This window comes from Littorina saxatilis, linkage group LG9 (genome assembly GCF_037325665.1).
Source record: "Littorina saxatilis isolate snail1 linkage group LG9, US_GU_Lsax_2.0, whole genome shotgun sequence".
Lineage (NCBI taxonomy): Eukaryota > Metazoa > Mollusca > Gastropoda > Littorinimorpha > Littorinidae > Littorina > Littorina saxatilis.
In genome coordinates this window covers 23437431-23503253 of record NC_090253.1, presented here as the reverse complement: position 1 = coordinate 23503253, position 65823 = coordinate 23437431, and the positions used below count along the sequence as shown (strand labels likewise).

At 43.1% G+C, this 65823-nt stretch overlaps 3 protein-coding genes across 3 annotated transcripts in view; 1 reads left to right on the top strand and 2 right to left on the bottom strand.

Annotated features, from left to right (window-relative positions):
* LOC138975645 (transcription intermediary factor 1-beta-like) overlaps positions 1–2857 on the bottom strand; it is a 13885-nt gene extending 11028 nt beyond the window's left edge. Inside the window, exon 1 of the mRNA XM_070348381.1 lies at positions 2758–2857. The gene's annotated coding sequence lies outside the window, so the exon portion shown is untranslated. The remainder of the gene's footprint in view (positions 1–2757) is intronic.
* Positions 2858–6994: 4137 nt separating this feature from the next.
* Positions 6995–11551, bottom strand: LOC138975644 (E3 ubiquitin-protein ligase TRIM33-like). Its single transcript, XM_070348380.1, has 4 exons — positions 9513–11551; positions 8795–9164; positions 8219–8409; positions 6995–7329 (listed from the first exon to the last, which is right to left on the bottom strand). Exons 1-4 carry the CDS (start codon positions 10239–10241, stop codon positions 7177–7179), a joined length of 1443 nt encoding a protein of 480 aa, XP_070204481.1. The 5' UTR covers positions 10242–11551; the 3' UTR covers positions 6995–7176.
* A 22069-nt stretch (positions 11552–33620) lies between these two features.
* Positions 33621–38914, top strand: LOC138977134 (dynein axonemal heavy chain 10-like). The gene is made up of 4 exons (XM_070350045.1): positions 33621–33821; positions 34286–34466; positions 38247–38392; positions 38789–38914. Exons 1-4 carry the CDS (start codon positions 33675–33677, stop codon positions 38912–38914), a joined length of 600 nt encoding a protein of 199 aa, XP_070206146.1. The 5' UTR covers positions 33621–33674.
* Positions 38915–65823: the final 26909 nt, after the last annotated feature.

Genomic DNA, 65823 nt, shown 5'->3' with positions numbered 1-65823 from the left:
CGGCTTCTCTGTGTTTGTGTGTGTGTGTGTGTGTGTGTGTGTCTCTCTCTCTATGTGGGCAACACCTGTGGATTGTTCAGTTCTGTTTGTGATGTGGTCTGGCGGCTTTTGTGTATTTGTATGACACTCAAGTCCTTAATGGCTCAAAACCGTAGGACTTTTAATATTAATTTTAACTGTATTTGTATGTCTGAAAGCGGACAAACACTCAAGTCCTTAATGGCTCAAAACCGTAGGACTTTTAATATTAATTTTAACGTATTTGTATGTACTGGCCTTCCTTTGAGAAGCCATAACAGATCAAAAGGGCTTAGAGATAAGCTCTAAATTGCTCAATCCTGTTTGAGTGGAGTTCGCCTCCAAAGGTGATTAACACGGTTACATTCGTCGACAAGGATGGGACTCGATATGGTCAGGAATGGCATTATGGCCACTGAATCATTTTCGTGCTGTTCCCATTCCAGGAATCTGGGAGGGACCTAAGCTTGGCGGGTCCATTGTTCGGACCCAGCAAAGCCGGCGTACGGCTCTAAGTATTTCATCCCGGCGAAGCGGGTATTCCTCTAGTTACTATTATATATACTTAAATATTGGCGAGGAAATTTGGTCGTGTGTCTATGCAACGACACCTTACACGTCCGCTATTGAACTGAATGATCCAAAACAGAATGCAGAAACTGACGTGACACTCTCCAGCCGAATGACAAGTACAATGAAACCATACAAACTACACACACAAAAGCAGAACCAAAGGTTCATTCTCAAGTCAACCTTCTTTCGTGCAGTTGTCGCTCTATCGTGAATGGGAGATTCAGATTTGTCCCAGCGTGCCCTGCTTTGAGTGTCTTTTCACAGCATACCCAGGGACACACAATGACAATGGATCGGCACACACACACTGACAAATGCTACACTAATCGACAACAAATCAGAACAACTCATGTTTAGCATGTCATTAGACAGAACAATCTCAATCACATCTGCACCCAAAACAGTCAGTTTTGTTTATATATCTTGTCTACCATGGACGCTAATAAGGCATGCTGAGCGGTGAAAGGTGTCAATCCTCTCAGAAGGCATAAAAGGCAGTTTTTGAAGCCGTTTGAGTAACTCGCCAACGCATTGCCTTCAAACTTTCGGAGATTTGTGCTAACACATGTCGTAAACTATACGAAATCTTAAGTCATTTGAGATATTATGTCTGTTGTTATGCGACATACCCAGAAAGAGTTTTAAAAATAAAGATGTAGCCTACCCTGTCCGATTAAACACACAAAAAATTAAAATTAGCATGCATTTAGAAAAATGAAAGCTTCAAAATCTTATCCAGTTTCAACAATGGCTGTTCTTAGCGCACTTGTTTAAACGCACACACACATTCTTGGAAAATGTTTTTTCAAGAACCATTGGTCAGTTAAGCGTGTCGGCAGTGAGCTTTGCTAGGCCTAGGCCGACATTTGCGCTCAGCGCTCTGAATGAGTCAACTTCTTAAAAACTACTTTCGCGTTGAAATCCTCATACTACCGATGTCTGATAAGATATGTATGTGAAATTTGAGTATGTGGCGCATCTGTCATTGTTCTTGAAGATTTCAACAATTTTTTTCGATGAGTCAGCAAAAACCTACCGTCAATTTAAGAACTTTTTCTGACATGACAAATAACAGCAGACCTAATGTCTCAAATTACTTGAAATTCCGTATTTACTTTACGACACGTGTTAGCACAAATCTCCGAAAGTGTGAAGGCAATGCGTTGGCGAGTTACTCAAATGTATCATTTTTTGTCTCATTAACCACTAAAACGGCTTCAGAAACATGCCGTAGCGTCCTTGGTAGACAAAATAATTATGTGAACAAAACTGACTGATTTGGATGCAGATTTTATTGTTCTGTCTAAGGACATGCTAAACATGTTTCGTTTTAGCAGTTCTGATTTGTTGTCAATTTTAACGCGGGAACCGTGATTTTGCGAATTTGATTTTGTGGGGTGTCTGTGTTGTAGGTTCCACTGTATCAACACTACGTCATGTAAACTCAATCTGTTTTCTGAATAAGTTAGGGGAATAAACGGCCTTTCCAGGCATATCATTGTTTTTAAGATAAACGGCCTCATCAGAAAGATCTGCCCTGAAACGCATGTGTACAGTTTTTTTTATGACGATTAGTGTAGAACAGCAGTGGCGCACTCATGTCAACGTAACACCGACTTTTTCCAGTTCTCTGAGCCCGTCACAAAACATTATCTTCATATTGATGAAACTAAATATATAAGTTCGCGCCGGTACAGATCCGGAAGAATATCAGTTTTGTGAAAACAGTACAGGCAATATTCATATCAAGTTGTTAACGGATATGAAGTGTGAGCAAGGACACGCTCTTTTTAGGTTTCGTGCGTGGCTCAACCCACCTAGCTACCCTCTTTGCCCAATCTATCGTAAAATATTGTCGCAATTTGCATTAGTTTAATTTGATTTAATCTTTTATTGCGTTAAGAAAGCAGGGACGCACTGTTGTGAGAGCCCAGTACTTTTTACAATCTCAACTCTCCGTCAACAGTCACTCAATGCCAGTGTTCTCTCCGTCTGCAACGTTTGGCACCTTGCGTCTCTGTTGAAACGGGGACACTATTTCTGCAACGTGTACCCACACATCAACATGAAAGCAAATATTATCACAATTATGAACCCCACCGTAAACAACTAGTGTATACAGTATTTACAGAGTACATGTAGTGAAATAAGCTTCTCGGCACATACCTTTTTCTCTGGATTCCTGCACAGCACAACTTTGAATGGAGAAATCTTTCCTGAGAAAAGCTAGTTGTGAACGCGAAAATGATTCATTCAATCAAAAGTGTTGCGTCAGGTGTGTACATCAAGAACCGTAAGCAGTGTCGTTCTTCGCTAGAGTTACCTCAGCGTACTTTCGGTTCCGTGCAGAGTGAAAGTAGAGTGGCGGGAGAAGGTGGAAGTCAGTGCACAGGCGGAAGGTATCGTCCACTGGACTACTACTATCACAGAAAGACTACAAGGTCTGTCACTCACCTTCGAGTCTTCTGTGTTCTTGGAGTCGCTTCCTGGGGAAAAATATTGTTCAAGACGGTTTGCCTCTTCCTACAGTCTGTGTAAGGTCAAATAAATACAGTTGAATGATTGTTTGAACTATTATGTGCCTTTAGTTTTCAGCTTTCGTCCGCTGCAGGTTGTTTCCAACCATCATTTGGACGAATCTTCGTTTGCGAGCCGCTATTCCACTTGGCGACAAATCATGTATCCGCACCGAATATGCATACCAGCGCTCATTGGTTAATAACAGGATATTCGATGATTATTTTCCCGTGGGTAGCTTCCCTTTGCTGCACAATATTTACATATGTTTTAGACCAATGAGCGCTGGTATGCATATTTGGTGCGGATACATGATCTGTCGCCAAGTGGAATAGCGGCTCGTGAGTGACAGACCTTGTACTTTTGTAGTCTTTCTGTGATAGTAGTAGTCCAGTGGACGATACCTTCCGCCTGTGGTCAGTGTTGCTGCTGGACTGCATGTGATAGTTACTGACACAGTGTATGTGTGTGTGTGTGTGTGTGTGTGTGTGTGTGTGTATGTATGTGTGTGTGTGTGTGTGTGTGTGTGTGTGTGTGTGTGTGTGTGTGTGGTATTTTTTCTTTGTTTCAGTTTTTTTGCACGCATTAACTTGAACACATTTTCAGTTTTTATGCACGCATGAAACACATAAATCAGCTTGAAACTGGGTCGTGTGCATCGTGAACTCCTGTCCTGAAAGTCTTGTACTTTTGCCCTACCCCTCCTCTCCCTCCTTTCCTCATGCATAAAAAGTGTATTACTTCGTATTGTGAATCTGATGACGTCATGTCCAACAACCTTAATTTCAGGACTCGTTCAGTTTTCAACTTGATTCTATAGACTGCAGTTACTGTGTGTTGAGGGACACTGCACATTGCAAAACAATCCGCATTTCAAGTGTTGGTGACATCATGATGCCTTGGGACTGTGGAGGTGATGTAGTTTATGTAGACTAGGAACTAGTTGGGACAGGTACACGTACGCTCTCTCATCCTGACAAGCTTTCTGGTGTTTTTGATTTTTGTGTTTTTTGTTGTTGTTGGAATGGCCGATAAGGTAATCTTAACTTTTGTCAACGTGTCTTATAGTACTGGTTATTTCGTCCATTTTCAAACTTGACGTACGTTCTGTTGAAGAGCTAATCACGCAACGAGTGGAGCGTAATTGTTGTCTCGGACCCCAGTCTGAAGAAGTCTGAGGAGGAGCCCCTCCTTCCATACGAATTTTGAATGTCCTGTGAAAACAGGCGAGTTGATCCTCAGTCCTTCGATGTTGCCGATAGCCTGTCCAGGTATGCATGGGTGAGCAGAGACTGGAACTCAAGATACCAACGAAGTCTCTTGTAGGCAAGGCTTTCCATTTAGAAGCTTTGACATACAGCAGGGGTGATTGACGGACGGGTGGCTTCGTGGATCACACTTCTCCTTTGGCAGGACTATCTGGATGTGAGCTTCTGTCCAGCACGTTGGGGTCTTGCTTGTTGACCCGCTGTGGCTGAAAATGACCACAAGGAATCGTTTTGCTCCTTGTCGCAGGTGTTTTAACATTTGGTTGGTGATTCCGTTCTGGCCAGGCGCCTTCATCCGCTTAAGTCTTTTCAGCTCATAGTGGGTCAGACGTTCCGTCATGTAAGGCTCGAGATCTGCCTCCGGTTTGTTCTGAATCACCTGGGGTGCTCTTCGGGCATCTCTGGCTTTATCTGTTTGGGGTTCCTGTTTCCTTGCTGTTCTGTAGACTCTGTCAAAGACTGTCACTGTTGACCAAGTATGCTCTTGTGCGTATTGTCTTCGTCTACCACCTTCGCCAAATTTCATAGCTTCTCTGTCATTTTATCTCCATTACTGAGCAACCTGTCTCGTGATGTCACTTTGAACGGGTCTGCTATTATTCTCTCCTTGTTGGAGGCCGCGATTAACTGAGCATGCTTGGCCACATTGTGGTCTGTGGGATTTTCTCTATGCTCTCACGCGCTTCACTCAGCTCTGTGTGCAGTCTGTCAAGCGTCTCATTCCAGAACGGTTTGTAGTCACGCCGCCTGCCTTTCAGAACGGTTCTCTTCGCTGCGCCGAGCACTACCATGGTGAACATAGAGGCATTCTTGTCACCACTGCTCCAGCAGAATGTCACTTCTCTGGTGGTGTTGTACGTCACCAAGCCTACTGAAGTGATTGCAGTTTGCTTTCTTCTCATTTCAGGTAGGTTGGCACCTGTTAAGGTTGAGACTGGTTCTCTCACGGACAGTCAGAAGACCGGTCTGTGGTCGCTGCCACCAAGCTGTGCACAGACTTCCCTGTCGGTAATCTTGTCAATGTCGTCTGTGGCAATGGTAAGATAAGGAGTGGTTGTTGTTCTCCATACTCCTGCGTAAAATGTGTCTTGGTCATCAGGTTTGTTCACAAGAAGTTGATAGCTGTTGATTCACAGTTCCAAATCATCCCCCTTCAGGTCTACACTTTGCCAACCCCAGACGGTCTTGGTGGGGTGTGAGGGGAGGGGGGAGTAGCTGTTAAAAGTCGCCAACTAGTATTCAGCCCTCACCGTCTGGCTGTATGATGTGTAGCTGAATCATGTTGCTGGGTGGACTGTTGAGATTACTGACAGTGAGGCTTTTTACTAGGCCCTATTGCTGGGCTAAAAACACGATAGCTGTTACTATTCGCGAAGCAGTCAGGGGGAGCTTACATCCGGGTTTACCTATCTTAAAAGAAAACAAGAGACCTGCTGAACCATGATACTTCCGACTCTTAATTGATTGATCAAATGTTCTGCTACGTGTAAACACACACACACACACACACACACACACACACACACACACACACACACACACACACACACACACACACACACACACACACACACACACACACACACACACACACATACACACACACACACACACACAGGTAGGCAAAATCACGAACAATTCATAACGATTAAGGCACTATGGAAAAGAAGTCAGACTTGTTCACTATTTTTGCTTTACATTAAAACATAATGTACAAGCCACAAAAACAGCTAAATAGATTGAATCAACAAACAAAATCCACAAAAAAGTGAATAAGCAAAGTCAGAATAGTTGTTATGCTCTACCCGCAATTTGGAGAAATGAGTAATATTGTTCACTGCGCAAGTTATAATTTAAACTGTTTCAAAAGCATATTGTGCATCTGACGGACGTTACTCTCAGGGTAAGTATTTGTTATAACAATTAAGAGAAAGTAAAACTAAATCAAAATTAATAACATTACCTGCTGCAACTAATGCAATCAAATTATCCCGACCAATACTTTACTTGATAAACCGGCAGAGAACCTACGGTACAGAACGCAGACACACAGATAAGGGGAGACAATTATTCTGAGTGGTGGCCGTTGTAAAATTCGACCATAGCAGATCACACAGATAAAGGGAGACAACTATATTCTGAGTGGTGGCTGTTGTAAAATTCGACCAAAGCAGATCGACAGGAGAGTTCTAAAATCACGTTTTCTACAAGAAACTTTAGTTTGATCAGGAAAAGTCATCGTTTTAAAAAAATTCATGTACTGCTGATCTTTTAATGTAACTGAGGCGTGTGTCCTTTCCTGGTTCCTAAATCTTATTTTAGCATTAACTTGTCTGATGTTCAGTGGTATTTTGAGAAAATGTGTAAGAATTGGTTTATCTTTACTTTTATAGTTTCCTTCATTTCATTTCACCGCTGGATTTATGACACCGCTATAGATTGCTAAACTTTTTGATACTAATAACAACATTTCACAAAAAGTTAAATTATTAATGTGGTTTTTTTCTGATACATATAATTATGAACTAATCCTGATGATCAATGAATCAACATACCTTTTAGTTAAGCTTTGTGTGTGTATGAGTGTGTGCGTGGGTGTGTGGGTGTGTGTGTGTGTGTGTGTGTGTGTGTGTGTGTGTGTGTGTGTGTGTGTGTACATTTTGCTCATTCCAACAATTATGAACTGGTGATAATAAATATTTACATTAATAGCATTGTTTGTAGCTGTATGTTTTGTTTCGTCTTGCACAACACACTGTGTTGAATCGTGCGGGGAGCTGTGGAGGGTGACGAAGGCCGGTCACAGCAGGTCCAGGACATACTGGCGATTATATCCCATACAGTGGCAGCCTTCACCTACACCATCCCACTTCACGTCCACACAGCCTGCTGGATCCACGCCCCTTGTTGCTGCTAGTCTTGACGGGAAGGCCGTCACTGTGCCTGTCCAGCCCTGCACACAGTACACACTGTTCACTGCTTGTCTGTCACTGTCAGTGTGTGTGTGTGTGTGTGTGTGTGTGTGTGTGTGTGTGAGTGTGTGTGAGTGTGTGTGTGTGCGTAATGTGCGTGTGTGGAGGGAAAGGGGGGAAGGGCACTATAGTGTGTGTGTGTGTGTGTGTGTGTGTGTGTGTGTGTGTGCATGACGTGTGTCACTGTGTGTGTCACTGTATGTGTGTGTGTGTGTGTGTGCGTGTGTTATGTGCGTGCGTGTGTGTGTGTGTGTGTGTGCGTGTGTGTAATGTGCGTGTGTGGAGGGGAAGGGGGGAAGGGCACTATCGTGTGTGTGTGTGCCTTTTGTGTGTGTGTGTATGTGTGTGCGTGTGTGTGTGTGTGTGTGTGTCACTGTGTGTGTGGGTGTGGGTGTGTGCGTGCGTACGTGTGTGTGTAATGTGTGTGTGGAGGGAAGGGGGAAGGGCACTATCGTGTGTGTGTGTGTGTGTGTGTGTGTGTGTTAGCTCTGTGTTAGCTTTGCGGGTGTGAATTTCCTTCAGTGCGTATGATTATCTTTATTTTTTTATCAGAACTTTTTTTTCGGAATCCAGCTTATAACACATGTTACAGAACACAATGCAACAGTAAGTCGCAACTGAACAGAAGCAGAAACTCAATATTCGTACATTAGTTTAATTTCGGTGAAAAACAGACATGTCAAGTAGGAGAGGAACACGCTGTCTTACCCCACACATATATTACACAACAGCAACAGTAAGTTGTATCAGAATAAAAGCAGAATCTGAACATTCGTAGCATCCGTTTCATTCCAGTGACACCTACGACAGAGCGACAGAGATGGAGTCAACTGTGTGACAGGCAGGAGAGGAATTAACACGCTGTCTTACCTCACGGGGAGCTTCCCAGTCCGGTCCCGGTTTGACCCGGTCCCCAACTCTGAGAACTTTGGCCAGCTCCGCCCCTCTGGGTTTGTCTGCAGTCCGTCGTGCTGTCGCTGTTGTCGCTTTAGATGTGGCTGGTGCTGGCTGTGTAGGCTGCTGCAACGTTGTAGGTGTCGAGGTGGGCTTTGTTATTTGTCCTGTAAACAGATTGCGGTCCTTACAAATTTTCGTTTTATGTGTGAGCCCTTTATTGCGTATTTTTATTTTGCAATCATGTCATGCCACGTTCACGCGAAAAATAGTCTCATACTATTGTAAAACGATCCAATCGTGAGTATTCCAAAAACTTTTGGAAATGCAAACCAAACAGCTTCAACACACACACAGCATATATCCCATCATATATCATTATCATTACACCATTAGAGGGTAGTTACTGTTTCTCTTCTTCAGAAAACAAAGTTATTTTCTGTTGACTCTGAGGCTTTTGCGTTGTACTGCAACAAATGGTGTAAGAGATCATCGGGGCTAATAACCGACTAAATTAAAAACAACTTAACATTTGCAGAAAGTCTGCCGTACCCAGATAGGCAATGTCAGACTTCAGTTGATCCAGTTTCTGCAAGTTGAAGGTCAAGTCTGTGAGCTCTACCTTGCGTGTCGTTCCGGTCTGTGACTTCAGGTCGTTGAGGCGTGACGTCAGACTGTTCACCATCCCCAGCAGAGCCCCTCCAGACGCTGACTGAACCAGCTTTCCTACGCTGGCTGTGTTTAGTGCAAGGGCTGCCCGCCATTTCTCAAGCTCCGCCAGTGACGTCATGGTGGCGTCTTCCTCAGCCTGTATCAGGGTGTTGACCTCCTGACGTCGCTTGTCGACCCACTGCTCAAGGTCATCGAACGTGTCCTTGGCCTTTCTTCGCATTGACGGGAACATGTCCTTGACCTCTTTGATCTGAACGAGTAGGAAAACAAATGACTATGCCATCTCTAAATGTCGTACGGTTTTATAAAAAGAATGCTGAACTCATCTAGATTTTGTTTTGGATTTTGGTGATAAATAGAAGTGTCCTTCTTTAATGACAATTAAAAAAAAACAATCATACAATGATGCAGTGTATATTCACTAAGCTTATCTCTAAAATAAACGACGTAATTTGAAAAGATACACAATAAGAGCCCTCAAAAGTGCGTTACTTCTCCTAAATAAAATCACACATTGAATACACAAGAAAAGTAAGATAAACCACAACGTAACAAACTAAATCTATGAAACTCGGAACAGGACAGGTTTAACACCAACCTGTGCTGCCAGTGCTGTCTCCATAGCCCTCAGTCTCTGTGCCTGTTGTTCCAGTTCTCTTCTCTTCTCTGTCGCCACGTCTGTGATGGCCTTCACCTCTACACAGCTGCGATGATTGGTTGTCGCGCACAACATGCATTTGAGCTCTTGATGGGTAGAGCAATAGACTTTAGCCGGCTCGTCATCATGCACGTTACAAGTTGCGCGGTTAATCTCAGCCAATCGTTGCGGACTTAGTTTGTTCAAGTCTTCAATGACGTGTTTCCTGGTTCCCGGTATCTTCTTATGAGTCTTGACGCAATCTTTGCAGATCTTGATGTCACACTGCAGGCAGAATGACGTGGCAGCAGTGTTGTCCTCACAGATCATACAGGCGTGCTGACCGCTGAGCGTGTTGTGACTGTCCACTAGAGCCATGGTGGCCAGGTCAGTGGGCAGGTCATTGACCAAAGTGTTAAGGTCACACTGGCCTAATTGTGAGGTGGGGGGCAGGATGGGGGCTCTGCAGAGCGGACAGCCTCCCTTGACCCCTGCCTTGTGCAGCCACGACACGACGCACTGTTTGCACACCAGGTGTGTACACGGCCGTATCTTTGGCTCTTGATAGCCGTCATGGCAGACAGGGCATTCTGGTAGCTCACTGCTGCTGGTGGCTGAGGCGGCGGCCATGATGACGTCTGTGAACACACACACACACACACACACACACACACACACACACACACACATATATATATATATCCCATGACCTCCCTTCTTTGTCTCTGTTACTTCAGTATGGGTATATATGTTATATTTTTATAGCTCAATAAATACATCATGGACTCCAAAAAATATATGATAGTGCAGATTCCGATTTGGGCAAAGGACTACTTTCCTCCCGACCTTTGACCTCGCGCCGAACAATGTGACACATTTGTATGAAGTTCTAAAATCGTATTGCACGGCTCAGAAAACCATATCAGTTGCACGCAAAAATGAATCTCAGAACTGATCTGATGTATGAGATGCAATAAGCAAAAGTTTCTTTCATTATGAAAGCAATGCAGGTCGAAAAAAACGAACATTCAACTTACAAGATAACCAGATGCTAGCGAACCAAAACAAAAACACGAGTACCCTCCCCTTGCATCGTCAGCAGACGACTTTTGAGAATCTGTCGGTAGTGTGTTTTGGTGTGCGCCTTCAGCTATCAAACATCGGCTGTTTCACGTGTTTTGCGAGCAAGTCTACTCTTTTGCCTGGCTCTGCAGTAAGTCCACATATTTTTCCGTAATCCAGTCATATTCCTTCAAAATGCAATCAATCGGCGGTGACAGACGTGTCGGTCGCGTTTTCCTCACACCGGCCCATACCAGTTTAAGTTCATCCATGCAAACACACTCGCAAAACAGTTTATCACGTAGATACATTTCAAATAGGGAGCAAATGGTTAAATCTAAACCTACATATTTGTTCCCTAAAATTTGCTTCTCTGTCAATAAGCCTAATTACACACGTTCGAGAAAAACAACGTGGAATCGATTCTGAATCGAGTACGCCAAATGGGTCCCAAACCCGTTTCGCCCGTTCTGCCGACCTGAAACGCAAAACAAAAGAATTGTGCGCTTCAACTAAATTAATTTCTATTCGACTTCATTACTTTCTTGCAACTTATGAACCTTTACTTAATGCTTTTAAATGGTCTGAAAGTAGTGTTACCGCGTACTTATCGATGCACTCATTCGTTTTATTTTTTCAGCGACGGTCACTTAGTTTAAGGTTGCAAAAGGGCTAAGTCTCGCTGGCAACAGTTTTACCCTGCACAGATCGCAACAGTGCCGCTAGTAGTCTACACTTTGTGTTTGATGGTAGAATGGGATATACAGATTACAACACTCGTGGTTTTTTATATGGCTTGTATTTCAGTCAAGACCCAGCGGGAATATCAATCGAGAGCCACTCGCCAGAGGCTCGTGTCTCCCGATGATATTCATCCGCTGGGTCTTGACTGAAATACAAGCCATATAAAAAACCACTCGTGTTGTAACCTATACATATATATATATATGACTAAGTGCCAAAAGGTGCGCACGAAAAGCGGACAAAGGGGCTAAAAAATAAAAGTTGACAAACACGACTGATATTGTGATTTTTGTTAAGACAACAGATGCTGGAACAAAATTACGAAAAGAAAAGATAAATTTACCCAAATGATTTTACAAATAACGATAATTTTGTTCGTTATATCATTCAAAACGGCACTGAGTCATAGCATTAAGGTTATCTCGCACGTTTTTAAAGCTAGGGCTTTGAAACTTGGCACACAACCAAAGTATAATGACCTCCAGGTATGGTGCACATCACATTAAACAACATTGAATTTCAAGGTCACAGCGAGGTTAAATTTTCTTTGCAAACTGGAAAATTGTCGTCACGTCTTACATGTTTTAATACTAGATCAGTTAGACTTTACATACTTCACATACTTTCAGCATTTTTATAAAACCTCATTAAAAGTGACCTGCTGGTTAATCTTTGTCAAAGTTCAAGGTCACAGCGGGGTCACATCTGGTCCAAATGTGGAATATTTTCAATTTATTCAGCGCGTTTATAGCACGAGCTTTGAAAATACACACAGTTCTAGTGTATAATGTTCACACACGATTAAAGTCTGGTTGAAAAAGTCAAGGTCACAGCAGGGTCGCGTTGAGGTCAAACATATACATTTTTCAATGAGGTTTTCTCATATGTTTTTGAAGCTAGGGCCTTGAAACTTGGCACACTACGCAAGTTAAATTAAACCTCATCAAATTCCAAGGTCACAGTAAGGTTAAAGATCCTTTAAGGATATTTTCTAAAAAAGGTGACCGCCTGGTTAATGTTTGTCAAATTTCAAGGTCACAGCAGTGCCATCTGGCTTAAACTTTGAAAAATTGTCAATTTCTTCAACTAGTTTTATAGTGTTTGAAGTCATTCACACAGTCATGATGAAAGTCTGGTTGATAAAATCAAACGTCAAGGTCGCAGCGGGGTCGCATTGAAGTCAGACACATACAATTGTCATTTTCACGAACGCCTTTTAAGCAACACCTTTGAAACTTCACACATTCCAAAGTTTTGATGTTGTTTGGTTATAATCAAAGTGTGGTCAATTTCCATGATTGAGAGCATTCAGAGGGGTCAAGTTGAGGTCACACAAAAAGTGATAATCTTTATAAGACTCACGTTTGCTGCTATTGCTCACTTGACATTGGTGAAAGTGCTTATTTTATAATTGTTGATCTTGATGTTTTGACCAATTAATATTACCAGGATCAACCATACCAGATTTCAAAGTCCAGAAGTTGTCAAACCTCAAACCTGTTGGAAGTTTCAAAGATTTAAGCATCAACAAATTTCTATTTGATTTGACCTTAAATAACAGATTTGACCTTAAATCTTAAAACAGATCAACCAGACTTTGGTTTTATATAAATTGAAGTTCAATACAATTTCCTTTTTTTTTACCCACACGAGACCCTGCTATGACCTTCACATTTCTCAAGGATCAACCTTGAATTCTCCATGTTGAACAATCATTAAGCAAAAGCGTTGTTTGAAGTTTGAAGGTTCTAGCTTCAAAAATCTCTGAAAAAATATGTTTCATCCGTTTTCTGAACCACATGTGACCCAGCCGTGACCTTGAAATCTGACAAGGGTCAACAAGACTTTTACCATGCATGGGGGCGATTAAACCCCAAATGTGTGTGAAGTTTCAAGGTTTCAACTTAAACGTCTGAGAAAAATATACATTTTCCTTTTTGGACAATGTGTTGCACGCAAGACAACACGACAAACGCTCGTGTTATCATTCTTTTACTTTAAGGTCGACTTGCGTGCCCGCTCTTTCGCTAATCTCAATTAAAATTTATCTTGGAAGTTCGGTTTTATTACGCTTTTAATTAAGAAGATTAAACTAAGACAACAAATAGTTAGTTTTACCCATTAAACTCGATAAGGTAGTGACATTTTATGTTGAACGCAAGATGGTGTCGCACGCAAGATCTGAAAAGATGTTGACGACATAATTTCAACACTTGATAGCGCATTCGTGGTTCGTGATTTCTTCACAAATTTTGAACACAGAATGTGTCACGTGGTTCCGTAGATGAAGTAGATCTTTGTACATGTAAATTTTGTTTTTAAAAGAAAATAACCGTTAATTACCGAACATTTTGTCGCACGCAAGATATGACGAAATTTTCAAATCGTTTTCAAAAATGCTGTTCAAAAGTTCTGCAGTCTTTGCTGGATTACTTGAAAGACAGCAGTTTGATACACCGTTATCGCTTGACGTGTCGACATCAATTCCAGAGTTTTTGAAAAAGAAATTTAGTAAATATCTGCGATTGAAAAATGTATGCCGTGATGACGACCTTAAAATTCGGTTATCGAAAAAAAAAATTCTCTCGAGATTTAGATTTGACGTTTGGTCTCGTCTGTAAAGCGATGTTTCAGGCATTCAATCAAACTAAATGCAATTCATTTGTGCTTCTTGTTATTTTTCTGTGGCATATTCAAAACACGAGGTATCACGATGTCCGTTTTCAGATGGCCGGTTTTGGCGTTATTTTTGACTTTAAACAAAGATAACTTCAAAACCGTTCAAGTCAGACACACGAAATTATGTCCACTATCTCTTCGCACATTCATCCACACACACACCAATTTTCAGCAGACACACGTTTTTAGAAACATTTGTATTGTAAAACAAAGTCGTCTTCTGTTCTGTGTGCACCTTTTGGCACTTAGTCATATATATATACTAGAGGAATACCCGGCTTCGCCGGGGTGAATCGCGAGACAGAGACAGACAGCGTGGCGGTTCCCCACAATCACCTTTGAAGGCGAAGTCCTGTCAAACGGGATTGAGAATTTTAGAGCTTATTTCTTAGCCCTATATTATCTGTTGTGGCTTCTCAAATGCCAGAACATACAGACAGACAAAAGCCTCTAGACCCCATCACAAACAGAACTCTATAATCCACAGGTGTTGCCCACACTCACACACAAACACACACACACAGAGAAGCCGTATATATATATGTATATCTATATCTATAAATATATAGAGATAGGTGACAGTGTATTTTTTCGCGTGGCTATAAATTGATTCGACCTTTTCACTTTGACAGTAAGAACAACTTACGGGTGCAAGGGAAGCGTTCTGGACAGCGCAGTGACATTCTAAAAATAGTAACGTAGAAACGGGAATATGGATTGAAGCCACACGAAGGAAGGGAGATAAACGCAAAACACTGGAGAAGATAAGGAAGAGTTACTGGGAATGGTGAAATGAACAGAAAAACCAAAATCGGTTCAGCGCTGCGCGCTGGGAGCACGTGTTGAAATATCTCATCGATGATATTGTGTCCGGGGTGTAGCTGAATACGGTGTCCAAATTTGAAAAAGATCCACCGAGAACTTTGGCCGTGCATCGCGAACAGACAGACAGACAGACAGACAGACAGACAGACCGACACTAGTCGTGTATATATATATATATATATATATATATATATATATATACATACACACAATGAGATTTTTTAAGTTTATTGGAATTTGTCAACTAGAAATTGCAAGGCACAGCAAAACGTTTATTTTCAAATATAAAAAGAAACGTTTCCCGACTAAGAATTACGAACCCGCAAAGGATTTTGCTTTTTATAAAATACCACTGCCCAGTGTTTAAAGTAAATAACAAAATAAAAAGCCCTGCTTGAGATAGGAGGCTAGGGTTTTATGGGGGTGAGGCAGAAGAATCAGAGCAAGAGAAAGACGGACAGACGGTCAGACTGAGAGAGAGAGTATCTCCTTGTTTGACCAAAGAAGCTCAAAAGGGAAAAGGGTTTTACACTTCAAGGAAGTAAATTATGCATATCAGCATAGCACATAAAGCTCCTATAAAAAAAGGAGTTATTTCCCTTAGACTCTCTCTCTCTCTCTCTCTCTCTCTCTCTCTCTCTCTCTCTCCGTCACTGTCTATCAAAAATAACCATCCATTTACTCAAAGATTTGTAAGCAGCGATCAGAAACACAGGCCGTGTGCAGAATGACACCGAGCAAGGCTTATAAAGTCCACTAGCGTGTCACAGTGTAGTGACACAAAACCGTAAGTGGATACTACTGAACTGACGTACAACTCACTCCAGTCAAATTATAACTACCGTGAAGCGTACACAATACAAACAGATATGCAGAACTCAAGTGTTATTCCTGATTTGACCTACTTCTAGTGCAGCTGTCCCCGGTATGCATCAGAAGGCTAATATTATCACAGCTGTAGTGTTTGAGAATCTGTTACCATCTAAGGGAAGCAACTGCTATAGATGTGTTAAGTAACTAACAAGAGTTAGTTCCCTTGTTACACACACTGTACTGATCATCTTCATGGCTGACAATAAACACAGCTTGCCCCCTCAAACCATCGTTTGTCGGCTTTATCGTGTACATGCATGGTGAACGTGTATCCACCTTCATCACAGACATCATATTGGCGACGAGGTAAATTATTCCACGTACATATCGGCTCTACCTTGTGCAAGAACTTTGCAATCTCACTTTTCTGACTTGCCACGTGCTCCTCAACTTCCAACATGGCTGAACAGTTATCTGCACTACCTACTTATCCTTCGTTTGACTGTTCGTCCGATGGCGTGTCTATCAGATGGAGCAAGTGGATCGTAAGACTAGAGAACCTGTTCGTTGCATTCAACATTGCCAACGACAAGAGGAAGAAAGCGTTGCTGCTTACGTACGCTGGGAACGATCTGAATGACATTGTAGACTCTTTTCCAGCTGCTGATCTGACCCCTCTGGAGGATGAGACTCACTTCCAGAAACTTGTTGATCGTATCAATGAACATTTTAACCCACAGATCAACAGAGAGTATCAGGTTTTTACCTTCAGACAGCTCACGCAAACATCTGACAGTGTTGACATTTTTTATCAACAGCTGAAACGACATGCCTCTCTCTGTAACTTTGCCAACATTGAGTCTGAAATTAAATCGCAGCTGATAACCGGTTGCAAAGTGAACAAGGTGCGAGAGAAGGGCCTGAGCAACCCAGGAATAACACTGTCTGACCTCCTGCAGTATGCCCGCACATTGGAGTTGACTGCTTCTTACTCAAGAAAAATGCATGAAGACGGTGCAGTTAACCGACTCCATCGTTCAGCTACATCAAGCCAGCATCAGCCTGATCGACGTCATCACCAGCCCCGCCGTAGTCAAGCCTCACACCGTCATAACCAGCCAACCGAGCAATGCAAGAACTGTGGTGGTTGTCACGTTTCAATATATCACTTAAGGTGATTATGAAACGGTTAGTTACTACTAACTAACTAACCACACCACGATCCACTCTCGCAGTCATACAATTAAATAGAGACAACAAAAGTATAAGTTTCAGACGCCTGTTTATGTAAAAACTCGCCACCCCCCTCGAGACTTCACTCAAAATATGTTCTTTTACGTTCACTAAACGTAAAAAACCCGTGGTCACTGACAAAATGCCAGTTAGAATATAGAAAATTATAGTAACACGCTGATCCCGTGTAAAGATAAGAAAATACGACTGTTCTGCTCCAAAAGTGCTAGTTCATGCAGGTGTCACACACCCCACGTCGTCACTACTCGAGTATAATCACAGATAGCAAAAATAACAACGGTGGTCAACGGGGTGCAAAGACATGGTGCACTTAGCTTTCTTTGGCCACTGGGTGGACGGCCTGTAATTAGTCTTTTTAGCCTCCACAACTGCTCCGTCGAATGAAGTGCTGGTTAGCGTGGTGACGAAGCAGAGAACTGTGGAGGCATCAGGCGCCGCACCCAGTCGCTGGTTAGCTGGTTAGCCGGTTCGCTGGTTAGCTGGTTAGCCGGTTCGCTGGTTAGCCGGTGTGCTGGTTAGCGTGGTCCCGCAGAAGGCAGCCGAACAGAAGTTAGGAAAAAGGCTGCAAACAGAAAGCATCGGTGCACTAAACATGTCAGCTACCCCTCACCCTCCACCTTTAAACATGTCATCTTTACATATCTCATCGAGCACGTGGGCCTGCACAAACGGACTTCCCACAACAACAAAACAGCCATTTTTCGTCCTTCTCTCCCTACCTGCAACAAGAAGAGCAAACGCTCGATCGAGTCACTTTCGCAGTTCTGAATATTATATGAGGCATCAGATGGACAGGAAGAAATTGCTATTCACAACACAATGAGTCACGTTCACATAAAATTTGAGCCCGGTCACTTTTATAGTTTCCGAGAAAAGCCCAACGTTAAGTTGTGTGTTGCCGAACAGAAAAGGCTAGTTATCTCCCTTGTTTTTCTGATAACGTTCGTAAAAGGCTACAGATGTAAATACTTTGATGTAAAGAATAATCCTACAAAGTTTCAATCACATCCGATGAACTTTGTCAAAGATATAAAATGTCTAATTTTTCCTTTGACGCTGACCTGTGACCTTGAAAAAGGTCAAAGGTCAACGAAACCATCGTTAAAGTGTACAGGTCATTGGAGGTCACGACTAAACAAAATATGAGCCCGATCGCTTTGATAGTTTCCGAGAAAAGATATAAAATGTCTAATTTTTCCTTTGACGCTGACCTGTGACCTTGAAAAAGGTCAAAGGTCAACGAAACCATCGTTAAAGTGTAGAGGTCATTGGAGGTCACGACTAAACAAAATATGAGCCCGATCGCTTTGATAGTTTCCGAGAAAAGTCCAACGTTAAGGTGGTGTCTACGGCCGGCCGGCCGGACAGACTAACACTGACCGATTACATAGAGTCACTTTTTCTCAAGTGACTCAAAAACCATATACAGGTTAGTATTTTAGCGTCACAGAGAGCAAATTATGCGCTAACCTGGAAAAAACAACAGAGAGTATCAATTTTCATTCCACAAACACAGACTCGTCAACAGCGTTAAATAATGATTTATTACCTCAAACAGCCTATGAATGTAGCACTCTCATGGAAGCAAAACCCGCTTCCTCCCTGGAATGGCCTCTGTTCGTCAACAGTGACAACAACATCCAGAAACCCCTTGTCGAATACTTATGCGAAGACCATCGCACGACGAAGGAAAGATTTGACGACTCGTCCTCAGCAAAACATGTGGCAGTGAGAAGGTGATAACTCGGGCGGGGATATAGCTCAGTTGGTAGCGCGCTGGATTTGTATTCAGTTGGCCGCTGTCAGCGTGAGTTCGATCCCAGGTTCGGCGGAAATTTATTTCAGAGTCAACTTTGTGTGCAGACTCTCTTCGGTGTCCGAACCCTCCCCCCGTGTACACTACATTGGGTGTGCACGTAAAAGATCCCACGATTGACAAAAGGGTCTTTCCTGGCAAAATTGCTTAGGCACAGTTAATAATTGTCTACCTATACCCGTGTGACTTGGAATAATAGGCCGTGAAAGGTAAATATGCGCCGAAATGGCTGCAATCTACTGGTCGTATAAAATTTCATCTCACACGGCATCACTGCAGAGCGCCTAGAACTGTACCCACGGAATATGCGCGATATAAGCGTCATTGATTGATTGATTGATTGAAGTTCCCCTAGAGTGCCGAACATTCTATTCGGTGAAATCCATCATACTCTAGAAACCGTCGTATTCGATCCTTCTTCTTCTGCCGCTGAGTGTCAAGTGCGCCGTCCTTGTGTCTCTCACAGACCACCTAGTCAATAACACGTGACTGACCTTGTCACATATCAAGTTCAGCTATCCACAATTCTGCCTCGCAAAGCAGAATTATCCCCGAAAAATCCGTGCGCCACAAAATCCGTGCTCTGCGCTGTCAGCAAAACTCTGCCGTATAGCCCCGACTCACGCACAGGCGCTTTCAGTCGCAATTGACCAAGAGAAGGCACCCCACTGAGTGACACTTTCTTGGTCTATGTCACCAGATCGTGACAGTGGTACATGGCCGCATGAGAAGGGACAGCATTCGTGCCCTGCTTTCAACAAACAGTGCCGCTCCTGTGGAAAATTCAACCACTTCTCATCCGTCTGCCGTTCCAGTCCACGCAACACGGCAAGATCAGGGACAGGTGGAAGGGGCAGTGCATCCTCTTCCTCCTCCTCCCAACAGCCTCGCTCTATCAAGCACAAGCCCAAACCTGTTCACCACGTTGAGCAACATGGTGAATGTGACAACAGCCTCGCTCTATCAAGCACAAGCCCAAACCTGTTCACCACGTTGAGCAACATGGTGAATGTGACAACAACGACGCTTCGTTCATCGACGACGGCAATGACGCAGACACTGAGTACGTCTTCACTGCAAACGGCAACTCGAATCAACTGCCACGCTTCAAGGTCTACCTCAACGGACAACAGACAACCTTCCTTGCTGATTCCGGAGCTACAGTCAATCTGCTATCACGGACAGATTATGAAAGTCTTACACCTAAGCCACCGCTCAGCCCGTCAAACGTGAGAATCTCTGCGTACGGCAATCAACACTCCATCCGTGCGTTTGGACAGTTTTGCGCTGAACTACAGACTGACACAGCATCCTGCTCAGCCACGATATGTGTTGTTCCAGGCAATGAGAAACCCATCCTGAGCTGGTCAACCTCGCAAACACTCAAGCTGCTGACCACCGTCCTCTGCATCGAGCACAAAACTCAGCAAGAGAACCAGCTTGGTAAACTCAATGATCGACAGATCAAACTCCACATCGACGAGACGGTACAGCCTGTCGCTCAGCACTACCGTCGTGTTCCCTTTCATGTCCGAAAGCATGTGGAAGAACAAATCCGAAAGGATGAAGAACTTGGTGTCATCGAGAAGGCAACTGGTCCAACACCATGGGTATCTCCTATAGTTGTGGTGCCTAAACCCAAGTCTCCAGGCAAGGTACGCGTGTGCGTCGACATGCGTTCTGCAAACAAGGCCATCAGGAGAGAACATCATGCTACCCCAACACTTGATGAACTGAAAACCATGCTCGCAGGTGCTAAAGTTTTCAGCAAGCTTGACCTGAACCAAGGCTACAACCAGCTAGAACTAGCTGAGGAGTCACGCTACATCACGACGTTCTCCACACATCTTGGTATCTACAGATACCGACGCCTCTTCTTTGGTGTGAACTCCGCAAGCGAGATCTTCCAAGAAACTATCAGGCAAGTACTGTCTGGCCTCAAGGGTGTCGTAAACATCAGTGACGACATTCTCTGCTACGGTACGTCACAGCAAGACCATGACAACAACCTACGCGCTCTCATGCAGCGTCTCCGTGAGAAAGACCTCACTCTCAACACTGACAAATGTGAGTACAACAAGAAGTCGCTTGAGTTCCTTGGTCATATCTTCGGGGAAGACGGCATCACCCCAAGCCAAGACAAGCTCAAGACCATTCTTGAACTGCCAACACCAACCAACGCATCTGAAGTAAGAAGTCTTCTCGGCATGATGAACTTCTGTGGTGCACACTTCATTCCAAACTATGCAACACTCACCCATGAACTCCGTCTGCTGACAAAGAAGACAACACCATGGTCGTGGAATGAAAAACATGACGCAGCCCTCGGAACGCTGAAAGCAGAACTCAGCAAAGCAACGACTCTTGCTTACTTCAATCCAGGAAAACCGACAGAGATCTACACCGACGGCAGTCCTGTAGGCATCTCTGCAGTCCTGACCCAAGACAAGCGCATCATCCAGTTTGCAAGCCGAGCGCTCACTCCAACAGAACAAAGATACTCACAGACAGAACGTGAAGCACTCGCCATCACATGGGCCTGTGAATATTTCCACATCTACCTGTTTGGTGCTACATTCACTGTCTACACTGACCACAAGCCTTTGGTCAGCATGTTCAACAACCCTCGTGCTCAACTCTCTGCTCGTGTTGAACGCTGGGTACTGAGAACACAGCCCTACGAAATGACTGTTCAGTACCGACCTGGTTTCGACAACCCCGCCGACTATCTGAGTCGACATCCAGTCCAACAGCATCCCAGCAGCAGAGAAGAGAAGATCGCAGAAGAGTATCTTCACTACGTTGTCGACACGTCCACTCCAAAAGCCATGACGTTAGACACAGTCATCTCAGAAACAGCGAAAGATGTCACCCTTACGGCAGTGATCAACGCAATCCTTACCAGTGACTGGGAAGCCAAAGACGACGTTGACACAAAAACTTTCAGAACCCTCTACTTGTGTCGTTCAGAACTCTCACTCAGTCACAACGCATCAGTTCTACTCAAGGGTACACGCATCGTTCTCCCAGAGTCTCTTCATCTTCAAGCTGTGAAAGTCGCTCACACTGGACATCAAGGCATCGTCAAGACAGTCGCCCTGCTTCGAGAAAAGGTTTGGTTCCGAGGAATGCAAGAGACTGTTGAGAAAGCGGTGAAAAACTGCTTAACCTGTCAAATCTCCACTCCCTCACCAGCCAGAGAACCGCTGAAGATGTCTCCACTGCCCACAGCACCTTGGTCTGAACTGAGTGCTGATTTCGGAGACGCACCCAACGGAAACATTCTCCTTGTCATCACAGATGAATATTCCAGATTCACCGTTGTTGACATTTTGCAATCAACATCCAGCCGGAGTGTGATTCCACGTCTCGACAAGATCTTCGCAGAATACGGCATACCAGATGTTCTGAAGACAGACAATGGCCCATTAAAAATGTATGGTGTGTGCCGAAAAGCAACCATATGAGATTCAGTCAGTGGGACCCTGAATCTACCTGGGGTTAAATCGGGTTATTGACTCTCATTGCATGAATTGTTAAACTGTGAATATATGTACTACTGTTCGTGTTGTTTTTGTGATCCACTGCAATTTCTGTGTATACCTTGGAATCTCAAGGTAATTTTTGAACGGGGCATACAGATGATACATGTTGCCATGGTCACAGAGTGATACGTGTATTTTGCTTATCAGGTGTCGGTGCAGAAACTCCAAGAGGGAACTAAATTCGAATATCTGGAAAACCTGGATGAGGAGATAGACAGCCTAACAGCACATCCTCCTATGTTTGCTCGGACATCTACTACCTTCAAACTGCATACTATGCGTACACACAGGAATATGGACGACTCAACATTGATCAAAATGAGTAAGTAACACAACACAAACAGATGATTTCCATTATGATAGATTTATTTATCTGAAAGTAAAATTGACCACAGAGTGTACAATTTGTTTTCAAATACGAAAATATCACATTGGGTTAAAAAACAAAACACACCATCATATATCATTAAAACTATTCTTTATTTCTAAACACATACATATCAGCATAGTTTATTCATGTACACATCCTCATTTCGGTTCCCAGTCTATCTGAAATCAAGGTAAGATATGCCAGAAAGAATAGCGATCACACAGTGCTTCAGCATGAATTTGAAAACCTGCTCTACGTCACATAGACACAGCGTGTCTTATGATTCTATCCACCCTCTCCAAACAAACACGCACACGTTTTCTCTGGTACGAATGTCTTAAAAGCTCAAACTAAGCTGCTGTTTTATTCTGTCTTGCTTTGCAGGAAATACAGGCACGTCGCTTACCCATAACAGGCAGCAGCTGCTGGTGCGCAAGCGACAGGGGTGTTGCTAGACATTTTCATGTTGGGACATTTGGCCAAAACTGTCAGAACGTTTTTGGGCATCTTGGAAAAAGTTCGGCTATTATTTTGGCTCATCCAAAGTCACCGCAACATTGAAGCACAAGACTCAAGAGGGGAACACCAATACATACAATCATTGTCTTAGGAACACAGATTACAGGGGCGGAGCAGTTAAGCCAGAGGGGGGGGTTACAACCTGGGACCTGGGGTCCAGGGTCCCGTTTGGGGGTCTGGGGGGCAAAGCCCCCCTGAAGCTGAAGAATTTTAGCTATTTTATAAACAATTTGTGGCTTATCCTTGATTTTAAACAGGATCAACTGGTGTCAGCAGCCACTCATTATTTCTTTTAACATTAGTATTAAATAATGGCAATTTATCTTCACTGATATCTGCTCCCGACATCATATAGTATGGTTAGAAGGAAGACATGTCGCATACTGTGACAATTAAAAAACCAATTAACTTCCCCCGGCTTTACAGACAGAAAAAAAGAAAAATAATTCACGGACAGAATTTCTTCTTACCCCTGTAACCCCCCCCCTCCCCTAATCCGCCCCTGGATTATATGTTGCATACTGCAACTGAAACAATCAGCTTTGCAACAGACGCCATGCAGTTCTCTGAAACTTTTTCAAACCTTTAACTTTAATTTCTTGAAAGTAAAACTCTTCCAATCTTGTGCAAATCTTGACAAACCTTGAGAAACATGACTGGTAAAACACCAATAAAAGACCGTGTAGGGTGAGCCATTTTGCTTGGAAACCACGATTTGGACGCTTTTTACATTTAGTCAAGTTTTGACTAAATGTTTTAACATAGAGGGGGAATCGAGACGAGGGTCGTGATATGTGTGTGTGTGTGTGTGTGTGTGTGTGTGTGTGTGTGTGTAGAGCGATTTAGACTAAACTACTGGACCGATCTTTATGAAATTTGACATGAGAGTTCCTGGGAATGATATCCCCGGAAAGTTTTTTTTATTTTTTCGATAAATACCTTTGATGACGTCATATCCGGCTTTTTGTAAAAGTTGAGGCGGCACTGTCACACCCTCATTTTTCAATCAAATTGATTGAAATTTTGGCCCAGCAATCTTCGACGAAGAGCGGACTTTGGTATTGCATTTCAGCTTGGTGGCTTGAAAAATAATTAATGAATTTGGTCATTAAAAATCGGAAACTTGCCATCAAAATTATTTTTTTAAACGATCCAAAAACAATTTCATCTTATTCTTCGTCATTTTCTGATTCCAAAAACATATACATATGTTATATTTGGATTACAAACCAGCTTTAAAAATTAAAAATATGAAAATTATGATTAAAATTAATTGTCCGAAATCGATTTAGAAACAATTTCATCTTATTCCTTGTCGGTCCCTGATTTCAAAAACATATAGATATGATATGTTTGGATTAAAAACAAACTCAGTATGCTAAAAAGAATAGAGATACAGAAACGCGTGTTATCCTGCTCAGCGCGACCATTACCGCACTATTCTGGCTTGTCGATTTCACTGCCTTTCCCACGAGCGGTGGACTGACGAAACTACGAGTATGCGGTCTTGGTGAAAAAATGCAGTGCGTTCAGTTTCATTCTGTGAGTTCGACAGCTTGACTAAATGTTGTTATTTCGCCTTACGCCACTTGTTTTCTCCTCTCTGTGTCTCTGTCTGTGTATCTCTTTCTGTATGTCTGTCTGTCTGCATCTTTGAGTCTTGGAGACTTGAGTCTTGAGTTTGTCTTATGTGTCTGTCTGTCAGTGTCTCTGTCTCTCTCTGTCTCTCTCTCTCTGTCTCTCTCTCCCTTCTTTCTCTCTCTTTCACACACCCCTACCATCCCCCATCCCTCCCCACCTCTTTCCCCCCTATTGTATTCTCCCCCCCCCCCCCCATCACCACCCCACCCCTTCGACCTCACGCCCCTCCCCCTTCCCACCTAGTCATCATGCAACATACATCGATCGTTACTATCGAGAACAAAAAAAGAAATAAGTAAGCTTATAACCCCTCGCAAGGAAATCCACGGCCGTACGTGTTTTGCCATTCACAAATAGCTCGTTTCCCTTCAAAAAGCCTATACATTGGAACAGAGAGTAGAAAAAGAAGCCTAAAAGTAGTCAAGGTGAACCGCAGTTCAAGCATTACCTGGCCTAATTGGCAACATTCAGGCGGCGTCTACGAACTAATCCGTCAAAATCCGTGCACAGGGTTGAAACGGGTGTGCACTGGGCACACAATACACCTGTGGAAAAGAGGGATATGGAGACGTGCTTTTCTTGTTGCCATTAACACTGGAGTGGCGACAGCCCTATGTGATGGGGCTTATCCCTTTCATAGTCCGCGTCAAGTCATGCACTTTTCGCATCACTACCCTTCGTTTCAGTCCCGCGTTGGCACTGTCGCTCAATAATTGCTTATCAGCTGACACTGTCCCCTCCGCCAAACAAAAACAAGTCGCGTAAGGCAAAATTACTACATGAAACTGAACGCACTGCATTTTTTCACAATGACCGTAGTCCGCCGCTTGTGCAAAACGGAGTGAAACTGACGAGCCTGTTTAGCGCGGTAGTGGTTTCGCTGTGCTGCATAGCACGCATTTCTGTACCACTCTTCGTTTTAACTTTCTGAGCGTGTTTTTAATCCAAACATATCATATCTATATGTTTTTGGAATCAGGAACCGACACGGAATAAGATGAAATTGTTTTTAAATCGATTTCGGAAATTTAATTTTGATCATAATTTTTATATTTTTAATTTTCAGAGCTTGTTTTTAATCCAAAAAACCCACATATGTATATGTTTTTGAAATCAGGAAATGATGTAGAATAAGATGAACGTAAATTTTGATCGTTTTATTTTAAAAAAAATGTTTATTACAATTTTCAGATTTTTAATGAGCAAAGTCATTAATTAGATTTTAAGCCACCAAGCTGAAATGCAATACCGAAGTCCGGCCTTCGTCGAAGATTGCTTTTCAAAAATTTCAATCAAAATGAGGGTGTGACAGTGCCGCCTCAACTTTTACAAAAAGCCGGATGTGACGTCATCAATGACATTTATCGAAAAAATGAAAAAAACTTGACTAAATGTAAAAACGTGGAATGCGATTTTAATCACGGTCTGTTTTTTGTGGGTTTGTCTTGGTGGTTATTTTTTTACATTTAGTCAAGTTTTGACTAAATGTTTTAACATAGAGGAGGGAATCGAGACGAGGGTCGTGGTGTATGTGTGTGTGTGTGTGTCTGTGTGTCTGTGTGTGTGTGTGCGTGCGTGCGTGCGTGTGTGTAGAGCGATTCAGACCAAACTACTGGACCGATCTTTATGAAATTTTACATGAGAGTTTCTGGGATTGATATCCCCGAACGTTTTTTTCATTTTTTTGATAAATGTCTTTGATGACGTCATATCCGGCTTTTCGTGAAAGTTGAGGCGGCACTGTCACGCTCTCAATTTTTAACCAAATTGGTTGAAATTTTGGTCAAGTAATCTTCGACGAAGCCCGGACGTCGGTATTGCATTTCAGCTTGGTGGCTTAAAAATTAATTAATGACTTTGGTCATTAAAAATCGGAAAATTGTAAAAAAAAATATTTTTTTATAAAACGATTCAAATTTACGTTCATCTTATTTTCCATCATTTTTGGATTCCAAAAACATATAAATATGTTATATTTGGATTAAAAACAAGCTCTGAAAATTAAAAATATAAAAATTATTATCAAAATTAAATTGTCGAAATCAATTTAAAAACACTTTCATCTTATTCCTTGTCGGTTCCTGATTCCAAAAACATATAGATATGATATGTTTGGATTAAAAACACGCTCAGAAAGTTAAAACGAAGAGAGGTATAGAAAAGCGTGCTATCCTTCTCAGCGCAAGTACTACCCCGCTCTTCTTGTCAATTTCACTGCCTTTGCCATGAGCGGTGGACTGACGATGCTACGAGTATACGGTCTTGCTGAAAAATTGCATTGCGTTCCGTTTCATTCTGTGAGTTCGACAGCTACTTGACTAAATGTTGTATTTTCGCCTTACGCGACTTGTTTACATTTAGTCAAGTTTTGACTAAATGTTTTAACATAGAGGAGGGAATCGAGACGAGGGTCGTGGTGTGTGTGTGTCTGTGTCTGTGTGTCTGTGCGTGTGTGTGTGTAGAGCGATTCAGAGTAAACTACTAGACCGATCTTTATGACATTTTACATGAGAGTTCCTGGGTATGATATCCCCAGACGCTTTTTTCATTTTTTCGATAAATGTCTTTTATGACGTCATATCCGGCTTTTTGTAAAAGTTGAGGCGGCACTGTCACACCCTCAATTTTCAATCAAATTGATTGCAATTTTGGCCAAGCAATCTTCGACGAAGGCCGGACTTCGGTATTGCATTTCAGCATGGAGGCTTACAAATTAATTAATGACTTTGGTCATTAAAAATCTGAAAATTGTAATTAAAATTATTTTTTTTATGAAACGATCCAAAATAACTTTTATTTTATTATTCATCATGTTCTGATTCAAAAAACATATAAATATGTTATATTCGGATTAAAAACAAGCTCTGAAAATTAGAAATATAAAAATTATGATTAAAATTAAATTTCCAAAATCGTTTAAAAAACTATTTCATCTTATTCCTTGTCGGTTCCTGATTCCATAAACATATAGATATGATATGTTTGGATTAAAAACACGCTCAGAAAGTTAAAACGAAGAGAGGTACAGTAAAGCGTGCTATGAAGCACAGCGCAACCGTTACCGCGCCAAACAGGCTCGTCACTTTCACTGCCTTTTGCACTAGCGGCGGACTACGTTCAGTTTCATTCTGTGAGTTCCACAGCTTGACTAAATGTAGTAATTTCAATCAATCAATCAATCAATATGAGGCTTATATCGCGCGTATTCCGTGGGTACAGTTCTAAGCGCAGGGATTTTTTTATTTTTATTTTTTTGTTATGCAATTTTATATCGCGCACATATTCAAGGCGCAGGGATTTATTTATGCCGTGTGAGATGGAATTTTTTTTACACAATACATCACGCATTCACATCGGCCAGCAGATCGCAGCCATTTCGGCGCATATCCTACCTTTCACGGCCTATTATTCCAAGTCACACGGGTATTTTGGTGGACATTTTTTTTATCTATGCCTATACAATTTTGCCAGGAAAGACCCTTTTGTCAATCGTGGGATCTTTAACGTGCACACCCCAATGTAGTGTACACGAAGGGACCTCGGTTTTTCGTCTCATCCGAAAGACTAGCACTTGAACCCACCACCTAGGTTAGGAAAGGGGGGAGAAAATTGCTAACGCCCTGACCCAGGGTCGAACTCGCAACCTCTCGCTTTCGAGCGCAAGTGCGTTACCACTCGGCCACCCAGTCCACTTTTCGCGACTTGTTTGTTTGCTGTAGTTGTTATTTTTTCAAAAAAACACATTTACGCATTTCTCGTGTGGTTTTCCCCATTCGTCTTTGCTATCTTTTTTAATTTATTTTCTTGTTCTTTCTATCTTTCTTCCTTTTTACATTTAGTCAAGTTTTGACTAAATGTTTTAACATGGAGGGGGAATCGAGACGAGGGTCGTGGTGTATGTGTGTGTGTGTGTGTGTGTGTGTGTGCGTGTGTGTGTGTGTGTAGAGCGATTCAGACTAAACTACTGGACCGATCTTTATGAAATTTGACATGAGAGTTCCTGGGAATGATATCCCCGGACCGTTTTTTTAATTTTTTTTATAAATACCTTTGATGACGTCATATTCGGCTTTTTGTAAAAGTTGAGGCGGCACAGTCACACCCTCATTTTTCAATCAAATTGATTGAAATTTTGGCCCAGCAATCTTCGACGAAGGCCGGACTTTGGTATTGCATTTCAGCTTGGTGGCTTAAAAAATGATTAATGAATTTGGTCATTAAAAATCGGATACTTGTCATTAAATTGGTGGTTTTTTTAAACGATCCAAAAACAATTTCATCTTATTTTTCGTCTTTTCTGATTCCAAAAACATATACATATGTTATATTTGGACTACAAACAAGCTCTGAAAATTAAAAATATGAAAATTATGATTAAAATTAATTGTCCAAAATCGATTTAGAAACAATTTCATCTTATTCCTTGTCGGTCCCTGATTCCAAAAACATATAGATATGATATGTTTGGATTAAAAACAAACTCAGTACACTAAAAAGAATAAAGATACAGAAAAGCGCGACCATTACCGCACTATTCTGGCTTGTCGATTTCACTGCCTTTGCCACGAGCGGTGGACTGACGAAACTACGAGTATGCGGTCAAGGTGAAAAAATGCAGTGCGTTCGACAGCTTGACTAAATGTCGTTATTTCGCCTAACGCGACTTGTTATTCTCTGGCTCAGCAGATTGCGATTCGCGGTGACTATCGTCTGCTATGTCGTCTGCTTCGATCGACTCGACAACACTACTACCACTCACCCTGACACTGTCCACATTCGCGGTGTTCCTGTTTTTTGTCAGGAATCACTTACCTTGGCGAATGGTAGCAAACCTTAGCCAATTTAGTTTTTTTCTTTTTTGGTTGCGACATGATGTTCAAATCCAAATCGAAAGCACTGACTGACTGATAAACTATCGCGAACCGGCGAACGCAAACGCTGAGAGTGTGGTTTTCCTTGTCCAAGGGAAACCACTCTTGCATCTATAATTTTCGTCAATGGCTTCTGTTCAAAACATTGATGTTTCGTTTTTGGTATTCGCGAAGGAAATAAACGTCATTCAGTTGACTAAGTACATCGGCAGCAGTTTTAGCAATCAAAGCCTGACCAATACAAAAAACTGGACAAACTTTGGCCGATTCAGGCGAATACTCTTCGGACATTTGGCCGATAGGGACATGAAAGTTTCGGCCAAAGTAAAAAAAAAAATCGGCGATTGGCCGAAGGGCCGACCCAAACGACACCCCTGAGCGAGTGGGGTTTCTCGGCAGAAGCATCAGCGTACCATTACCAACCTGTGCAGTCAAAACAATCAGAAATACTTTCCCAAACGGATGAAGAGTGGGGTTCAAACTCCCTGAGCTACAGAAGGCTGAAATATACTTTTACACATCGTGTGACTGTGTTGAACAAGTATCTTTGGTTGAACAGCTTCCTGCATGGTTTGAAGATGATACTGGGTTGTCACGTGGTCCGGTGCATGGTTCACATGCTGCAACATTTTGTTCCAGATATTTTCCACTGTTGGTGTACTCCAGCATCAGGTAGTCAGTCCATGAGCCGGTCAGCATAGCCTGTGTCCAGTATTGTCCGTTTGACTGTTGCCTGAAACATGGTTTTTTGGAAGTAACTCACGATCTCTGCACACATTTCAACATGTGAATAAGAACAAAAAAAGTTTGTCAAAAGTATACATATTTTAATTTGCATTTACTTAAAGGCCAGACTTTCTTCTCGTTCATTATTTCTTCATAAAGATTCTGGAAATTAACAAAATGTTTCCCCCTCTCAATTGCCTCCTAATTTTTTTTAAAAATGCATGTCGGTTTGTTGTCATCTGTGCATTACTACCTCTTGCCACCCGTGCGGTCATTGCCACCAAGTATCTCAACAATCAAACCGTCTATACAGGCTTAAAGGCACGTCCTTTTCCAAAACAAGATTGCTCACTACACTGATCTGCGAAGACTTTTACATAGAAAAAAAAATCTCTTGACTTGAACATATACCAGGATTCAACATCCTGACTGGTTTTTGGAGCTGGATTTTTTAGGGAATGTTTTACACGTGTGGCGTTTAAGAAATTAATTCATAAAATTCTACATTCGCAAAGAGAGTACCCATACAGAGTGTTCAGTTCTGGTATTTTTCAAAACGGAAGGATGTCCATATCCCATGTAAAAGCCTGGTAAGATTTGAGATTTTGAACCCAATCGTTTACACGGAAAGGGCTGTCGAAGGGCTGTCCATTTAAGAGGACGCATCCATGCCTGGATGAGAAATACACTGATAACACAGAAAAGGCACGAGTTTAACCTGCATATTCACAAAACTGGTTCAGAGGCCCGGTAAAGGGAACACATGTTAGTTATTTTAAGAGAACATCACGAAGACCTAATTATTAAATTAAAGCCTTTCTGCACGAATGTACATCTTCCATGAATTAAGTTATAAAACGCCACATGTGTAATTCATTCCACACACAAAATCCAGCTCCAAGAAGCAGTGAGGCTGTTGATTATTGGTATGTGTTCAAGTCGAGAGATGATTTTTCCTGATATAGTGAGCAAAGACCTGCATTTTTTTTTAAACGTGTTCAGAGGCCTTGAAATGGTTAAACATTTTGTTTATTTCAAGTAGTCTTTATGAAGAAAAAATTAACACTAAGGAAGAAGGCAAATGCAAATTTTATGTTCTTCTTCACGTGTTACATTATGCGTACGTAGATTGCAAGATATTTTCGAAAAAATTCATAGAGAAGCCAATCTGCAAACGGACAAAAATTTACAATATTATTTTATGAAGCCAATAAATTTGACTCAAGAACTAAGCTTCTGTGTTTGAGGTGATGTGCATGGGTATGAATGTTGAATGAGTCCGTCAAAGATACTCTCCATGTCGCCTTACAGTGGAACCTACCATTAAAATTATACCACCTTAAATTACCTTGCTCAAATGTACTGCTTAAAGTTAAACTTCTTGAACATGCAACTCTTGCTGTCTACCATAAAGACCATCAGGTCAACAACATACTCGTGAATGTTTCGTTTTGGTCTATAATTGAACATTTCAGAAAATACTTTCATATTTTTTATTCGGAAGCATACTAACTTTATTTGAAACTACTTCTACAGATATAGTTTTGCAGGTTGACGGGAGGTGAGTTACGAAAGAAATTCAATCCATATGTCGCTCAGCACAGAAAGCATAAACGATTAACATGAGTAGAAATGAACTTGTACTTGTTTTCATAATGCATTATTTGGATGGTATCTGTCAAAGACACTTTCTCGTTTTTTGCAAAGCTAGAATAAGGTCTGGAAGTAAAAGAAGAGAGAAAATGAGTGTGAGTATAAATCAAATCGAAAGTATGCTTCTCATCTATACAGTTCACTGAACATTTAGACACCCTCTGGAAGTCGTCTGGATGTGTATCCATGTTGTAGCAATTAGACTGCTTTTGCGTCTCTCAGTCAATGCAGAAAGATTAATTCCCTGCACAATTCGTAATCTTCTTGTCTCTAGCATGCAGGTGTCTGTTTACCTAACCCGTTGCACATCCACCAAAAGCTTAGATCTGGTAAAAATAGCATTAAACCATGATTCCAGCAAACGCTGCCAATTTCATGAATTGATAGGGCATAGTTTGCGACTGAATAGAATAGATAACGTGACACACGCATTGTCTTACGTGTCCACAACCCTGACTACTTTTTACTCTTACTCTTAGCTCAGCTCAGACCGTTCTGTAACTGTAGATCTAGCCTGTGGCGCATCTGTCCTCCAGCGAATATCAGCCGTACCCAGACACACTGTTCTGCACCGTAGCAAAACAATGTTTACGTGTATGCATGAAAATAAAAGCATGTACTCTGACCTTCAACGCATTCCTTCTTGTGAGATAATCCGCTGTTCGTCTGTCGCCTCGGAGTTTCGATGGCTCGTCGACTGTACCAGCCTCGCGTAATACTGCCCTCTCCGGACTTTTATGAAGGGAAGACACTGCCAGTGGTCAAAACATTTGTTTCAGGGATGAAACGCCAACTTTTGTGCTGAAGAAAAATGGCGAAATTTGTGTACAGAAAGTGCCCGACACTTTGAAATCTGCACGCTTGTGCTGCACACACCTCTTCCATTTCCACAAGAGACTCAGAGTTTTATGAGGGAAAGTGTGCTATGAAATGCCTGGGGACATTGACGAGTTGTTGCAGTTTGCGGCTGCTCTCCACCGAGGCATTCTTTTCGGGCATACAGTGGTGACTTTTCTGTGTGAAAATCAAGCTGGTACTAGTGGTAGAATCAACACAAAAACTTGCGACGTCACAGTGCACCGATGTCACAGTGCACAGAAAACCACGTGACCACTACTTGACCCCAGGCGACTTGTCTTGGCTAGCCCCGCAACACTAAATCTTCTACTACAACAACAACAATTTTTTTTCAATTTTTACAATATTTTTCCAGAGATGTTTGTTAAACATTTGGCATTCGATTTTCAGGTTTTTGGAGATACTTGAAAACCTTGGACTTTTCCTTTAAAGAAGTTCCTTTAAACCAAATATGCATGACATTACAAACGCTCCAGGACTTCCTTAATTGAGCCCGAAATTGATTTCGCGAAGACTTTGCGAAGTAAAAATGCAGTGCCAAAGCTTCGTGCAACGAACTTCCTGACGTAGACTTTGCCCATTATTTTAATATCAGGCTTTAGGATTTAAACGAAATGCTTTTAATTTAAACATAAAAAAATCTATTTTAGATATTTTCATGTGTCTTTACCCATGTCGGCTTCTTTGTAACTGAATTAGTCCTCAACCTTAACGTGACATTTGCAGGCGTTGGCAGGAGAGGTGGGGATGAGCAGTGAGCTGGATGACGTAGCCAAGAGTCTTTTTAATGGCGTCATTCCCTACATCTGGCGCCGTCTGGCCCCCGAGACGCTCAAGTCGCTCGGCAACTGGATGATCCACTTTGAGAGACGGTTCAAGCTCTACGATGGATGGGTGAGGTTCTTTCCTTCTTTTTCTCAGTTGATTGTATTACCTGCATGAGTATGTTGGTGTTGGAGAGCTGACTAAAAAAACGATGGTGCGAAGTGCACATTTTGCTGTCACTTGTTTAGCTATGGATTTGAATCATCATCATCGTTATCGTCGTCGTCTTCATCACAGCCATCAGCATCGTCATCATCGTCATCATCACCGCCACCAGCGTCATCATCACAATCATCATCACCATCACCACCACCATGGTCATCATCATCATCATCATCATAATCATCATCATCGTCGTCGTCGTCGTCGTCGTCGTCACCTGCACCACAACCACCATCCTCGTCGTCATCAACTTCAACTTCATCATCATCGTCGTCGTCGTCATCATCAACATCATCAGCAGCATAATCATCAGTATCAGCATCAGCATAATCACCTACACCACAACCACCATCGTTCTAACTGTCTTACAGGTGACCGACGTTGAACCGTCAGTGATGTGGTTGTCGGGTCTGCACATCCCCGAGTCCTACCTGACGGCCCTCGTGCAGGCCACGTGCAGGATGAATGGCTGGCCGCTGGACAAGTCCACGCTCTACACCTCCGTCACCCAGTGGGCTGACCCCGAAGACGTCACGGAAGTGGCGTCACAAGGTAAAAATGACGTCACCTTGTGTGTGTGAGGATAGGGTTTTGGTGGAGTCGAGGTCATTTTATAGTAGTTGAAAAAACGAGTTGACCGTTCACATTAATTGACAACGTTTGTCTTGGCAACTTATCACCTACTTATCGCTGACAAAAGTCGTTTCAAAATCGGTTGAACATCTTCGAAGTAAACAGCACGTTAGATGGGTGAATCACAAAAAACACGAGTAATGTTGTAAAATGATGTATTTACGATTAAGGAGTGATGAATGTGCATATTTGCCTTCTCTAAGTCACACGCAGTGCGGAGTGTTGCTTCCCTTGTAGATGAATGGAACAGCAAAGACATGTTTCAGTAAACACTTGCATGCCGACATTCTGGTTGAAACGCATTTTACAGTCAGTATTTCAAAGGACATTCTTCATCTACAGCGGCACTCTTGCACACTATTTACAAGCAATCACTTTTATTCGATTCCTTTAAATATTGAGAAAACGGGAAGGGTTCCGTAACCTTGAACGTGCCTTGTCGCCTCAAATATCTGTTGGTTGAGGATCTGCTTTCAGCCTGATATTAACTGGGCGAAGTCAGCTTCGCAAAGTCTACTTCAAAAGCTCGCTAACCAAAGTTTTGACACTGAATTTTCCGTAAAAAGATTTTGAGAAGTCAACTTCGGGCTCATTTAAGGACAGCCTTTAGAGACTTTGTTCACGGTCTTACCTGAGTAGGACAGATAATGGTTTTGAGCATCGTCATGAACACGTGCATGGTGTGTAGGGACGTCAATGGTTTTGAGCATCGTCATGAACACGTGCATTGTGAGTAGGGACGTTAATGGCTTTGAACATCTTCATGAACACGTGCATTAATTGTGAGTAGGGACGTTAATGGCTGTGAATATCGTCATGAACACGTGCAGGGTGTGCATGTGTAGGGACGTTAATGGTTTTGAGCATCTTCATGAACACGTGCATTGTGTGTAGGGACGTTAATGGCTTTGAGCATCTTCATGAACACGTGCATTGTGTGTAGGGACGTCAATGGTTTTGAGCATCGTCATGAACACGTGCATTGTGTGTAGGGACGTTAATGGTTTTGAGCATCTTCATGAACACGTGCATTGTGTGTAGGGACGTTAATGGCTTTGAGCATCTTCATGAACACGTGCATTGTGTGTAGGGACGTTAATGGTTTTGAGCATCTTCATGAACACGTGCATTGTGTGTAGGGACGTTAATGGTTTTGAGCATCGTCATGAACACGTGCATTGTGTGTAGGGACGTTAATGGTTTTGAGCATCTTCATGAACACGTGCATTGTGTGTAGGGACGTTAATGGTTTTGAGCATCTTCATGAACACGTGCATTGTGTGTAGGACAGATAATGGGTTTGAGCATCTTCATGAACACGTGCATTGTGAGTAGGACAGATAATGGGTTTGAGCATCTTCATGAACACGTGCATGGTGTGTAGGGACGTTAATGGTTTTGAACATCTTCATGAACACGTGTATTGTGTGTAGGGACGTTAATGGTTTTGAACATCGTCATGAACACGTGCATTGTGTGTAGGGACGTTAATGGTTTTGAACATCTTCATGAACACGTGCATTGTGTGTAGGGACGTTAATGGCTGTGAATATCGTCATGAACACGTGCATTGTGTGTAGGGACGTTAATGGTTTTGAGCATCGTCATGAACACGTGCATTAATTGTGAGTAGGGACGTTAATGGCTGTGAATATCGTCATGAACATGTGCATTGTGTGTAGGGACGTTAATGGTTTTGAGCATCGTCATGAACACGTGCATTGTGTGTAGGGACGTTAATGGTTTTGAGCATCGTCATGAACACGTGCATTAATTGTGAGTAGGACAGATAATGGGTTTGAGCATCTTCATGAACACGTGCATTGTGTGTAGGGACGTCAATGGTTTTGAGCATCGTCATGAACACGTGCATTAATTGTGAGTAGGGACGTTAATGGCTGTGAATATCGTCATGAACATGTGCATTGTGTGTAGGGACGTTAATGGTTTTGAACATCTTCATGAACACGTGCATTGTGTGTAGGGACGTCAATGGTTTTGAGCATCGTCATGAACACGTGCATTGTGTGTAGGGACGTTAATGGTTTTGAACATCTTCATGAACACGTGCATTGTGTTTAGGGACGTTAATGGCTGTGAATATCGTCATGAACACGTGCATTGTGTGCAGGGACGTTAATGGCTTTGAACATCTCCTTGAACACGTGCATTGTGTGCAAGGACGTTAATGGCTTTGAACATCGTCATGAACACGTGTATTGTGTGCAGGGACGTTAATGGCTTTGAATATCGTCATGAACACGTGCATTGTGTGTAGGGACGTTAATGGCTTTGAATATCGTCATGAACACGTGCATGGTGTGTAGGGACGTTAATGGTTTTGAACATCTTCATGAACACGTGCATTGTGTGTAGGGACGTTAATGGTTTTGAGCATCTTCATGAACACGTGCATTGTGTGTAGGGACGTTAATGGCTGTGAATATCGTCATGAACATGTGCATTGTGTGCAGGGACGTTAATGGCTGTGAATATCGTCATGAACACGTGCATTGTGTGTAGGGACGTTAATGGCTGTGAATATCGTCATGAACATGTGCATTGTGTGCAGGGACGTTAATGGCTGTGAATATCGTCATGAACACGTGCATTGTGTGTAGGGACGTTAATGGCTTTGAATATCGTCATGAACACGTGCATGGTGTGTAGGGACGTTAATGGTTTTGAGCATCTTCATGAACACGTGCATTGTGTGTAGGGACGTTAATGGCTGTGAATATCGTCATGAACATGTGCATTGTGTGCAGGGACGTTAATGGCTGTGAATATCGTCATGAACACGTGCATTGTGTGTAGGGACGTTAATGGCTTTGAATATCGTCATGAACACGTGCATTGTGTGCAGGGACGTTAATGGCTTTGAATATCGTCATGAACACGTGTATTGTGTGCAGGGACGTTAATGGTTTTGAACATCGTCATGAACACGTGCATTGTGTGCAGGGACGTTAATGGTTTTGAACATCTTCATGAACACGTGCATTGTGTGTAGGGACGTTAATGGTTTTGAACATCTTCATGAACACGTGTATTGTGTGTAGGGACGTTAATGGTTTTGAACATCGTCATGAACACGTGTATTGTGTGTAGGGACGTTAATGGTTTTGAACATCGTCATGAACACGTGTATTGTGTGTAGGGACGTTAATGGTTTTGAACATCTTCATGAACACGTGCATTGTGTGTAGGGACGTTAATGGTTTTGAACATCGTCATGAACACGTGCATTGTGTGTAGGGACGTTAATGGTTTTGAACATCTTCATGAACACGTGCATTGTGTGTAGGGACGTTAATGGTTTTGAACATCGTCATGAACACGTGCATTGTGTGCAGGGACGTTAATGGTTTTGAACATCTTCATGAACACGTGCATTGTGTGTAGGGACGTTAATGGTTTTGAACATCTTCATGAACACGTGTATTGTGTGTAGGGACGTTAATGGTTTTGAACATCGTCATGAACACGTGTATTGTGTGTAGGGACGTTAATGGTTTTGAACATCGTCATGAACACGTGCATTGTGTGTAGGGACGTTAATGGTTTTGAACATCGTCATGAACACGTGCATTGTGTGTAGGGACGTTAATGGTTTTGAACATCGTCATGAACACGTGTATTGTGTGTAGGGACGTTAATGGTTTTGAACATCTCCTTGAACACGTGTATTGTGTGCAGGGACGTTTGTTTGCGGCCTGTACCTGGAAGGGGCTGGGTGGGACGTGGAGAACAGCTGCCTCATCCGCCAGAGACCCAAGCAGCTCATCCAGGAGTTGCCCGTCCTCAAGATCATCCCCATTGAATCTCATCGCCTCAAACTGCAGGTAGGAAATCAAGCCTCAAATTAACTGGGCCAAGTTTACTCCGCGAAATCTGCTTCGCAAAGCTGGCTTCACGACGCTCTCTCTCTCTCTCTCTCTCTCTCTCTCTCTCTCTCTCTCTCTCTCTCTCTCTCTCTCTCTCTCCCCCCCCCCCCCCCTTTCTCTCTTCCCCTCTCTCTCTCTCTTCCCCTCTCTCTTTCTCTCCTTTTCTCTCTTAGCCACACACACACACACACACACACACACACACACACACACACACCACACATACACACATACACACACACATACACGCACACACACACTCACACACACACACACACACACACACACACACACACACACACACTCCAACCCAAAACACCTAACTTCCCTCCGTGTGTTGATATGTGATTTCAGAACACTTTTCGCACACCAGTGTACACTACGTCACAGCGACGGAACGCTATGGGCGTGGGACTGGTGTTTGAAGCCGACCTGTCCACTTCTGAACACATCAGCCTGGGACAGGCTGAATTTCTTTAACCCAGTGTGGGACTTTCAGTGGGGCGACCACCCCCAACCCAGCGCGTCCCCGGGTGGCGGATAGGGGAACGGACTTCAGATATGAAGACCAGCCGCTTGCGGCCGCGGACCAAACTGGCGGTGTTTCCTACCAGGGTGGAGTGGGGAAGCAGGCGGCACTGCTACTCTCTTCGAAATGCTCCATCGCCCTTCGACGGGACTCATCTAATGCGACTATGGGCGCATTAAAACCCTAGCTCCGGGTGGGATCCCGGCAAATCCTCCCCCCTGTGCTCTCAGGGTAGGACGTACGGGCCATGAGCTAAGGGTGAGGCAACCCCGACAGAAACCTCGAGTGCTGAAGACGGAGGTACTGGGCTGCACGGCGCACTCTAATAAACCATGGTACCGCGCATCAACGCCAACCATGACACCATCAGATAGAAGCGACACTCATGGCGCTCGCCCACTGAGGTCCCTCCGGGGTGAGGCAGCGCCGGGCTCCAAGCCTCAAAGGAGCCCAACCTCAGCTACTGGAGGTCCCTCTCGTCCGTCTTGCTGCGCCAGGGGACGGAGGAGGAATGCGACTGGTAGCACAACAACCACTTCAACATCCAAGAAGTGTCAATCTTTTATGGTGATGCATTGGAATGCAGAAGGAGTCATGAACAAGAAGACAGAGCTAGAACATATCTTGCATGAAAGGAGCATCAACGTCTGCTGCATTCAAGAAACCCACCTGCAGATGGGAAAAACCTTCAAGGTCAGAGGCTACCAGTGCTTCAGACAGGACAGAGCTGACAGACGCAAAGGCGGAGTCCTGACACTAGTTAGGAACAACATCCAAGACTGGGAAACAGCCGTCCACATGGAGGGAGCAGAGTACCAGATGATTCGGGCCAAACTGAATGACACAGAGTTGCAGATCCTGAACTTTTACTGCCCCAACGACCGTCCACTATCCCTTGACACCATCGAAGTCCCAGACTCGAGCTTTCTCGCAGTAGGGGATTTCAACTCTCACTCCCAGAGTTGGGGTTACAGTCAGATGGATCGCCGGGGTGAAGAAGTGGAAGACTGGCAAGATGAACACCATCTCATCCTCATAAACTCCCCAAATGATACTCCAACCTTCTCCTCCAGACGATGGCGCACTACCTCCACTCCAGATCTTGCTCTCTGCACCGAAGATGTCCACCGAGACGTCACCAGGGAGGTGGGAGAGCAGTTAGGAGGAAGTGACCACAGGCCAGTGTTCCTCTCCGTCAACAGGAACACCATGAACTACCCTGTCCACCCTCGCTGGAACTACAAGAAGGCTAAATGGAGTCTTTTCAGACACCGAACAAACACTCTTACCAAGGACCTCCATGTCCAAGGTAGAGACATCAGGAACGCCTGCATCCTGCAAGCAGCCCACGAGTCTATCCCACGAGGTGCTCGCAAAGAGTACAAGCCATACTGGACCAACCAGCTACAAGAACTGCAGGATGAGATGGAATCTGCCAGACAGGCAGCAGAAAGTAGCCCATCAGATGAGAACCACCTACGGCTCCAGCAGATAAAGGCTGAATTTCTCAAGGCAAAGATCCAGGCCAGACGCAAAAGCTGGAGAGAAAAAACCGCTGCGCTGAATCTTGAGAGAGACGGAACGAAGCTGTGGAGAGTCGTAGGACAGCTCAATGATGAAGAAAACAGAAGCCAGAATGTGACACTGGAAGAGAACGGAGAGATGCTGACAGGGAGACGAGCAGCTAACCGTCTTGCTGACAACTATGCAGACGAGAGCAATGTACCTGTCAGTCCTGTCCAACAAAGAGAAGCAAGAAGAGAACAGAGAGAGCGTCCACAACACCACACAGATGTGGAACCCATGAAGCAACCCCTCACTCTTCATGAGCTACAAATTGCCTTGAGGAAACTAAAAACCAGGAAATCCCCAGGGCCAGATGGGATCACGAACGAGATGCTCCGCACACTCGTGAATTACCAAGCGGCTGCAAATACCCACTCGTGGTTTATTTTCCAGTAATCAACTCGTGGTCATTGTTTAAGCTCTATCTATTGTGTGTGTGAGTGTGTGTTACAGAAAACTATTCCTGCAAAAAAAATTATATTTCCATAAGCACACACAAAAGAGTCTCTTTTTATTGGTACATGTATGCAAAACCTTTTTTTTTAAATCCCGATCAACATCCAAAATATACAAAATCATGAATTAATGTATTTTGTAAGTGTAAAAAAGACACACACCGTTTTCCAACAAACACTTGAACATAACTCTATTTGAATCGTCAGTGTACCAAAGGAATGTTTGACAAATACCCGTGTGACTTGGAATAATAGGTCGTGAAAAGTAGGATATGCGCCGAAATGGCTGCGATCTGCTGGTCGATGTGAATACGTGATGTATTGTGTAAAAAAAATTCCATCTCACACGGCATAAATAAATCCCTGCGCCTTGAATATGTGCGCGATATAAATTGCATACATTTTTTTTTAAATTAAATCCCTGCGCTTAGAACTGTACCCACGGAATACGCGCGATATAAGCCTCATATTGATTGATTGATTGAACTCACAGAACTTACAGCTGACGCTTGGAGCTGTTACTCTTCCCCACTGTCCCCGCCACAGTTGCAAAGGGCGGTGCACTGAAGACCTGCAGCTCCACATTTGTACCTTGCCTTGCAGCCTTTTTTTGCATCCACAGCGAATCAGTTTGTAACAGGAATCTTCAGCCTGGCACAAAGTGGTCCACAAGGGCTTCCACCCCTCTTTTTCTTCTTTGGTCCAACCCCAGTCCTTTGGAGAAGGTAGAGAGGGAGCATTCTCCAGAGATTGCTCCCATACAAACCCTGCTTGGTAGGCAGCGCGGGGAACATGCCGATGCAAAGCATCGGAGTTGGGAGGAATGTTCTCAATGGAACAGCACTTCTGAGAGAACAAGCGTTGCCTTGCTTCATTGACTGTTGACGATGTGCTGTTCTTCTCATACATCAAGACAACAAACTGTTCAATCTTACTGATGCAATCGCTGGAAGGTTTTCTAATTGCAGCAAGTTTAAAGAAAGCTGAAGTTACTTCTGGAATAGCTGCCCAAGTTGTCCATGCTGTTGTCTTGCCCTTTGACGAGAAAAAAGACACGGTGTCACATCCTGTTAATGCGTGGAAAACTGACAAGGCATTCGCCTTCTCAGGCGGAAGACTACCAGCAATCTTGTGTTACAGTGTGCAGCATAAAGAAACATGCCTGTGTCCGCTTCTTCTTGACTGCAACTATCAATGGTGGACAGGATAACATCAGGGGAAGAGCAGAGGACTGTTTCTCCACATGTAGCAATGACAACTTTGTCCGTGACCTGGCGGATCAATTCTCTTGCGAGAAACTGGAACAAATCTTCTTTGTTGCCATCGTTTCGAAGGAAGCTCATCCAGTTCGATGGAATTGGGGAAGTTAAAGTCACTTTCCGTCGCTGCCCATGGCCACGTATCCGCCGTGTTGAGGACTTGAAGCTGTCAGGAAGGTAGATATCCCAGACAACATCCACTCTTGACACGTTTTCCAGCTGAGAAAGCACGTATGGTATAAAGACGAAATCTGCATACTCCTGAAACGTGCGACATGTCTTTGGAAATAGAAGCTGAACGATGAAAGCACCATCAAATATCCTGGCATCAACTTCTGCAAATGCATTCTTTGGTCGAGTGTACGTGGGAGTTTCAGCCCACGAACGCAGAAGAAGAAGAAGAAGAAGCACTGCTCATGTGCGTGGTCAATCGCAATGGAAGAGAATGGCCGCCGGGTTTTGTTGACGACAAATGCACCCAGACAGAAGGCTTGATACACAGCTGGAATCCTTGTCAACAGCTGACACATGTCACGCAGATGCACAGAAAGCCACCGCGCATATATATGTGGTCCAGTGCGAAAAACCATGGAAATCAGAACCGCCAGTGCTTGGACAAACTGATCATAGTTTGCAGTCCAAATTGCGTAGACAAGCTGCAGTACGTTCAGTTCAAGCTGCAAAAGCTCTTTTCATGGTTTCTGTAAAGTGACTGGTCCCCGTGGCGCAGTGGTTAGCGCATCGGACTGCGGGCCGGGAGATCGTGGTTCGAATCCCATAAGGGGTGCGTGGGTTTTTCGGGCTTCGGTCGGCTCCTACCCAGAGTGGAAGTGCTAAAGTTCCAATGGGAAGGCTGGGATCACACAGCCAGGAACACTCCGAACAGGACCAATACTGAACACCGTCGAAGTGACTCAGCAGCAGTGCAGTGTCATCTTCCGAGGGTAGCCTAAGGCAGCGGCCTGGCATCCTTCCCCGGAGTGTCTGTAAGATTTGTGAGGGTGCCCAGGTGTCTGACCAACACTGGGGGCTCATGGATTCGACAAAGTCTGGCGGCGGAACGAAGTTCGGGGGTGGATGTTGCAGTGAGTGCTGGGACGGGGCGGCGTGGGAGCATACTGGGAGAAGGAACAAGCGTCGGAACAAGCAAAAAGAGGATGAAACAAACAAAACAAAAAGGAAAATAAATACATAAAGAAGAAAAGGAAAGAAAAAAAAAGGGAAGAGAGAAAAAGGAAAAAAAAAGAAAGAAAGAAAAAAAAAATTGCAAATATCTTGCATCTATCAAAATTCGAAACGAGGGACTCATGAAGCACTAGTTTCAGTACAAAAACTGTCTCGAACTGTCATAGCAATCTGAAATTGGTCAACATGCTCACTATTAACCAATGTTACTCTCTTTCTCTCAATTTGCTGGCGTGGAACAGCAAACAAGTCCAGCAATTCACCGGACAGTGCAACAACAAAAGACAGAAGTGCCTGGCCACAAAGCAGGTGTTCGACAGAATGGGGCAACAGCAATGTCCAACCGGTTCCAGTTCCAAGGAAATCAGCATGGTTTACCCTTGGGACTTTGCTCAGTAGGTAAAGACATATTAATACTTTACAATTTGTCAGTACTTAAAAAAAAGGGGTAACAATACAGTTATATTTGTTTTTATGTGCTGTTTTCTCCAACAACTCACACACACACACACACTCAGACACACACACACCACACACACACACACACACACAAACACACACACACACACACACACACACGACATTTTCGATGTCACCATACCACACCAGCTTAGAAATGGCAAGTGGATAGGTACCCAAAACCAGACTTGAGCTGTGCAAATAGTGGTTAGTAAATAATATGTTGATCAACTCTGTGGTTGCCTTTGTTTCAGAGAAGCAAATCGTCTACCTTGCGAATGAGGCAGGGGTACAGAGGAGGGTAGCAACTTCAGTCTTCGGCATGGTGCATCAATACTTAGGCATGCAGTTTTGTGTGTGAATGAACAGCACAAATCATTTTAAGATGTCTTGATCGTCGGCCACATCAAGTTCGACCGTGATTGGCATTTCAGTTTGTTGAAAGTAAAGGGAGACGTTCGATAGCAGAGTGCACGGATGACATTTTCAACTCAGTGAAGTGATGGACAGACTGACAGACCCACGTGTGCAAGGACTCACAGCACCATATGTTACTTTCTACAACTGGAAGCTGTATTTACCAAGGAAACTGAACAATTAATCCTTGTTATGAAATTTAGAAGTACCACAACTTCAAGTCGACAAGTGTGTGTGTATTGTTTTCAGCAGACAACCTCAAATAGTTTGTGTTTGTATGTGCGTGGGTGAAGAAAGAATGAATCGAAACGCACGAGTGGTAAGTCTCGTGCGTTTCGATTCATTCAAAGATGCAACGATTTTCGTTGTTGATACAAAGGGACTTGACGCTCACTTTCTGCACGCTGAGAACGCCACTTCCTACGGTGACGATGAGAACGTTCAAAAATACCATCAAAATATTAATTCTGCCCTACAGCGTTTTAGTTGGTCCATGATGGGTCCAACCATTTGTTTTCCTAATTTATGTCAAGCCTCTGATGCCAAGAAATTGAGTGAAGCCGACCCGCTTTGAATTTTCAACTGTAATATGACTAAGGAGTTACGCCCCCTATCCGTTCGTTATCAAAGCCGGTCACTTCGTATAAGTTTGGAAAGTAATATGAAGTAGCGATAATTTCAAGCGTGGCTGACATTATTGATACGAAATGCATTGACCAATCGCCGAAAAGCGCTGACGTCATTGCATGAAAAATACCCAAAATCCTCTATTCTCGATGACATACTAAGGAGTTAGTTCGGGAGAACGACGATCTATGGACGGTTTATTATATACTGTTCAAAAAAAGAAACGCATAGTTGCTACTTGCCAAATTTGTTTTATTTTTCGAAAAAAATAACAGAAAATCCAATATTTAGATTATTTGTTTGAAATTTGGTATGGACACAGTTGAATGCACACACAGTTCATTTGCATCTTCAAATCAATCAGTCAATCAATACGATTGGGTGCCGAGGCTGTCAAGTCAGTAGGGGGTGTGACTGCCTTGAGCAGCAACAACTGCCCGGCACCTTCTGGGCATGGACTGGATCAGATGCCGGATATCTTGCTCTGGGATGGTGTCCCACTCCTCCTGAAGTGCCTGCAATAGATCGCGGTGATTTGCCGGCGCTTCTTCTCGCCTGCGCACACGTCTGTCCAATTCATCCCAGAGGTGTTCTATCGGGTTCATGTCTGGCGACATGGATGGCCAGGGAAGCACCTGGACATGGTGGTCGGTGAGGAACTGGGTGGTGAGTCGTGCTGTGTGCGGGCGAGCGTTGTCCTGCTGGAATATGGCATCCTGGTCAGCCAGAAGAGGAAGGGCGTGTGGGCGCAGAATTTCCTCCACGTATCGCTGGGCAGTTATGCGCCCTTGGACGTGCACCAGGGTGCTCCTTCCAGCGGTATTGATCGCCCCCCACACCATGACGCCTCCACCACCATGAACGGGTGCCTCATCCACACAGTTGGGCGCGTAACGTTCGTTTACTCTCCGGTAGACCCTCCTCCGACCATCATGTTGCTGGAGCAGGAAGTAGGACTCGTCGCTGAACCACACGTGTCTCCAGTGATTCCGGACGGTCCAGCGAAGGTGCTGGTTGCCCCACTGCACTCGGTTCTGGCGATGGCGGCGGGTGAGGACAGCTCCTCTGTGAGGTCTGCGAGCTCTCAAACCAGCTTCATGCAGGCGGTTCCGCACGGTCTGGTCCGATAATCGGTGTGGCCCGGGGAGAGCCTGGACAGAAGATGAGGCCGACAGGAAACGATTCCGGAGGTGGCGGAGCCGTATGAAGCGGTCGTGAGCAGCAGTTGTCGCCCTTGGTCTTCCCGCTCGTGGCAAGTCAGCAACGGAGCCAGTGGCTTGAAACCTGACCCACAGTTTACTGATGGTGCTCTGGGACACGTGGAAGTGCCTGGCGATTGCACTTTGACTTTGGCCTGCTTGTAAACGACCCAATGCAATTTGGCGGTCTTCTCTGCTCAATCGGGCCATCTTTCGTCGCTGAATTGTCGTCTGATTTCTTTGTGGCGAACAATCCGCTTTTATGGGTTTTGGAAGACATGGTGAGAGCTCAATATTCCCCGAGTTTCACGAGATTACACTGAAGCATGACGAGTGGTCATGCCAAATGAGCAATTTTGACATTGTAGCCACTGATAACGCATGCGTCACGTGCAGAGCTCACTTGTGGCAATGGACGAAAGGTCGACGACCAGATAAACATTTTCTGCAGTTTGGTGGATATCCTTGTAGCCATATAACTAAATTAACCAAATATTACAAGCTATGCGTTTCTTTTTTTGAACAATATATAAAGGGAAGCAAGCGGTTAAAAACGGGCGTCGATAGAGCCAATGAACAGAGATGGGAACTTGTAGTATTTCATTCACTTGTGGCTTTGGATAATAAAAAGCACATGATCCTGCCGCAATCTTCCGTGTATCTACTCCCTCCAAGGGAATGAACGAAACACAAACACACGTGCACACCTCTGTGTACGGTGCAGTTATTTCACCTCAGTGTGAACGGTATTGCCCGTTTGCCTTACGCCTGAGACCAGGTTTTTCGAAAATATCTCGCCAGCTACAAACATTTGTACAAATGAAGAAGGAGAAAATATGTTAAAGCAAGCACTATATACGCTATACGCACCACTGCCCTCTCATTCAAACAGTGGAACCTGATTATGGCAAACACACAAGATACAGCCGAGTAGTAGTCATTATGGGGAGGTGAATCATATTGAGAGAAAAGTTTGTCGGGGATACTTTGGATGATCGATATGAACAGGTGTTCGTTGTCGAGAGGTGTTTGATATTGAGGGGTGGTCACCAAGACAGGTACGACTGTCATGCTGACAACATGTGTACATTCCCCTGTGCTAACACTACTTGTCGCTTGCGAAATTTGACCGACACTGTGTTTGATAAGCTGACCTCTGTCCGGTTTTGCTGTATCTACTCTCACTGACACTAAAGGACACACCGTATAACCGGTTGATACGAAGAAACTACCCACGCTCCGGTTCAATCCATTTCAGCTCTCACGCGGCGGCAAAGCGAGGTGAGTTGCTCCACAAATTGCATCATAACTTTCACAAAAAGACATTGTATCGTATTATTGTTGTTTGCGCTTTAGCATAAGGGGTATGCGTACCATATTCCAGAATTATTTTATTATTTAAATGCACTTGTAAAAGGGGAGCAGAGAATATTGACACATTTCAAGCGTTCTGCGCCAAAATGTTGACTTTTCATTGTTATTATGGAATATTTAATGCAAGTAAAAGATTATAGTCAACGGGAAAGACAAGATTAATCAATTCTTGAAACATGAGTGTACTTTTTGGTCTTTGAAAAGTTGCAATTCGATTACATGTCAAGAAATCGCGTAGCAACCCTACAAATTGCCGGTTGATACTCTCACGCTCGGTAGGGTGAGACTCTCACGCAAAGTTTTTATTCTCTGGTTGAGACTCTCACGAATGATTTTTGCTTTATTTGAGCAAAAAACAACAACAATCTACTCGTTTATGCAGGCAATCTTTGTTTGTCCGGTATTTTGCCACTGATTCCTGTTCTCCCCCCCCCCCCCACACACACACACATATATACATGACCCCTCTCCCCATCATAGAGTTGTTATGTTCCCTTTTCTCCTATTGTAGTTTCGGCAAACTCGGGGTGTACCGCCTCTTTACAGACAGTATGAGTTGTCATTCATACCCTAATACACCCTTGATAATGTAAATGTCCGAGAAAACCCACACTGTTGCAGATCCTCTGTTATTGGTGTAGCCAAGTGGCGTACCCCGTCTCTTTGTGTGTGATTATCTCCTGCCCGACCCAGTAGCCTCCCCTGTCTATAGCTATTCCCTGCGTGTGTGTGTGTGTGTGTGTGCTAGTTACATTGGGTTTACCTTTAAATAATGCCCTTTGTGCTAGGAAATCCCTAACTTGAAATGGTGAGAAGCAGCAGAGTAACCTCTAACCATCAGTGCCTAAGGAGTGACTAAATAATACCTGGTTGTCTTTGTGCATTGTACTTTATTGTGTGTTTACTATCGTAGGGTAGACTCCGACCGGATGCATTTCTAATCTCTTATCTCAGATTTAGGTGGTCGTTATGTAATGTGCCGCCAGCCTGTCTGGGTATCGTTGGACTCGGCGTTTTGTCAAGTGGGTGTCATTTCTTTTGACCGGGTAAATCATAGAAGATGCCAGGTGGCTTGGAGGTTTTAGTCCCTCTTTGTAACTGCTTGTAATCTAATGAGCCTTATCCGGTGTGCGTAATATTTCCGATGTGTGACACAGGGCTCTCTGCATCTTTAACGATCCCTTTCATTGGGCAGGCATTTTAAGTAGAACACCCCCCGTTGGCTTACACAGGGTAGCCTCCCTATTGGCTTATCGCCACAGGAAATCAGAAGTGACCACTGTCTTTAAAAGGGAGAGCATTAGGCTAGATCAGCAACTCAGACGGGCTTGAGAGAAGTCGCATTGTCACCTCGCTCTCACATCGAATTACATCGCTCACATCTCTACGTTTCTTGTGCCTTGTGTCTGTGCGGTGTTGTGCTGGGTGAGCGATCTGCCTGACATTGCCTGCTTTTCCACTGCGTTTTTTTGCGCTTAGGTTTGCTTCGCTTTGTTTCGCTCTCACGCTTCAAACGCTCAACGTGCTTACACCTGGCTTCTAACTACCTGATTTTATTACTTGGCCTGCTACAATAAGTGCTGTACGGTTTGTGCTTTTCACTTTGCCTGTTTTGGCCGCTGTTTACTTGCGTTTATGCTTGGGCTTTTTATTTGCTTTGTTCCGCTCAACGCTCCGGTGACTTTCTTTCGACCTTAACCGGGGGCTTGATTTAACTCTGGTCGCTTTTATTTCCGCGCCTCGCTGCTGAGGCCCTTTTTATTTCTTTTGTTTCTTTATTTCTATGTCCTGTGGTAAGCATAGCCTTGATGCTGATTTTTAGACCACCGGTGCTGTTGGCTTCTTACTATTTTTTCGTGGTTGTTGTTAATCTTTATTTCTTTTAAGTCGTGAGCTGTCCCGGCTCTGCTTTTACCTCACCTTTTAGTCCTGAGTTGCTAAACCGTTTTTTTGTTTTTTTTATAAATAGCCCTGGTGTTTTTGCAAACAAACAAATAGCCCTGGTGCTGTACTGTACGCAAATTTCTGGCTTGCTGTGCCCGGTCTTTATGAACATTGTTTTGTCCTTTGTTGTCATGGTTTCCTATCTCTGGCATGAACGATGAGTTGGGATAGTAACGGCCTCTTTGACCTCAGCTTCCTTTCGGAGCTGCCACGAAACACATCCAAACTTAACGAAGAATCGTGGAGCTTTCACATTCCACCTCTACTGGAGAACTCTGACCTGTCCATTGAATTTGGGTTGGTGGCAGAGAGCCCCGCAAAAAAAGTACGAACAGATATGCCAACAACAAAAAAATCGAGGGCTAAGGCCCAGGCCTCCCAGAAAAAAGGACAAGAAAACCAAAAACCAAAACCAGAAAAAAATCAACAGCTTAAAGGACCAGAGGCGAAGCTCAGTAACCCAGATCCAAAAGGACAAACAAAAATGGACCCGAAAGCAAAAGTACAAACGCAGGTGCAGGCTGGAGTGCATGCCCTAAAACAAAGTCTAGAGAGAGATAGTCTTGACGGGACTGAGACTGCATCCACGTCTAAATTAAAAACAGCTCCATTAAGTAAAAGCAATGAACCAGGACAGAAGTCAGTGAAGCAAAACTCAGACGAGACAAACACAAAACATGTCTCTACAGTGAGCAAACATAACGATTCAAAAATCGAACATCATGTTCCTATGCACAAGACAGTTGTCCCACTTGAACCCAGTTCTGACATCGAAATAAGGTCGAGCTTTTCAGAGGAAAACACCATCCACGAGATGGAGATAACTCTGAGGGAAAAAAAAGAAAACGTTCGCTTAATAACGATGAAATTCAAAAAGCAAAGAATGTCGTTCAAAATGAAACGGTTACTAGCAACCGGTCCGAAGGGAACCCGGCAGCAAACCTGACCAAAACAAAACAAAACATAGAATCCGAAAAAAAATTCACTTCTGAAAATAGAAACAAAACAGAAAAGGGGGCAAGGCGGTCTCTCTTCAAAGGGAGGCAACCTACTCCCGAGTACGTACAATACCCAGTTATTATTGAAGACACTAAAGAAGGAGTGGCCACCTTTAGAGGGCTAGGCCTGCGGCGCTTTCGTACCCTGAACGCAACCATTGGTGACGTCATCTCTCTTCGGCCTTTAGCAGGGGAGAGGTGGCTGATCGGCTGCTCCAGTGGCAGACAACAGCAGAAACTGTTACAGTTAACCAACATAGCTTGTGTTACCATCAGATCGTTTATTCCTGAACCCATCACAGAGGGAGTCATAAAAAAGGTCCCCCTTCAACATTCTGATGAGGAACTACTCACCATGAAAATCACAGTTCAAACCCAAACAGAATCCGGATGTCCAGCCCAAAAAGGTCGTGAGACAGTCAAACGTTTTCACAGGTTAAAAAACAAGGACAAAGAACTGTCCGAAGCAGTAAAAGTCACCTTCAAAACGGCAGTCTTGCCACGTATCATGTCTCTCCAGGGAGAGGAATACTCAGTGGAGCCCTATGCCTGCCCTGTCCGCCGCTGCAGCCATTGCAACCGGTTTGGCCACGGGGCGGCTCAATGCAAAGCACCCACCCCCACATGTACCCAGTGCGGGACCAAAGGTCATGGCCGTGATGGCTGTGAGCGGGACCGTCACTGCGTGAATTGTGGGGGTGATCACACAGCAGCATACCTCGGCTGTGCGGAGTATAAGGTAAGGCTCAGAGCGAACAGGATTCGTGCAGCCTCCTATATTCCGTATGCCGAGGCTATGCAAAGAGCAAAAGACGAAATAAATAACGAAAAAGCGGATAGACTACAGAGAGTAGCACCCCCCCAGTCCCCACGAGAACTAAAATACAGTTTCTGGAGAGCGGATGCTCCCCAAGAGACCTCAACCCCCCAAACTGGATACACTAATGCCGTTCGCCACGGCCGTTACGACAAAGATAAACACCCCCCCTCACCCCTGGTGAAAAGCTCAGTCAAAACAAACCATAAGGAGGCGGACAATGGCACTCACCGCACTGCACAGAGTCCACTAAACAAGGGAAGAGACAAGCCATTTAACCAAGAAGAATTTGTCGCCTCAGTGGCCGATCAAATTTACAGTAAAGTAATGAAAAAGATCGAAACCGACCTGGAACAAAAACAGCGAGACATTAAACTTTCGCAGGAAAGGGAACTGGCAGCAGAGGTCCTCAAAAAAGTCGATAGTCACAGAGACTCTGTGTTCATAACAACCCAAAAACCAGAAGAAAAAGACCTGAGAGGCTACCTAGAGCTCTGCCTCACCTCTATGGTGACTGCTAGGCAGAAGCAGAGCCCCGAGGCTCTCATCAACTCATTAACGGATACCTACTGTTTTGTGACAAAAAATAAAGTGTCCGTCCCTAAACCAGACACCTACCTCATGGCCCTCAGCGCTCTCGCGGGGAGCAGAGATCTGTCGTCTGAGGAAATTCTCACAATTAAAAAATCACTGTAAGTCCCTTGTAATTTTGGACTCCCTAAATTGGGAGCAAAATAAAATAAAGCCAGCATAAACACATGATCGTCATTTGTCAACGGTTTTAACTTAAACAAAGGGGACACACAGCTCGCAGGGAGCGAAGGGCATTGCCCCACCTCGCGGGCGTGGTTTTGTTTTTGTTTGTTTTTTCTCTCCACCTGATGGTTTTAAACTCCTGTTTCCGGATTACACGATAAACTTAAAAACATGATTATATAAACGAGAGGATAGCTGTTTTCTCTCTCAGTTAATACTGCTAATGTGCCGTCGCCTCCCCTGCGACTATTGTAGTGGCGGGGAGGTCGACGGACAATGCAGATAGATCTCTTAATCCTATCTTTTTATCCTATTTATAATGAGTAAATGCCGTATAGCAACTCATGCGTGCGTAAATGAAATGATGTGTCCAAATGTTACTACCCTATAGAAGATCAGTATTACGTGTTTGCGCATGTTCTTTATATTCTTCTCACAATGTTGTCACTTTTAAACCTTTTAACAGGTGGTCCTGAGTTTTATCTTTAAATTAAAATCCACGTTTTTAATGGTCCTTCCCCTAGGAAGTCAACGCATATAAAAGAAAAATTATTAATATTCCTCTTACAAGGATCTTAATGTATATATTTCTTATTGCCCCACCCCCCTCCCTTATTCACGGAGAGCGGGGCCGGGGTCCTATCACGGTCGGGCTTGCTTGGTCTTGCCCTTTTCTTTCCCTCCTTTTTATTTTTAATTAGCGTATCATCAACTCATGTCCCTAAAAGGAAAATTTCCTGTGAGGACGTAAACCCAGCAAACACACAACGTAAATACGACGTTGCGAAAATGTGAATTTTTCGTTTCATTAGCAACGTTGCGAACTTTACGTGAAGTTTACGTTGACCCAACCAAAAAACGCAACGTAAAACCAACGTTGTGTCATTGTGAGATTTTGGTGTTCTTTCGACGTTGTAATACAACGTAAATTTTACGTGAATTTCACGTTGCATTTTGGTGTCTTACAAATGTTGCGAAGATTACGTGAAATTTACGTGGATCCAACCAAAAAACACAACGTGAAAGCAACGTTGCGTTACAGTTGTGTTTTTTTGTTTTTTACACGTTGGTACATAACGTAAATTTCACGTGGATTCCACCTTAAAAAGCAACGTAAAATCGACGTTGTATTATTGTGATTTTCTGGTGTTCGAACAACGTTGGTATACTCACGTGATTTTCACGTGAAATTCACGTGATTTAAAAACAAAAGTTAGTTTGATACAACAAACGTTCCTACAACGTAGTTTCAACGTAAACACACAACGTTGGGGTTTGATTGATCGCCAACGTGCCCTCAACGTGAAATCCACAACGTAAATCCTACGTCAGTCATTACCAATTTTTCACCTGCACGGTTTCGTATTGTTTATCAATATATATAAAGCCTTTGAAAATTACGTAAGGTGAACAGATTTTCAAATACAGGAGATAGATATGTGCGAAACTATCACCGAATAACAAATGACTCAGTCAGACGTTATGAAATTAAGCGCCGATGTACCGCGCAATGTATTTGATTGCTTTGGCGTTCCAAATGCGTCCGGTTACATTTTCTGGCATCATTAATGCATCAACGAGAATTGAAAAGTAATGCTAAAAATATAATTGTGTACGTTTAAAGTTGATCTACTGTGCTCATCAAACCTCTTGCTGTATTTTGTAAATTAGCGAGAGGGGGGCAGAATACATGAACCTAATCTCTGTGATTGTCTATACGTGCTTGTGTATTGGAGTATGTGTGTGCGTGTGTGTGTTAGTGTGTGTGTGTGTGTGTGTGTGTGTGTGTGTGTGTGTGTGTGTGTGTGTGTGTGTGTGTGATTACACGTGTTAGTGTGTGTGTGCGTGTGTGTGTGTACACATGTTAGTGTGTGTGTGTGTGTGTGTGTGCGTGCGTGCGTGCGTGCGTGCGTGCGTGTGTGTGTGTGTGTGTTTGTGTCCCTCGGCGCGTGACAATATATCTGCCAATAAGTTGAACTAAAACAGGGTTCAAGTGGGAATTACACCTGAAAAAGCAGGAACGGAGCAGAATACATGTTATGTACTCCGTTATTTATTGTTTGATATGTTATAACCTGGGAGAAGTCACCCTCGCACCCCGTCCTTAGTTTCTCCTGACCTACCTTTGAAGTATTCTTGAGGACACGACTAGACTACCCGATTGCGCCCATTGCACGGCATAAGAGAGCGCCGTTCCACCCGGCCGATTCCGCTATAGACGTCACGCGTCCAAGGGAGGTAATTTTCGAGCCAGCTGCATTGTCATTGACTCGGCCAAGAACGCAAACTTTCTTCGATTAAAGGCATTGTAGCATGTCTAAAATCATGGGACTTGTGTTATCAAGCTTTTAAAGTCACCAAGTAACTTTTAAGAATAGTTTCAGTTACATGCGAACTCATTCTGCTGAACGGATTTTGAGAGCCAGTACCCAACAGCCTTTAAATGCACCTCTTTCCTTTTTTCATGTTCTTTTATGGTTTGCCGATTTTGTTAACATTTTTGCATTCATGATGAAGATTTTATGGTGACTGTACAGAAATGTACGTCCTCTAGTTTCTAACCTTCCAAAAATTGGGGCTGGGGGTCGGGGGAGAGAGAGAGAGAGAGAGAGAGAGAGAGAGAGAGAGAGAGAGAGAGAGAGAGAGAGAGAGAGAGAGAGAGAAAAAGAGAGAGAGAGAGAGTGAGTGAGAGAGAGACAGACAGACAGACAGAGAGACAGACAGACAGAGAGACAGACAGACAGACAGAGACAGAGGGAGGGAGAGAGAGACAGAGAGGGAGACAGGGGGTAGAGAGGGAGACAGAGAGAGTCAGAGAGAGACAGAGAGAGACAACGTCGAAACTTTGTCAATCATTTCGGTTTTTTCACCTGCATTTTTAGTTTCGTAATATTCTATTCAATTAATGTTCGGTCAAACATAGAGGTTCACTAATTGTGTAAGACGAAAAGAGTATAACATAAATGCATATTGTTTCAAGGAATTTGCTGAGTTAAATGAATTTGCGAGTGCCAAACTTTCCCTCCCAAAAAAAGACGCGTTACTAACCGACAGTGTTCTCCGGTGATGGCCACGGTCGACTTTGTGTATCCCAAATTTGGTTTTCAACTTTGATGAACACTTTCAGGACTAAAATATTCATCGTAATCAACTCGAAGGTAGGACGGGCGCTGTGGCGGGGTGGTAAGACGTCGGCCTCTTAATCAGAAGGTCGAGGGTTCGAATCCCGGTCGCGGTCGCCTGGTGGGTTAAGTGTGGAGATTTTTCCGATCTCCCAGGTCAACTTATGATATCAGAACCCACTCGAATAACCGATACCTCGTCAACTATAATCGATCTGGTATTAACTCCGTGTCCTAACTTGGTAAAAAGAGTTGGTGTTCTACCACCTGTATGCAGTGACCACTCGTGTCCTTTTGTATATTTGAATTATGACTTACCGTCGGGTGGTTCATTCAAACGAACACTATATAATTATTCCAAAATCGATGTTGACAAGTTGTTGCAAGATATGGAAAGTGTAGATTGGAATAATATAGTCGATTTAGAATCCATTGATGACGCCGCTGAAATGTTTTCCGATAAGTTAATGATGATAGCTAAAGAATGTATGCCTGTAAAGGTAGTGACAATGAACGGACACGATGCTGTATGGATCACCGAGGAAATCAAAAAGTTGATTAGGAAAAAGCAATATATTCACGCATTAGCCAAACGTCTGGATACTGTATGGTGCTGGTCTCTTTTCCGACGGTTGAGAAATAATTTGACTGATGTTATAAGAAAAAGGAAAGAAGAGCACATTAGGGAACTAGAAAATAGAATATTGTCACCTCATAATTTTGGCAATAAAGACTGGTGGAAGGTAGTCAACTCTTTTTTGAAAAAGAAAGGAATGAGTACAAATGAGATTCCGCCCATTGAAAGCAATGGAATTGTGTATTACTCTGCAGAGGACAAAGCCGAGGTTTTTAATGAAGCATTTCTACGACAGTCGCATATACAAGGTCATGATGATGACGTTCCACCAGTTGAAGAAGAGCCCATTTCCATTAGTCCTCTCGTGATAACTACCGAAATGGTGTACGCTGTTCTAAACAACCTCGATGTTAGGAAAGCAGTAGGTCCTGATTTGGTTCACAATAAACTTCTTAAACTTGCTGCTTGTATTATTTCAAATCCGCTTGCAACCCTTTTCCAGAGATCGTTGGCTGAGGGAAAGTTTCCGAAAATTTGGAAAGTAGCTCATGTGAATCCCATTTATAAGAAAGGTGAAAAAGAACACTGCAGTAACTATCGTCCGATTTCATTACTCAGTTGCATTGGAAAAGTATTGGAAAAATGTGTTCAAGCCCATGTTTTTCAATATCTCACAGAGAATGATTTATTAACGGTTTCTCAGTCAGGGTTTATTCCTGGTGATTCAACTAGTTTCCAGTTGTTGAGTATGTATGACGATTTTTGTCAATCCTTAGATAAGCAGTTGACGACTCAGGCTGTTTTCTGTGATATATCAAAAGCCTTCGACAGAGTGTGGCACAAGGGTTTGTTGCATAAATTATATGCTATAGGCATAAGAGGTGTTTTATTAAAATGGTTTGAAGATTATTTGACAGGCAGGTTACAAGCCGTTGTTATCCAAGGCAGGAAATCGACATACGGACGTGTTTGTTCAGGTGTTCCCCAAGGTTCTGTTCTGGGGCCCTTGTTGTTCCTTGTGTACATTAACGATATTGTCATTAATATCGAATCTGTCATTAAACTTTTTGCTGATGATACCAGTTTGTATTTATCTCTAAATGATGCAAACACGCGGACACAGATCTTAAATGCAGACTTAGCCAAAATTGCACACTGGGCGGAAAAATGGAAAGTTAATTTCAATAATTTAAAAACAGATTTGATGACCTTTTCTGGAAATAGAATGCCTGAAACCTTTCCTCTTGTATTTGATGGAACAATTCTGAGAGAAAACCACGTTCACAAACATCTTGGTGTACTGATTCAGAGCGACTGCAAATGGGAATCACATGTTCAGTCAATTATATCTAAAGTACGTGTTCTTCTCTCATGTTTTCGGTCCTATAAGTATCGCCTTAGCCGAAAGGCACTTGAACTTATGTATAAATCTTTTATTATTCCCCATTTTGATTTTTCTGACGTCATTTGGGATAACTGTTCTGACAGATTAGCTACTTTATTAGAAAACTTGCATCTTGATGCCATAAGAACCATTATAGGTGCAGTTCGTGGCACGAGTCACCAAAAATTGTACGATGAATCAGGATTTACAACACTGAAGGAGAGGCGAAAAAGACACAAATTGATTTTGTATTTCAAATTAGTTAATGCACGCGTGCCACCATACTTACTAGAACGTCTGCCTCCTCTCGTTGCTTCTGTGAACCCTTACCATAGACGAAGACCACTTGACAGACAGACTCCCCTCTCTCGAACTGAATTGTATAAAAAGTCATTTTTTTTGTCTTCGACTTCCCTGTGGAATGAGCTTCCAGATACTGTAAAACAACTTGATTCTATTGGGTTATTTAAAAAACGTATTAGTTCTGATGATTCTGTTGTTCCCTCGTATAGATACACATCTGATCGAAAATCAGAAATTATCCATTGCAGACTGAGATTGAGGATCAGCAATCTAAATAGTGATCTATTTGACAGACATTTAATTCCCGACCCGTCATGCACTTGTGGTTATCGTGTTGAAAATGCGGAGCACTATATTTTTCATTGCCCCGTATCTCTTCAAATACGTGAAGTCACCTTGTCAACACTGCCCAACTATGATTTGCTAACCGCTGATGATTTTCTGTATGGCAATAGAGACAAGTCAGACAGCGAAAATGCATTGATATTTGACCAGTTATTCAGGTTTATCTTATTAAGCAAACGTTTTGAATAATGAATGCATTTATCTCATCCATGTTCGAAACGACCATGTGCAGTACTGTTTACATTTCCTTGTTCTGGTAGTATTCTATTTTCAACCATGTGGAAGTCATTGTATGCGTGTGTGTGCGAGTGAGTGTGCGAGTGAGTGTGCGAGCGCGTGTGAGTACTGTTGTTAGTTTAGCATTGGTTTTTTTTTCTTTTGTTTTTTTCCTTTTATTGTTACATGTTTGTCTACCATAATTTACCATTATTATTTTGACATTATTTCAAATTTGTTATGTTAAAATCGTCCGCCAAATTTCATTTGCTTTTAAGAGTACGCGTATAAGCTTAGCTTGTTGTGCTCCATGTTCCTTATTTCATGTATGCGGTAATAGTACCAATGGAATTTATTGAATAAACTTGTTTAAACCAACTTATGTGCAGACCTGCTAGTGGCTTATCCCCCTTCGTGTGTACACGCAAGCACAAGACCAAGTGCGCACGGAAAAGATCCTGTAATCCATGTCAGAGTTCGGTGGGTTATAGAAACACGAAAATATCCAGCATGCTTCCTCCGAAAGCGGCGTATGGCTGCCTTAATGGCGGGGTGAAAACGGTCATACACGTAAAATTCCACTCGTGCAAAAAACACGAGTGTACGTGGGAGTTTCAGCCCACGAACGCAGAAGAAGAAGAAGAAGAACTCGAAGGTAAGTTGTTTTCATTTGTTCCACATGAGACGTTATCACTTATTGTACTCCATGTACACATGCACAGATTACTTGATTGTTGAGACCATGATTGGAAACGGACCGGCCAAAGATGGCGGGTCTTTCCAATAGTCACAATGTCAGCCCTAACTCAGTTCAAGGGATACACATTCTTTTAGACTCAACTTTTGAGTCAGTATAGCGAAACAATGGGTCACAAGCGGTGGAACACAAAGGAAAAACACGTTTCACATAGACGGACGCAACCTTTAGAAAGCTGTTTAATCAGACTAGCTCATTGCATGAGACTGAAAGCGGGGGCGGCCATTGATATCTCAAGTACTTAATTGGGCATTTTACGATCTTGAGGGAGGACGATGTATCCAGACAAGCTGCTTCAAGTTCAAGTGAATCTGCCCAGCGGACAGTGGTATGAGAAGAATTCAGAACTTGACACATTGGCTCATTACATACTTGACTGTCTTTTGTCGACCTGTTCTGTTACTCACTCAAGTAGGCAGCCGAGATACCCTGCCGGTCACGATTTCATCTTTCGCCTGTGTACATATTTCCCCCTCGACATATACTCAAGACTGAAATGTTGTTTCCTGGTAAAATTAAGAAGTGAAATTATTTAAGGACGAAAATCATGTCAGTTTCTTGCATGTGAAGAAAATTGGTGGTAAAATTTAATAGATTTCAACCCCAAAATCGAATTCTTCGAAAACGTGTACTGAGTGGTTACGTCCCTTGAGTAAAAAGGAAACATTTTAGGATGAATCAAATTTCTAAGTTAAATAAAACAAATTGGTTGGACAAATTTGGCCCCATGAATGTAAGGTACACAAGGTCGCTCATCAGTACTATCGAAGGGTGTTTTTTTGTTCAGTGTAGAGTTTATACCCGATCAACGAGGCCGAGAAGCGAAATATCAACACGGCGAAAGATGAAAACGTCACACCGGGGGAGAGAGCGAGACAAAGAGTAGCTATCGGGTGGAGAATGGGGAGTTGATTCGGGGAGGGGGGTGGATTAAAGATGAACGTATCAAATTGTTATTTGTAAGGGGAGAGAGTGAGACAAAGAGGAGCTATCGGGTGGAGAATGGGGGAGGGGATTCGGGAGGGGGATTATAATGTGTGTGTGTGTTTGTGGGTGTGTGTGTGTGTGTTTGTGGATTTACCGCAATATGCGGACCAAATAGGACCAAATGGGGTCGTCCGTCGCTATATCGCAGCAATTTGTGGACATCGGCCAAAAAATGCGACTATTTGCGGACGTCCCCGAAATAGGCGGTCTTTGGTCCGCAAATTGCTGCAATATAGTGACGGACGTCCGCAAATTGCTGCACCCCACTAAAAATTAATTTGCAAGTTGTCCTCATATTGCTGCGATATAGGTGTGGACAACGAGACCTGTTTCACACAAATTCCAGATCCATTGTAATATTCATTTTCAGATCATACACAGATTTTACACATTTGCAGAGCATCTCTGTATTTAGTGCCAACTGCTCCCAGCGATTTTATGTCGTTTTTAAACTGCTGTAAAATATTAACCAGATACATGTATAGCACGTCAAAAACAAAAGCAGATTTGCGGAGGAAACTTAATGGCTGTTCGATTAGTGCATAGTTTGTAGTTGCTGTCTTATTTTTACCTCCTCATAAAGTGTGTGATACGGGGTAAGGATGAAGTGACTCTTGATTGCATGCAAACACGCTACAAAAATCGTAAAAATGCATTGTTTTGTTCGAGGTTAAGATAGTCGTTGACGAATTGCATCCCTCTTTATGATCTACCAACGTGTTAGATAATCACATAAGTAAACAAGGTGTCGTTAACTGCAACGTGTGTGTACTACATGTACATACATGAACTAGATTGCTTTCTTTTTTTGTTTGTATAATTATTACCACCGTTATTCTTTAAAGAGCCAGTAAAGAACTTTGTTTGTTAGTTTGTTTCTCTGTTTGTTTCTCTGTCTACGGATTAGACTTGTTTCTCTGGTACTCTGGGGTCAATGTGTGTGTGTGTGTCCTTGTTTCTCTGTCTACGGATTAGACTTGTTTCTCTGGTACTCTGGGGTCAATGTGTGTGTGTGTGTCCTTGTTTCTCTGTCTACGGATTAGACTTGTTTCCCTGGTACTCTGGGGTCAATGTGTGTGTGTGTGTCCTTGTTTCTCTGTCTACGGATTAGACTTGTTTCCCTGGTACTCTGGGGTCAATGTGTGTGTGTCCTTGTAAAATAAAGTTCAGTGCAGTTCAGTTCAGCTCGCGGCGAGAATTGCCTAAGAAACACTAATTCCTCGCCACACTCGCCAAATCTAGCGTCTAAGAAACGGAAGACTGGTTGTACAAGAGCAGTACAAAACATTGAAAGGAGGAAGGCCCAACGACTGTGCTCTCTCTGCCTGCTTCTGTGGATTAGGTCAGCACGTTTTTCGCGTGGAATTGCGTTAAGTTACCGCACACATGTAGACAGTCTCCAGTTATACGGCAAATAGCAGATCGTTATCATACACACACACACACACACCACACACACACACACAACTACGCAAGAGGTGTCTTCTTATTCCTAGCCGAAGGAAAGCAAGTTAGAGTGCACACTGTTCAGTTCACTCCTTGCACGCATATGAAAGCAGCTGTGCGGGTTTGTTGCTCAGGTTTAAGGAGTTTAACATGCAGGTTTCATGTTGTGAGCAAGTGCCCTACATTCTATTCGACGGATGACTGATTGTGTGTAGTTTATTAAAGTATAATACTTGTGAAAGTCCCCCCCCCCCCCCCACCTCCTTACCATACCTCTTTCAACCGATACCCCCATCCCTTCTCCCCATCGCAACCCCCTCCCCCATCCTAAACTTGTTTGACGAGTTCGGGGTATACTGCATAGGATATTGCTCTAAGAAATAACATCCTGTTTATTTTACTAATTTGAATGGCGATAATAATTTAAGACCCCCCCCCCTCCCATGGATGACCTACTTTCCCGTCCTTGCCACTAGTCGCTCAAGAAGCAGGTAAGGTGTTTCTATAACATAACAGACGACTCTGTGACATTGGTGTCTCGAAACAGGGTCGATGGAGGTTTCAGAAATGTTTACTTACTGCAAGTGGAGTGTGCACGTTAAAGATCCCACGATTGACAAAAGGGTCTTTCCTGGCATAATTGTATAGGCATAGATAAAAATGTCCACCAAAATACCCGTGTGACTTGGATTAATAGGCCGTGAAAAGTAGGATATGCGCCGAAATGGCTGCGATCTGCTGGCCGATGTGAATGCGTGATGTATTGTGTAAAAAACAAATTCCATCTCACACGGCATAAATAAATCCCTGCGCCTTGAATATGTGCGCGATATAAATTGCATACAAAAAAAAAAAATACAAAATACAAAAAAATAAAATCCCTGCGCTTAGAACTGTACCCACGGAATACGCGCGATATACGCCTCATATTGATTGATTGATTGAAGTGGAGGATAGGCCCCTAATATGGATGTCTTTAGCTTCACGCTGATAAGTAGCTTGTAATCTTGCGAAGAAGTTTAATATAGTGTTTGGTAGTTTTACTCTCTTTAGCTAGCCTTTAGGCCTAATTGGAGCAAACTAGGTTTGATAGAAATTCATCCAAAAATGAATACAGAAACATTCACAACTGGTCCTTATCAAGGGCCCATGCTCCTAATGTGGACCACTAAAGAGGCTAATCACTGTAAAAAAAAAAAACAAGTCGCGTAAGGCGAAAATACAACATTTAGTCAAGTAGCTGTCGAACTCACAGAATGAAACTGAACGCAATGCAACGCAGCAAGACCGTATACTCGTAGCATCGTCAGTCCACCGCTCATTATCCAGGCATCTTAGCCACTTTAGTGAAGGGAACGTTGAAGTGACAATGACTAGGTTTAAAATGTCCCTTATCAGAAAGTTCAACCTCAGTCCTTTGATGTTTATTAAACACATTTTCATATAAAGTTGGCGCTTCATACGGAAAAATGGCTTTGAAATTGACCCTAATCCTTCTTTGGGCTCTGTAAATGTCGTTTGGGGCTATGGTTGTAAAATGGTATCTACTGGTCACCCCAATGTATAAACTGAAAACTCTTTCTGCGCCAGAACACGCAGAAAGGATTGTATCTGCCTGATGTCTGATGCTTTTCAAAATCCCCAACCACTAACACCTTCAAAACGGACTTTACCTGACACTGTTGGTTTTCCCTATATAATCCTTACTATTTTTCCGAGACGTCGTCGTGTTGTGTATTTAGCTTGCCACAACCTCATACATGGTCCTAAAAGTTAAAGTTGAAGAAAATACTAAAGATAAATGAACAAGCTGACGCAAACTTGACTAAATGTAAAAAGGTTCCTATACTTCAAAATAGCATGATACTTCTTCTTCAGCATTCCAGAAATTCTGGTGACGTGTGAGCTCGTTTGCCCATTTGGGTTCCCCATAGTCAGCTTCACTCCGCTTTCGTTGGGTAGAGGCATGCTGGGTATTTTCGTGTTTCCATAACCCACCGAACTCCGACATGGATTACAGGATCTGTTCCGTGCGACACTTGGTCTTGTGCTTGCGTGTACACACGAAGGGGGTTAAGTCACTTGCAGGTCTGCACATAAGTTGACATGGGAGATCGGAAAAATCTTCACTCTTAACCCACCAGGCGGCAGCGACCGGGATTCGAACTGACGACCCCCCGATTAGGAGGCCGACGTCTTACCACCAAGCCACTTCGCCCGAATGATACAAATTAGTGAGCAAGTCAGACTGATTAAAAAAGGCTTCACATTTATCTGTTTCGGTTCGACGAGAACATTATTTGAAGCACAAGAGGACACTAAAGAAACATATCAAAATACAAAGAGAAAATAAAAGAAATGTCCGTCGGTCCGTCCGTCCGTCCGTCCGTCCGTCCGTCCGTCCGTCCGTCCGTCCGTCCGTCCGTCCTTCTGTGTGTGTGTGTGTGTGTGTGCGTGTGTGCCTCTCTCTCTCTCTTTCTCTCTCTCTTCCTCTCTGTCTGTCTGTCTGTATCTCTCTCTCTCTTTCTCTCTCTCTCTCTCTCTCTCTCTCTCTCTCTCTCTCTCTCTCTCTCTCTCTCTCTCCCTCCCTCTCTCTCTTCCTCTCTGTACATACTTAGCAAGAGATTGCCGGCGAAGGATACCCGAAGTTGTCACTCAGCGCTTTTTCAAGAGGCAATTGTTAAAGCAAGCTTTGTCACGAAAGACCGATGGAAAGGGCTTTCAAGTCCATGAGGAGAGAGCAGCAGACACAACAATTGCATTCGGACTTGTAAAGGATCCTACTTCATAGGTCACACATCATTACGTCCGGCTGAGTTGGCCACCGTCGTCAGCTGGATAGTTTATGTTATTCTACATACGTGAGAGAGACACTCGTGAGATAATAATCGTTAAAATCACACGTGTGTATATCATGTAAATGAGGTCATATCAAGCAAGTCTGGCAGGGATCTGTTTTCCACTGCTTATGATGCCAGAGTCATCGAGACGAACGTCATTATAGAAAAAAAATTGCGCTCGCTAATTACCATCGATGAATTTTTAGAACTAACACGTCACGCCACACTTTCAGAGTGACGTTTCTTTACTTTGACGTAATATATTGCACGAGGCTTTAGAAGAGATCGAGGTTCCAAAACAAGCGTCTTCAATATAGCTGCCTCGACTGCAGGAAATTTTCAGTAAAATACACGTAAGTACAGTGTGTAGGATAAACAGAATACTACATGGCTTGCTGTGTCGTACCAGATTTACACTCGTTGCTTTTTCAAATAATGAACAGCTCGCTTTCGCTCGCAGTTCAATATTTTAAAAAACAACTCGTGTAAATTTGGTACAGCACAGCAAGCCATGTAGTAATCTCTATGTCTCTGTGTTCCCGTCAAACCAACTGAGCTACACCCGTTTGTTCTTTTAAACAAAGGTGGTTAATTTATATTCAGAATTCATTCTTATCATACTGATATAATACAGTTCACTTTTGTTTTAATTTGCCAAGTTGTACCTGTTACACATTTTCGGAAATGTTATGTCATAATGATAAGCGCACCAGCACATTGTGTGTAAAAAATGTTAGTGTCTCGGATGTTTAGTTTTGTTTCCATTTGAACTTGTTTAAGTTATTAACAAGTCGCGTAAGGCGAAATTACTACATTTAGTCAAGCTGTGGAACTCACAGAATGAAATTGAACGTAGTCCGCCGCTAGTGCAAAAGGCAGTGAAAGTGACGAGCCTGTTTGGCGCGGTAGCGGTTGCGCTGTGCTTCATAGCACGCTTTACTGTACCTCTCTTCGTTTTAACTTTCTGAGCGTGTTTTTAATCCAAACATATCATATCTATATGTTTTTGGAATCAGGAACCGACAAGGAATAAGATAAAAGTGTTTTTAAATTGATTTCCAAAATGTTATTTTGATCATAATTTTAATTTTTTTTAATTTTCAGAGCTTGTTTTTAATCCAAATATAACATATTTATATGTTTTTGGAATCAGAAAATGATGAAAAATAAGATGAACGTAAATTTGGATCGTTTTATAAAAACATTTTTTTACAATTTTCAGATTTTTAATGACCAAAGTCATTAATGAATTTGTAAGCCACCAAGCTGAAATGCAATACCGAAGTCCGGCCTTCGTCGAAGATTGCTTGGTCAAAATTTCAATCAATTTGATTGAAAAATGAGGGTGTGACAATGCCGCCTCAACTTTTACAAAAAGCCGGATATGACGTCATCAAAGACCTTTATCGAAAAAATGAAAAAAGTATCCGGGGATATCGTACCCAGGAACTCTCACGTCAAATTTCATAAAGATCGGTCCAGTAGTTTACTCTGAATCGCTCTACACACGCACACACACACACACACACACACACACACACACATACACCATGACCCTCGTCTCGATTCCCCCTCTATGTTAAAACATTTAGTCAAAACTTGACTAAATGTAAAAATGAACGGCAGAACACAGCAACTGACGTAGATTTGGATCGTGGGTGGCACTCGAACTTCCCAGTAGTAGTATAGTAAGGGGGATCTCATGCCTTTTTGAGGACGCCATCTTGAGGACGCATCTTGAGGACGCAATCTTAAAACGTCTTGAAACATCTTACGTTTTGAGACCATGTCTTGGAACGTCTTGGAACGTTTTACATCTTCGTCTTT

What these genes read in the sequence shown, in the direction of transcription:
- LOC138977134 (XM_070350045.1), top strand. Translation starts at nt 33,675, where the DNA reads ATGAGCAGTGAGCTGGATGACGTAGCCAAGAGTCTTTTTAATGGCGTC. An exon ending in CACGGAAGTGGCGTCACAAG is followed by an intron (nt 34,467 to 38,246) that starts GTAAAAATGACG and finishes TATTGTGTGCAG; the next exon opens with GGACGTTTGTTTGCGGCCTG. An exon ending in CTCATCGCCTCAAACTGCAG is followed by an intron (nt 38,393 to 38,788) that starts GTAGGAAATCAA and finishes ATGTGATTTCAG; the next exon opens with AACACTTTTCGCACACCAGT.
- LOC138975644 (XM_070348380.1), bottom strand. Translation starts at nt 10,241, where the DNA reads ATGTGTGTGTGTGTGTGTGTGTGTGTGTGTGTGTGTGTGTGTGTGTTC. An exon ending in AGACAGCACTGGCAGCACAG is followed by an intron (nt 9,165 to 9,512) that starts GTTGGTGTTAAA and finishes CTACTCGTTCAG; the next exon opens with ATCAAAGAGGTCAAGGACAT. An exon ending in GTCTGACATTGCCTATCTGG is followed by an intron (nt 8,410 to 8,794) that starts GTACGGCAGACT and finishes ATCTGTTTACAG; the next exon opens with GACAAATAACAAAGCCCACC.